This window comes from Schistocerca nitens, chromosome 4 (genome assembly GCF_023898315.1).
Source record: "Schistocerca nitens isolate TAMUIC-IGC-003100 chromosome 4, iqSchNite1.1, whole genome shotgun sequence".
In the NCBI taxonomy this organism is placed as follows: domain Eukaryota; kingdom Metazoa; phylum Arthropoda; class Insecta; order Orthoptera; family Acrididae; genus Schistocerca; species Schistocerca nitens.
In genome coordinates this window covers 349,662,608-349,734,696 of record NC_064617.1, presented here as the reverse complement: position 1 = coordinate 349,734,696, position 72,089 = coordinate 349,662,608, and positions in this window count along the sequence as shown.

The following is a 72,089-nucleotide window of genomic DNA, read 5'->3' as shown; positions in this document are numbered from 1 at the left end:
AAAACCGAGTAAAGTATGTGTAAGAGTTGCCAAACATTTATGTATACAAATTTTCTGGAAGTGAAGAATAGAAATATCTTGTTTTTGGAAAAGGAGCCGGCCGCGGTGGTCTAGCGGTTCTGGCGCTGCAGTCCGAAACCGCGGGACTGCTACGGTCGCAGGTTCGAATCCTGCCTCGGGCATAGATGTGTGTGATGTCCTTAGGTTAGTTAGGTTTAAGTAGTTCTAAGTTCTAGGGGACTTATGACCTAAGATGTTGAGTCCCACAGTGCTCAGAGCCATTTGAACCATTTTTTTTTTTTTTTTTTTTTTTTTGAAAAGGAGGTGAACTTCATTGTCGTCGCCGTCTATCAATCGACAGAATTGTAAGTGTTCAAAGTTCACTAAAATACAGGAAAAGAAATGTATTCTCTGTCGTTTTTATTCAATAAGTAACAACCTCTCTTACTTTCTTAATTACAGTAATTGGATTATGTTCTTGTACATTAGTATGGTGCTGAACTCCACTGACCAATTTTGATGTAGCACGGCGTGTAGTTTGAAGGAAGTTTTTGTGCCAAGCAATCACATTTTCTCACGAAAAGCAGATTGCTGTTTGATCTTATTTACTTACAACGGTGGTCCCTTAAGTACGAAAACTTGGGCTCAAAGCTATCCGAAATACGGCCAAGTAACTAACAGAGGCGTATTTTATACCTTAAAGAACAATAACTTCCTCCAAATTGTAATACGTCACCAGCTGGTGCAGAAGCTCTGCACCTTGGTTACGTTAATATCAAGTAACTATCAGGTCCACTGGTTGCCTTCGGTGCCAGCGTATGTGCCTTACGTCTACACGTTTAGAAGAATTGTACATATTGGATAGTACTTTTTTATTTCATTTATAGTTACATGTAATAGAGTTAATATGTTATACGATGATAGCATATGCCGAAATGCGTCATTTTGGGTCAATAAAGTCATTTTGTATTCAGATAGTGTTGTACTACCTTGCGACCTACTCAGCTTTCTATAGACTACACACACGGTTTACCATAGTCTCTTTCCTTCTGAGTGACTTTATGTCAAGGCTTTGGACTACCATCCATAGCATAACGAACTGGATTTCAGTGCTCGGCGGGCAACCCTAGTTACGCTTTGGAACAACAAGCAAACACCGAGGGCAGGAGAGAGAGGGCTTGCGGGCGCATCAGCTCAGTGTGCAGTAATGCTGCCTCTGGCGGGAAGCAGGTGAACCTGTCGCTACGATATGAAGTGCAGCGACATTTTAATGTATGGGAGATATCGATTCTAACGGAAGCATGGCCCAGGTCACAGAGCAAATTAATCACAACTTTGGATTGTCGCTGTCCGCTGTACCCCGAAGGACCGTTTCCGAGATCTCGTTACGCCGTTTTTTCAATTACTCTTTGGCGTTGCCGTAGCTCTCGCATCCCCTCATCACTGGACTTTTCGAGCTTTTTGTATTCTTTTCTTCTGTCTTGTGGTTTCCTATAATTCCGTGCATATTTACGAGTCTCTTGAGGCGACGTCTTCCATTACTCTGTAATTTTCAGTTCAGTACAGATTTTCACTCATATTCCGGCAAGTATTTTTACTGTCGCACTTTGGGTGCTAGTATTGTTCCGCAGGTTCTTCACAATGGCCTCCGAATCAAACTCCTAACTAAACGCATTTCCACACTACAAAATTTTATAACTTGACACAAAGCTAATTCCTAGCAGTCACGCGCATGCGCGTATACCCTTATGATGACGTCACAGGCAAAACAAGTACTGTGCGACGAAGAACACGTACAGACATGTTCACGCAGAATTAGTCTAGTAGTTATTAACCATTCTAATCTGACGGTATTTTTCGGACGAAAATTTAGACTGACGAGTGACTATGTATTGTGTCAAGATACACACAACCATTAAAGGTAATTCGTAATACACAGCGAATGGCCCAGCCGAACGTAAACACGTAGGTAGGAATTATACATAACACATTATGTGTCAAAAAGATTCGTCCAATTCTGGAAGACTGTATCCTGCAGGACGATATGAATGAAGATAGAAACTTGGAAATACAACAGAATTGAAAGCTTGTTTTGAATGATTTCGTGAAACCTTCAGCTTCCATTTTCTTTATCTAATGTACAATTGTGCAGTTTTAGTGTTTACCATTTTCAAGTACTTTATGGACTATTCTTTAATGCTATATTTTGCCGTTTGCATCATTGCTCCTATGACTGCATGACACTTCACAAAATAAATTACAAATAATTTTTCGCTATTTTAGGAGTACAATAATTTTGAGTAGTAGTTCCAGTGAGATGCGGGAAAACTTGCCGCATCATGCATAACGTTTAAATTTATTACTTCTGCGGAACTAACGCCGTTCGTAGTAAATTTCGCAAGCAGTGTCACTAAATGTACATACAAACTTATATTACAGTAAAAAACATAGTTCAGGAGATGTGACGTGAAAAACATTGAGATGCTAGAAAAACTGCCGCATTGTGCACGACGTTTACGTTTATTACTTCTTTGCTACTAACTCTATTTACAATACACTTTGCAGACAGTATCCACATGTGCCGCTGAATGTAGCTACAAAATTATATCATTGTATGGCACGTAGATGAGGAGATGCGACGTCGCAAACACTGAGATGCGTGAAAGAATGCCACATCATTCATGAAGCTTGAAACATTAACTCTTTACTAATAAGACGCTTCTACAGTTGAGTCAACTTAATGAAACCCCTTACATGTGGCAGCGCTTTTGACAGCTTTCAACTGTGACGAGCAAACGGCTGTGGGAGAGGACAATAGCCGTCTATAGAGCTATGAAGAGGCGTTGCCCTAGAGACGTTTACACACAGTCACCTCGTAGACACGAAAATCAGCTTCGCTCAACGTATAAAACTGTCCGCCCTCATCTCACACCGAGCCTGCTGCAGGAGTGCATTTAAGGTTTCGTTTCTAATAGAAAATTGGCAAAATGAACACCCACGAGAAACTGGGTTTGTTAGTTACTCTATATAAATAAAAATCAATTGCGGCATTTATCAAAGATCATCACTTGAGAACGGCTTGATCGATTTGGTTGGTTGATTCTTTTTTTTGTGTCCGTTATTGTCAGGACAAGGTTTCTATGAAAGATAATTTTTGTAAAATCCACCAAGAACGTGTGAAATTAAAATTAATTGTGACAGATCATCACTTCATAACGGTTCGACTCATTTGGTTGATTTTTTTTATTCCGTTAGTAACTGCCTATTGTAAAGGTATTTTTGATATGGAAAGGAAAATAAAAAAATGTCTTCCGTTTGATGTGTGTGTGTGTGTGTGTGTCTTAGTTTATAAGGGTGAAGCATAGTAACCACAAATCTCGAAATGTTCTTGGCCGATCTACTTCATATTTTTACACGATAGTCTAACATTCGGATAGACATAAGCAGATAGGATATGTATTTTTGTAATATATATACATACATAATATTTATGGAATATTCCGTCGCCTCTTGGGGGAACATAGACATATTAAAAAGCTTAATACAACGTACTGATGTCCCACAATAATATTTCTTAGTTCATATCTCTGTACAGCATTCTCTCTGAAGCTATGAATTATCGCTGAAGTTGTGTGGACTATCTGTTCAACGTTAAGTTAACTGACGATGGCCTAAGAAACCGAAAGCCTGTTCATAACAAAGTAATAAATATTGTTGTGGAACATTAATACTTTGTATTCAAGTTATTAATATACATATGTAAGTGATATGTGAAGGCGGAAGCTTTGTTACTACAAATCTCGAAAATTTCTTGACCGATCTGCTTTCAATTTTTACGCGATACTCCAATGAACATATGGATGGGCATAGGCTATATATTTCTGAAATATATTACATATATGATCATATATGTAATGCATAAATCTCGAAAAAATTGTGATGGATTCACTTCAAAATTTTACACGATACTCTACTGAAGATTCAGACGGAAATGAACAGATAGAGGTGGGGGGAGGATATGGATAGAGATATGGGGGAGTAGGTTATACAGAGAGAGATGGTGGGAACATGATTTGTACGGTGGGAGAGGGGCGATGATAAAATGGACACAGAGAGCGGGCAAGCAATTTAGGACAGTATATGCAATTCCCATGCATATTTAGTAATCGCCAAGTATTGCCGAGTTCGCTAATTTTTATGTAATAAAGTGTCTACCTCACTGCCCAAGGTGACATATTCAGTGACCGGACAGTGAGAACAAAATAATGCAAACAGCAGCTCTTGCCTACGAACAATACATGAAGAGCTCAGATTCGCACCACCCCTTTTAAGCGTAATTCTAACAAGCTCCTCGCTGCAGCCAGGATGTTCACAGCTTCGATAGGTGTAGCACAAGCACTCTACCTGATGCACTGAGCTGACGCTGTGGATAGCTAGTCCGTGTATCTGTCTACTTCGGCGACACATCTAACACAACTGTCTTCCACGTACCAGTACTGTATCCATGGTTACCGATTACTAACACGGCCATTGCGACTGGTCATGTTCACTTCCTCGTCACACTCGGCAACATTACGATTTTTTTCTTCTTTATTGGGTTTCGATTCCCCCGCAGAAGGGGTGCGGGCTGGCAGCAGCACAATACGCAGCTCTGCAGCCTACAGAAAAGTTAAAAAAAAAAAAACAGAATTAGGAGATATAACAATAAAAGCAGGCGATAAAACGCTGACTAAAATACTGAAACAAGGCGGAAAAGTTGCGAAGAAAATATAAGAACGAAAAGGTGGGTGATGCTGATTAAGACACATAGTAAGTAGATAGACACAATTAAAAAACACGGCGACAGTCTGGTTTCTGTTCGCAACAATTGAAAACACACCTAGCGACAGTATCGTGGCTGGTCAAACATTCCGGGAACGCTCATGTGCTTTATACTCCTTGGCGGTAGACGGAACTAAGGAAACCAGAGATAGCTCCTCGACAGAGCACTCTGGCGGATATGATCATTCGAACCGTCAGTAGTCACGGCTCAACAATTCGGTTTTCCACCTTGGGTGTCGATAAGTAATTTATATCAAGATCAACTGGATTCGACGCAGTACTATTTTAAGTGCTACTCCTATGGTCGTAACTTTACGCCATCACAATGTGTGAGTATACAGAACTGTCAATCTGTAGTTTTAGTATACAATCTCTGTCGTCAGTGGGTTCATTTATTTTCGTAGTAAGAAAATAAATCAACCCACTGGTGATGCCGGCCGGAGTGGCCGTGCGGTTCTAGGCGCTACAGTCTGGAACCGAGCGACCGCTACGGTCGCAGGTTCGAATCCTGCCTCGGGCATAGATGTGTGTGATGTCCTTAGGTTAGATAGGTTTTATTAGTTCTACGTTCTAGGCGACTGATGACCTTAGAAGTTAAGTCGTATAGTGCTCAGAGCCATTCCATTTGAACCCACTGGTGATGGTGAAACTTCGCCGTAACATATTTGGGTGTTGAACAAGAAGACTTTCTCTTTGCTCATGGCAGAGCCATCACTTCATACTTCCTTCCATACGTGCAAACATATCATTCGAGCCCCTCCCCCCGACATCTATACTTTCACCTTTGCCTGTATGAGATTTTCACTCTGCAGCGGAGTGTGCGCTGATATGAAACTTCCTGGCAGATTAAAACTGTGTACCCGACCGAGACTCGAACTCGGGTCATTTGCCTTTCGCGGGCAACTGCTCTACCATCTGAGCTACCGAAGCACGACTCACGCCCGGTACTCACAGCTTTACTTCTGCCAGTATCTCGTCTCCTACCTTCCAAACTTTACAGAAGCTCTCCTGCGAACCTTGCAGAACTAGCACTCCTGAAAGAAAGGATATTGCGGAGACATGGCTTAGCCACAGCCTGGGGGATGTTTTCAGAATGAGATTTTCACTCTGCAGCGGAGTGTGCGCTGATATGAAACTTCCTGGCAGCTTAAAACTGTGTGCCCGATCGAGACTCGAACTCGGGACCTTTGCCTTTCGCGGGCAAGTGCTCTACCATCTGAGCTACCGAAGCACGACTCACGCCCGGTACTCACAGCTTTACTTCTGCCAGTATCTCGTCTCCTACCTTCCAAACTTTACAGAAGCTCTCCTGCGAACCTTGCAGAACTAGCACTCCTGAAAGAAAGGATATTGCGGAGACATGGCTTAGCCACAGCCTGGGGGATGTTTCCAGGATGAGATTTTCACTCTGCAGCGGAGTGTGCGACGATATGAAACTTCCTGGCAGATTAAAACTGTGTGCCCGACCGAGACTCGAACTCGGGACCTTTGCCTTTCGCGGGCAAGTGCTCTACCATCTGAGCTACCGAAGCACGACTCACGCTAGTTCTGCAAGGTTCGCAGGAGAGCTTCTGTAAAGTTTGGAAGGTAGGAGACGAGATACTGGCAGAAGTAAAGCTGTGAGTACCGGGCGTGAGTCGTGCTTCGGTAGCTCAGATGGTAGAGCACTTTCCCGCGAAAGGCAAAGGTCCCGAGTTCGAGTCTCGGTCGGGCACACAGTTTTAATCTGCCAGGAAGTTTCACCTTTCCCTGTTTTTGTTACTAATTACCGGCGCCCCTCTTACCTTGGCTTACCGACCGACTGCTTGTATCTCTTGACCGCTTGTTCCTTAAACTGGCCCTGACTACTCCCAACTTACAGTGCACCGCTCAAGTCAACTAATAGTCACCAGATAAGGAATAACAGTTCCAACACCAAACAGAAATACATGAAATCAAAGGATGATGGAAATTATGATAGTCGAAGAAAACGTCACCAGACGAGATCGGTAAAAAGCGTTTTATCGGATAAAGAGCGGATCTTATGGATCTTATATTTTAAAACTGAAGCGACTTGCAACGTTGTTGGACAATATTGTAAAAATTTCAATGCATAAAATACGACGATGTCAGCACAGCTCTGTGTAAACCGGTCATCCAATAAAATTCTTTTTAGTGATCTTGGCTTGTGAAGCTTTCTTCTGTTATCGTACACTGCAGATCGACCCCAGACCGATAATGTTAGGAATATACGTCAATCGAAAAAACTGTTCAATAAATGTGTTCAGTACACAACGGTGTGCAAAAATTTAGGAACGACTGTATCTTTCGTATGGTGTGTTGCTGTCAAGTAACATAGCCCGATGAAAGTTGGACTATACATAGAAAGAACTGCTACAATAGAGTACAAAAGGTAACTGAAAGAAACACGAGTATCCAATAAAACCAGCAGAAATGACACTTTCATTCCGAGAAAATAAATATGCCGAAGTCACATCGATGCACGATGGTCCTTTGGACATTACAAATGACGGAACATGATTTTTAATATGAGGTGATCACCAAGGACAGCAGTTCATGCTATGAAAGATGCGCCCATGCTGCCCAAAAGGCAGGTAAGGAATTCTTATGCTAGAGCGTTCCATTCCTCCACCAGCGGTGTTAACAGCTGCTGGACAGTTGCTGGTACATGCTGATGTGATGTACTACATATCATGCATCCCACACGTGTTTGATGGGATTTAAATCGGCTCAACTCGCAGGCCAGTCAATTTGCCCAATATCCTCTTGTTCCAAGAGCTCCTCTCCACTTTGCCTGTTCGATGCGGTCGAGCACTGTCATAAATTAAAATGGAATCAGGGCCGAATGCACACAGGAAACATATGGGAAAGGAGTACTAGTCGCAATAACGTTGGCCGGTGAATATACTGTGTTCAAAGATTTGGAGGTCAGTGTTTTATTCTTTTTTATTTATTTCTTTAAGCTGATTTGATTAGGGATATCAGACCCTCACTTACAGCGGACTAGGATTTTACACAGACACTAAATTACTTCAAAGATACCGAAGAAAGCCGCGTGGGATTAGCCGAGCGGTCTAAGGCGTTGCAGTCATGGACTGTGCGGCTGGTCCCGGCGGAGGTTCGAGTCCTCCCTCGGGCATGGGTGTGTGTGTTTGTCCTTAGGATAATTTAGGTTAAGTAGTGTGTAAGCTTAGGGACTGATGACCTTAGAAGTTAAGTCCCATAAGATTTCACACACATGTGAACGTGTGATACCGAAGAAAATAACAATTTTAGTATGGCAACAAGTATACAAATGCTAGGAGTGCCTGCAGTGGCGGTGTGAGTAAAGTGTACTGACTATGAACCAACATAGTTCACACAGACATTACAAGCACTGCTGCAGCTGCAGCCACAAATAGTGGTAATAATCTTAGTAATAGGACTTCCGGCATAAGAAGTCACCCCTCATTCTGCGAACGGCCTTGTCAAAGAGGGCGGAGAAGCGGACAGAGGTTCAGGGCGCTCTCTTGTCCTAGTTGTGGCAAACTTCCCCTAAAAGGCGGAAGAATCAGCAATGATCAACGGTATGAGAATGCAGAAGGCAATGGAAACCACTGCATTAAAGACATGTAATGTGTATCCACAGGACGTGGTCTGTAATTGAAGAAGTGTCATGATGATATCTCCATTGGCAAAAGATTCCGGAATAGTCCCCCATTCGGATCTCCGGGAGGGGACTGTCAATGGGGAGCTTACCATGAGAAAAAGATCGAATAATCAACGGAAGGATAACGTTCTACGAGTCGGGGCGTGAAATTTAAGAAGCTTGAACGTGGTAGGCAAACTAGAATATCTGAAAAGGAAAATGCAAAGGTTCAACCTAGATATAGTAGGGATCAATGAAGTGAAGTGGAAAGAAGACAAGGATTTATAGTCAGACGGGTATAGGGTAATATCAAAAGCAGCAGGAAATTGTATAACGGAAGTAGGATTCGTTAGGAATTGGAAGGTAGGGCAGAGAGTGTGTTACTGTAAAGCGGTTGTTCTTATCAGAATCGACAGCAAACTAACACAGACAGCGATAGTGCAGGTATTCATGACGACGTCGCAAGCTGAAGATTAAGAGATAGAGAAAGTATATGACGATATTGAGAGGCGAATACAGTACGTAACGGAAGACGAAAATATAATAGGCATGGGAGACTGGAATGCAGTTGTAGGCGAAGGAGTACAAGAAACTGTTAAGGGAGAATATGGGCTTGGGACAAGGAATGGGAGAGGAGAATGACTAATTGAGTTCTGTAACAAGTTTCAGCTAGTAATAGCGAATACTCTGTTCAAGAATCACACGAGGAGGAGGTATACTTGGAAAAAGCCGGGTGATACGGGAAAATATCAGATTACATCATGGTCAGACAGAGATTCCGAAATCAGATACAGGATTATAAGGTGTACCCAGGAACACAAATATATTCAGATCACAATATAGTAGTGATGAAGAGTAGGCTGAAGTTTAAGACATTAGTGAGGAAGAATCAATACGCAAAGAAATGGAATACGGAAGTACTAAGGAATGACGAGATACGGTTGAAGTTCTCTAAGGCTATAGATACAGCAATAAGGAATAGCTCAGTAGGCAGCACAGTTGAAGAGGAATGGACATCTCTAAAAAGGGCCATGATAGAAGTTGGGAAGGATAACATAGGTACAAAGAAGGTAGCTGCGAAGAAACCATGGGTAACAGAAGAAATACTTCAATTGACCGATGAAAGGAGGAATAACAAAAATGTTCCGGGTAACTCAGGAACAGAGAAATACAAGTCGCTGAGGAATGAAACAAATAGGAAGTTCAAGGAAGCTAAGACAAAATGGCTGCAGGAAAATAAATGATTGTCGGAAGGACAGACTCAGCAAACAGTTAAGTCAAAACAACCTTTGGTGACATTAAAAGCAAGGGTGATAACATTAACAGTGCAAAGGTAATTCCAATGTCAATTGCAGAGGAGAGCGCGGGTAGGTGGAAAGAATACATGGAACGCCTCTATGAGGGAGAAGATTTGTCTGATGTGATAGAAGAAGAAATAGGAGTGGAGTTAGAAGAGATACGGTATCCAGTATTAGAGTCAGAATTTAAAAGAGTTTTGGAGATAGTTCAAATGGCTCTGTGCACTCTGAGACTTAACATTTGAGGTCATCAGTCCCCTAGAATTTAGAACTACTCAAACCTAACTAACCTAAGGACATCACACACATCCATGCCCGAGGCAGAATTCGAACCTGCTACCGTAGCGGTCACGCGGTTCCAGACTGAAGCGCCTAGAACCGCTCGGCCACACTGGCCGGCAGCTTTGGAGAACTTAAGATCAAATAAGGCGGAAGGGATAGATAACATTCCATCAGAATTTCTAAAATCATTGGGGGAAGTGGCAATAAAATGACTATCCACGTTGTTGTGTATTATGTATGAGTCTGGCGATATACCATCTGACTTTCGGAAAAACATCATCCACACAATGCCGAAGACGACAAGAGCTGGAAAGTGCGAGAATTACCGCAGAATCAGCTGAACAGCTCATGCATCGAAGTTGCTTACAAGAATAATACAGAGAAGAATGGCAAAGTAAATTGAGGATGCGCTAGATGACGATCAGTTTGGCTTTAGGAAAGGTACAGACACGAGAGAGGCAATTCTGACGTTGCGGTTAATAATGCAAATAAGACTAAAGAAAAATCAAGACACGTTCATAGAATTTGTCGATCTGGAAAAAGCGTTCGAAAATGTAAAATGGTTCAAGATGTTCGAAATTCCGAGAATAATAGGGATAAGCTATAGGAAGACGCGGGTCACATACAATATGTACAACAGCCAAGAGGGAATAATAAGAGTGGCCGACCAAGAATGAAGTGCTCATATTAAAAAAAAGAAATAAGGATATAGCCTTTCGACCCTACTGTTCAATCTGTACATCGATGAAGCAATGATGGAAATAAAAGAAAGATTCAGGAGTAGAATAAGAATTTAATGTGAAAGGATATCAATGATAAGATTCGCTGATGACATTGCTACCCTCAGTGAAAGTGAAGAAGAATTACATGAGCTGCTGAACGGAATGAACAGTCTAATGTGTGCAGAGTACGGACTGAGTGTAAATCGAAGAAAGACGAAGGTAAGGATAAGTAAAAAGGAGAACAGTGAGAAACTCAACATCAGGATTGATGGTCACGATGTAGACGAAGTTAAGGAATTCTACTACCTAGGCAGTAAAATAACCAATGACGGACAGGAGCAAGGAGGACATCAAAAGCAGACTATCAATGGCAAAAAGGGCATTCCTGAGCAAGAGAAGTCTACTAATGTCAAATAACGGCCTTAATTTGAGGAAGAAATTTCAGAGAATGTACGTCGGGAGTACAGCATTGTATGTTAGTCAAACATGGACTGTGGGAAAACCAGAACAGATGAAAATCGAAGCATTTAAATGTGGTGCTACAGACGAATTCTGAAAATTAGGTGGTCTGATAAGATAAGGAAAGTGGAAGTTCTGCGCAGAATTGGAGAGGAAATGGATATGTGGAAAACACTGATAAGGAGAATCGACAGGGTAATAGGACATCTGTTAAGACATGAGGGAATGACTTCCATGGTAGTAGAGGGAGCTGTAGAGGGCAAAAACTATAGAGGAAGACAGAGACTGGAATACATCCAGCAAATAATTGAGGACGTAGGTTGCAAGTGCTACTCTGAGATGAAGAGGAATTCGTGGCGGGCCGCATCAAAGCAGTCACAAGATTGATGACCATAAAAAAATAATAAAAATAAAACAGTACGCCCTTGCAATATTATGCCTCCCCACATTATAAAGCCTGGACAACAAAAATGACAACCCTACGGAGGTACGTCCAAATGCTGTTCACAAAAGTTCGGGAAAGAATAAGGACCTTCTTGATGATGACGTAGGAAACTGCTAATACTGATGCTAACGTGCTTCTTACACGCGTATGTTGGACCTGATACATGCATGTAATGAGCAACCTCTCAAGCTGAAGAAGAATAGGGACCACGGTTTCTCGTGGGTATACGTTAGACTGGAGGGGGGGGGGGGGTAGGCATCGATATTTAATGGACAAGGCTTGCAGTTTGTTGAGGAAAGCTCTCGATATTGATCGACAGTTCTTAAATTCATTAATTGTAGCTAGAGCCATAAAAAGATCGTTATGAATTACCTACAGAATTTCTTAGTTGTAGAAGATACCTGAAGCAGAATTCTGGACTGGTCACAAGGATAAGACGGCATCTCGTTTTAACACAGGCTGAAATACTTATACTTTCTCCGTTTTTTGTCCTTAAGGAATGTAATAAAGACTTTTTTGAAGAAGCATGAAAAGAAACTTTCGACAAAGGTGCACTTGCGTCTCTGTGGCGTTCTGTATGGAATCCACAATTGAGAGACCCGAACTCCAACACAGCTCACACGCATGGTAGGAGAACTATGCAGATTTAACGAGTACGGACAGCACCTGTGAAAGGGGGTCAGATAATTGCGACAGCCGTTAAAATGGTGCTCAATTAAAAGGTGGGAGTTTACGTTGAAACGAGACCCGGGAGTGACAAGGTGTCAATAGACGGCATTAGTCACCATTCGCGCTGCGTCGCTTTAGTGGTGGATTAATGCCAGGGAAAGAGATGGTGCTAGCGGCCTTTGAAGTCATTAGTATTTATGGCTGTGGTCATTCGTCAGCAGAGCCAATTTCAGGTGAATTATTAAGGGAATAAATTGGGAAGCTGATTCGGTTGCGTGCAATGAATAGATGATGCCCGAGGTGGAAATCAGATGAATCACCTGCTGCCTTTCTGTACTACATACAATACTGTCGCCCATCAGCTATGTTCCCTTAAGGTAGTCCCTACAGTTCGCAAATCTCCTGCCCAGTTTGCGGAAATTTTCCCCGTGTGCTAATAACCGCTGTCATTATTATTAGAGAACGTCTGTGTCCATGCTAATCGATATTAATTTAAGTTTAAGGAAGTGGAAAATTGCTGTTTGAATGCCGAATTTACCTTAGCTATGTCAGTTTAATATGAGAAGAACCTCAGCAGAATTTATATTTTGACATTATATCCTAAAATACTGTGTGCGAAACTAAATCCCCTAAATCAGCTACGCCAAGGGCTAAAGGCAAGAAGTAAAATGACTCCATGGCCAGACGGCATTTATACAACGTGTTGTTGTGGTCTTCAGTCCAGAGAATGGTTTGATGCAGCTCTCCATGTTACTCTATCCTGTGCAAGCTTCTTCATCTCCTAGTACCTACTGCAACCTACATCCTTCTGAATATGTTTAGTGTACTCATCCCCTGGTCTCCCTCTACGATTTTTAGCCTCCACGCTGTCCTGCAATACTAAATTGGTGATCCCTTGATGCCTCAGAATATGCCCTACCAACCGATCCCTTCTTCTAGTCAAGTTGTGCCACAAATTTCTCTTCTCTCCAATTCTATTCAGTACCTCCTCATTAGTTATGTGATCTGCCCATCTAATCTTCAGCATTCTTCTGTAGCACCAGATTTGGAAAGCTTCTATTCTCTTCTTGTCTAAACTATTTATCGTCCACGTTTCACTTCCATACATGGCTACACTACATACAAATACTTTCAGAAACGACTTCCTGACACTTAAATCTAAACTCGATGTTAACAAATTTCTCTTCTTCAGAAACGCTTTCCTTGCCATTGCCAGTCTACATTTTATATCCTCTCTACTTCGACCATCATCAGTTATTTTGCTCCCCAAATAGCAAAACTTCTTTACTACTGTAAGTGTCTCTTTTCCTAATCTAATTCCGGCATCATCAACAGACAGATGGTAAATTACTGGTTGGTATTCAATAATTGTGTGAGCACAAAAAATATGAAAGAACAATGGAGAGCATTAATCCGCACTCATACAGAAGTATAGTCCTCCAAAAAGCTATCTTTCAAAATTTTACCAGCAGACTTATTGCTGAAGTAGATGTCCATATACCAAAAAGAGAATTAGGTTTCTGAAAGGTAAAAAGCGCCCTACTTGCAATCGCAAGGCACATTATGACATCCATGAGAAAAATGCTTTGTAGTCTTTACCGACCATAGCAAGACTTCGACACTATGAACAGACGAACACTCATCCTGTAAATCAGCCTGTTAATTGGTGACAAACAACAAGTAATTGTAGTTTAACTATCGGAATGAAGCTAAGTGGAACCTGCCCTTCAGTGAGTTCCGTGAGGCTTGAAATACTCTGCTCAATCCTAGCTTCCAATAGAGTGACGCTGCGCGTAACAAGTTTAACGCCCGCCATAGTTGACTGGAGACAACGTCAACACCCTTCGGGCTCTGCTCTCGGGGGCCCAAAGACCCTATCGGCCGCCAGCATCGAAGAATGTCCGGTTCTACTCGCAGCTTCACACCCGAACTTTTTTCATACTTTCGATCTCAGTTCCACTCATCCTCTTCTAAGGAAAACCCGTAGCGTGCATCGTCCAATCAAAATCTTGCAACCACCGGTGCGCCAGTGAGGCAAAGGAAATGAGAAATTGCTTTAACCTTTCAAATAAAGTTTGGCGAGTCACCAAACAGATTACATTTACAGGTCAATAGCACAAGCGGTTCTGAGTTACCCATGCTGAAACACCCCCATTAGTACGTAGTGGAGCCTGCACGTGTGGCAAGGAAGCGTTGAATCTGGCATCCAGTCGATCTTATAGATGGCGAATACTGTCCTGGGGGACGTTATGTAAGAATTTTTGGTTGACAAGTCACACGCGTCACTTATCATACCTCAGTAAGGAAAAGTGTGAAGTTATTCATATGAGTACTAAAAGAAATCAGATAAAATTTCGTTTACGAGATAAGTCACACGAATGTGAAGGCTGTAAATTCAACAAAATCCTTAGGTATTACAATTACAAATTTGGAACGATCACATAAATAATATTGTGGGTAGAGCAAACCAAAGACTGCGATTCATTGGCAGAACACTTAGAAGGTGCAACAGGTCTACTAAAGAGACTGCTTACACCAAGCTTGTCCGCCCTATTCTGGAGTTTTGCTGTGCGGTGTGGGATCCGCATCAGGTGGGACTGACGGATGACATCCAAAAAGTACAAAGAAGGGGAGCTCGTTTTGTATTATCGTGAAATAGGGTAGATAGTGTCACAGACATGATACGTGAATTGCAATGGCAATCGTTAAAACAAAGACGTACTTCGTTGCGAAGGGATCTTCTCATGAAATTTCAATCACCAGTTTTCTCCTGCGATTGCGAAAACATTCTGTTGGCACCCACCTACATAGGGAGAAATGAGCATCACGATAAAATAAGAGAAATCAGGTCTCGTACAGAAAAATTTAAGTGCTCGTTTTTCCAGCATGACGTTCGAGAGTGGTACGGTACAGAGACAGCTTGAAGGTGGTTCATTGAACCCTCTGCCAGGCACTTTATTGTGAATAGCAGAGTAATCACCTAGATGTAGATGTAGATCATATCCCATATGTGTTCCATTGGAGACAAGTTTGGAGATCATGCTGTTCGGGGAAGTTGTTGCAAGTCTTGCAAAGCGCATTGAGTTTCATGGGCAGTGTGTGGGCGAGCATTATCCTGTTGGAACAACACATCACCTTCCTCTTGCAATAACGGCAAGAGAACGGGTCTAACGACGTTCTGCACGTACCGAGTGCTGGTTAGCGTCCCCACCAGAAACCTCAAAGGTGAACGACGGTTCTATCTTATCGCACCCGGGACCATAAGCCCTGGGGCAGGGCCAGTACGTCTTGGACCAATGCACAGGATCTGCTTTCATCGCTGAAGAGTACAGCGTGCCATTCCATCTCCCAAGTGATCTTCTGACGGCATCAGTCACATCGATGCCATGACGTGAATGTAAGACGGGCTAGAGGTGTGGGTGCCCGAAGTCTCACTCCTAATAACCCGTTCGGAACAGCTGGTGTTGACACGTACAATCCCTCTTATCTGCAGTGTCGTAGCTGTACGATCTGCCAATGATGCCCTTACAGTACGACAATGCTGGCGGGCGTCCGTGCTGTGTGGATGTCCGGACCATTTACGTGGCCACTGATACCAGCATCGTTGTACAACTGGCGCACCATGTATGTCCAATTCGTGTCGCAATTCTCCGGAAGGGCCATCCCGCTGCTCGCAAGTCCACAATTTGAGCCCTTTCAAACTCACTCAGTTGGCTCTAGAAAGCATGAATACATCTCCCTGAAATGCTTGCCTGCTTGCTTCACAGTTTGCACCACACTGTGCCTTCTGGCTGTGAGGTCCCCCCATTAAAGGGTAGACACAGATGGCGCTCTGGTCGCTATACCAATACGCAGTCTGTTGGTGACTGACTTTGAAACCGTTATTGGGGCATCTGTTCTCCCAGTGACGCGTGCCGTCGTCATATCAAAATCGCCGTTGACTTTCCAGATGTACTACCCTTTTCCGCCATTGTACAGTTTGAACAAAGGATTGCGGCCGCCAGCAACGTCTCGAGAAAGGTTCGTTAAGGAGAAGGCGTGACTACAGTCTGGTCGCCACCAGGGAATCCTTTGATCAACAAGACGCGAATACCCGTTCCTAGATTTGTAACTGACTTGATCTCGGCCAGACAAAATGGGAAGGCGTGTGTCGCCGTAGTGTCTCACGCTGTCGTGGCATTGACTTGAAACACACGTCGCTGTGTTGCTAATGGATCAACCCATCCAGGCTGCAGGTGTAACCATCTTTTTTTGAACGGGCAACAAAAGGCCCGACCCTTTGCAGCTAAGTTGAAAATAAAGCATTTCTGTGCACTCGGAATATACCCATATGAAAATCTAACAAGGGGTCGAGAAACTATCTACTTCATGAACGAATATAATTGCTCAGCCATTAATTCACAGAGAAGTAACAAAACTACACTGAAAAATAGCGAGTTGTATTCATTGATCTCGTGCAATTGTTTGTGTCATTTCTGATCACTACTCTCATACTTTTCTCCACCAGAGTAGCGTAAAAAGCATAATATCAAACCAGTCGGTCAGTTAACTGACAGACTAATTCGCTGACTTGTTTTATAGTTCAGGGCTATATTGGCAGTAGCAAAGCTACTAGCCGGGCAAATCAGACCAGACACGCCTCAGCAGAGAAGCCAGGCAGAGTATGTTGCACCTAGAATATGTGGGTCTCTTTAAACATCGTGAAGCCAATCCTACAAGCAGAGTAAACCCTGATGTCAAATCCTGGTTCTCCAGGTTGGGCACCTCATTATCCGTTAAAACTTTTCAAGACCCAAGAATGTAAAATGAAGCTCAGAACTTGGAAGGAAAATCGTTACGACAATTATATGCAAGCAAAAGGACACGCAGTTGATACATGGAACCTTCACAACATAAAAAATACCCTGAACTATAGCATGAGATGAATCGACTGAACTTGAACATAACTGCTTTGCCTGAAACTAAAAAAAAAGACATGGAAACTATAAATCTTTAAATTTTATCCATTTTTGTCTGGTGTTAGTAGTCATAAACAAACAAAATCTGACTTTCCATTTTAGTTAAAAATGTCATAGCACTTACATCCAGGACTACGGCTTTTTACATGATAGAACTGTCACCGTCGATTTATGTGGAACTAAAACGGTTACAAAAGCAGCGTCTGCACCGAATGATGGTATGCTACGGAAAACAAAAGATCATTTCTGCCAGAAATTAGACCACCTACTCACCCAAATGAAAAACCACCAAGGTGTAATAATACCAGAAGATTTCAATGCAAGAGTGATCTCATAAGTAAAGGACAAAGTATTAGGAAGATATGGAGAAAAAGTCGTTAACAGATATGGAGGAAAGCTTTTAGAATTCTGTAATCAGTATAAATTGAGAATTAGGAACGCACATTGTTCACATAAATATATTCACAGACGTACTTTGGGAAGACCGTCACTACAGTATAAATGATTAACAGATTACGGCATTACTAAACAAAAACCAGAAATCGTAGTTCAAGACTGTAGAGTAGCGCAGGGACCCAAGTGTGGATGTAATCACTGCTTAGTTTTATGAAAGGTGACATATCCTTTTAGAGGTAACATCAACAATTGTACAATCGGCTAGCCAAATGAATGAAGAGAAACTGGAGTACACACGGTACAAGTTCTTTCTCCTGAACCAATTCAGCATAAAAAATTTGAGTGATGCCAGAAGAGAACAATTTTCACAGAGACTATAAAAAGTAATAGACAAACAGGATCCTCCATGGATTCGGATGACAATAGGAAGCTGATTTGGAAAAAGTCAAAATTTATGAAAAAAATATGGTTGTCAAATAAATCACCTCAAGATAGACAAAATTATTACACAATAAATCGGGAGTTAAGGGGCAGAATGAAATCACCAAATAACAAGTTCTGGGGACAGAAATGTGTTCAGATTGAAAGTTAAATAGGTGGAGCATAAAATACAGAGGTGTGGCGGGCAATTACTGGTGTGAATAAAAAATAGCTAACGAAAGTGTAGGCAGTTTAATTCCGCTAAGTGAATGTACAAATATCTTTTAATTGAATTTAGACCTCAATACACAGTAAAAGAAGAATTTAAGACTAAGTAAACTGTCTATTACGATTTTATTTATTTATCGTGTCAAAAGTACAGAAATATATATAAGTGTTGACATAATTTTACTCAAAAGAAGACCAAAAATTGGACACTTCAAGTGCATGGTGCAGATGGTTAGTGATGAGGAACACTGAAGGAAATGGCTGCTAGTATCCTCCTCAGATCCTCTACCCTCTAAATTTAATTTTGTTAAAAAAATTGCGTTTTATTTGATGTTATGGTTGATATTAGCAAGGAAACATTGTTCTTTAAAAAATTTTTTTGATTGGTTTTTTGAGAATCTGATGTGTCCTATCCGACACACGTGTACAAAGCCTTTTGTAGTACAGTGAAAAATATTATTTCGTGGTTTTAAAATGCTCACATACCGAGCATTAGTATTTGCGTCAAACATTATGCACGTTAAGGTAACACAAAATGTAAATAACTTTACATAGATGGTTACTTACAAAATCTCGACATCATTTTGTCCGCCTTTTCACGCATGCACTCAGGAAACAAAGCTCACACTCGTCACTTCACGCGCCAGACCGCTAAAACTCACAGGAATCCATGCTGACATCTCGCAGACGTCTGGGAAACTACTTAAACATGTGTCTCTGACGTTACATCGGAGCTGTGGCTAAACAAAGTTCACCAATTTGGTGTGTCGTATACGACACGCGGGATCTGAGGAGGGTATGCTCAACGCCACACTGGCAAAGAACTGAGTCCACGGAAAAACCCCAAGTCCGCAGACAGGTCTTGCATCTGGTTGTGTTTGATAGTAATCTATTGAGAGACCTCCATATTGACCACTTCTCCGAGTGTCGAGAGGGAAGTTCTTCCTTTGGAGCCATCCGTTCTCCCAAACACCGACATTTCTCCCGCCATCGCGAGATCCGTGCCGTATATGGATTCTCGATGAGAGCCTCAGTAGTTGTCAAGAAGCTCCTTCTTGATTTCAGCCTAGGATGAGCGGGCTGACGACCATATTGTGGACGGGCTTCCTTCATTGTGGCCTTACTTTTCTCACATCTCGCAGCTACGTCACGTCTGATTTCAGGAGGCGCTATGCGAGCGAGGCAATGGAGTTTGGCCACAGGAGTAGGTCTTAAGCAACCCTTGATATTCCGGCAAGACTCATTTAGAGCCACATCTACGTTCCTGTCATGACTGGACTTGTATCATACCGAACATGAATATTCAGCGGTGGAATAACATAGAGCAAGCGCGCTTGAGCGCACAGTGCATGGATTAACACCCCATGACGTACCTGTCAATTTTCGCATTATGTTATTTCTGGCTGCCACTTTCTGTTTGGTGTTTAAGCAATGCTTTTTATATGTTAGCGTCTATCACGATAAAGGATGTAAATACCTCACTACCTGAAATAAAGATGGCTGATCACCTGATCCTGGAAATATTTCTAAGGAATTACCAAAAGCTGGAGGGCACCATTTGAAGAATACAATATTGCTTTTTACTATTAACTGTTGCCAACGGTGTGAGTGAGAGTGGAAAAAGCTGAGGAGGAATGGAAATCATTGTTAATGACGCAGAGCTGTTTTGCTGATGATCAAACTGTTCTGGTACAAGATGAAAACTATCTTGAATTCAGGATACTACGTTTATATCGGGACTATGACAAATGTGATCTGAAGGTTATTCTAACAAAATACGAATATTTGATGTGAATAGTAACGCTAAATTTGCAGCACGTATCAATGACACAACAATTATAACATAGATAGAAAAATTTAAAAATTTATGTGCGTATATTGACAGAAGTGGATTGGGTAATACAGAAGTAAAATGTAGAAAAGAGCAAAGCAGAAAAGTAATAGGCAGTGTGAATGCCTTTTTGGTGGGACAAGAACATTTGTGAAGCTTGTTTCCAGGGGTTACCAAATCTAACCGGTCAGATTTCTGAGGAGAGCAGAAAAAATAACTTGTAACCACAATAGTTCTCGAATGCAAACCATAGTTGATGTACAGTTTGTCTGGGACTCACTGAAATGCCTTTTACAAAAAATTTAGGGTATTCTTCTTTATTATTGTACAGTTATTAGGAATTTAAATTTGGGTTTGGTACTTTCTGTCATAAAAAATATTTTGAAAGTCTGCAAATTATGCTTGATGAACAGAAACACTCTTCTCGCAAAATAAAATCCGTATCTACGTATAGTTAATTCTAGAGGCAAATATTATATTAATGGTGTCTTTTTTCTCCCCTAGTACTGTTCTCTGCATTTAAAATTTCTTACGTGAGCTATAATTTCAGCCTGTAGATTCTTCATATCACCACGAAGCCTTGCACCACCTCCTGTTCCACAAACTGTTGCCTAACTATTCATTTTCTCATGAGCCACATGCTTAACCTTCCTTCTCCCAGCATTAAAGATTCTTAGGAATGTAAATCTCCAAACAGGTACCTTCCTCTGAAGAGCAGTTTGTATCCTGTAGCTTATAGTTTTCTTTATGCTTAAACTTTCTTGCTTATTTTGATCAAGCCTTCTTCTTTCAGAATAGTTGACATCAATATACCCAATTAAAAAGTTTCTCTGACTCACAGAAACTGTTGTGTTCCAATATCTGTTATTTTCAGTTATCACGTCATCTTCTGATATTTATAATGCTTTGCAAAATTTATCATTATGTTTACGCGTGATCTGAGGTTTTGCAGTTGCAGGAGCATTGAGTTTTTCGTGTTTCAAAGCAATCCACTTCCACATATTTACAGATCTACGTCTACCTCTACATGGATACTCTGCTAATCACTTTTAAGTGCTTGGCAGAGGGTCCATTGAACCACCTTCACAATAATTCTTTATTAATCCAATACCGCACAGCGCGTGGAAAGAAACGAACACCTATATCTTTCCGTGGAAGCTCTGATTTCCCTTGTTTTATTATTATGATCATTTCTCCTTATGTAGGTCGAGGTCAACAAAATATTTTTGCATTCGGAGGAGATACATGGTGATTGAAATTTCGTGAGAAGATTCTGCTGCAAGTTTAGCAACAGTTCGTTGTTCTTGTGGCTACATGTCTCGTAGGATCGTGCGTGGAGTTTACCTTCTATGCTCTAAGTGCCTGTGAATCCTAAAGTAACAATGAACACTGTAGGTCTATAGTCGCCTTCTTTTAGCGAGAAACGTGCTCTTTGCTGGTACCTGTACGCTTCTTATATTCTTCTTGCTCTCGCTTCGTCTTTCATGCACTGTTTAGCTTCCAGGGTAGCCGAATCTTTACACTTACTCTCCTATAAGGTCTCAAACGTTGATAATTTTATCGCTAATCCCATTTCTGATATTTCTCATTACTTTTATCTTTCTCCGATTTACTATTACTCCATATTTTGTGTTCGTTACATTCCTCATTTCATCAAAAACGTACCACAATGCTTCCTCTCATTCACTGAGGATAGCAGATCTTCAACAAAATAAAATCACAAATGATTGATGTACAGCTTAACATTAAACAGAATGCATGATTATTAGATGCTTGCTAAACCAGGAAAAACACCATCGTGATTTAGTTAAATCTTACATTATCACGTGAAACCACATTAAACGAGAATTTTTATTTACTAAGCTATCCTCAAGACATCACAACTCATATTGGACTTTGATATATCACTTTATGAAAACAGTATAAGAATCTAGTAAAAAGAAGCATCCAAATTATGTTAACGCGAGAAGGTAATTGGTTTGAATCAACGACTCAGCCAAAACCCACGATTTCCCGTACCTATCACCGAACATACACGTATGATTCCTTAGCATATTTTTGTACAGGTAACATGGAAGCATATTCTGTACGCAAAAACAGAAATCCGCTTGGCATTCTATAGATGAAGGAGTACACAAACAAGTTCTGATGGTATCGAACATTTGAAAGTCACTCATGCAGAAAAATTTTCAATAAAGGCGTAAAAATACAATGGCAGTAATCAAATTAAGTGCTGTGCAATGGAAATAACAGGACGCTTATTATGTATTTGCACAAGAGTTCCGTCGTACTGTTTTTCCAAGAATACCTCTGTCATACAAACACAAAATGCAAGCTTTAAACCTGATGAAAGTCATGCGTAGGTAGTCGAAATGTAATAGAAATACTCATATTACGCTGCTGAACATCACTTTTCTAAAAAGCAATTTACGTAGAAGCATTACGAGGATAATATGCAAATATTATTCCATTATGTGCTGCCTAGTTGTCTGCTTTGATGTCCAACATTACACAGTGCTATACAACACAACTTAATGTGAAAACCATCAACGAAATTAACAATCGTGTTTAACTTCCGAAGTGTTTCAGCAGCTATCAAGCTTCATATAAAGTCATTCAGTAGCTCTTTGTTTAAACGACATTCTGGACAAGCACGTTAACATAATATTAACGAGCTCTTCGATGTTACACAGAACTAAATAGGCAAATGCGTAACAGGTATCTAAACGCTACTTTTCACTGTCTTCTTCATGATTCTATATTATAGGGAAAACGTTTGCGTTCCAACGGAGAATTTTCTGGTGATGGCACTGTGGTAGACTTTTGCTGTCTTTCAGTAGAGGAAGGAGCGCAATACAGAAATTATCTACAAAACTATTGCATGTGGCCCCACTGATAAATCGAAAAAGCTGCAGAATTAGTTTCCTATGCTTAAATTTATGACAGACATCCATACATTCTGACAGAAGTACTGTGCCAGCTGTTGGCAATCGTTCATTCCTATGTTTCACATTCAAAACTTCGTCAGTTCTTGAAATCGTTAAAAAAAGACATTGCCACACTTTGTGTGAGAAGCTAAGAGTGCTCTAAGTGATACCTGCTTTGTGGAACTTAAAAAAAAAAGGCTTAGAATTTCAGTCTCGATCTGCCGATAAAATTTGAACCAAGGCTATCAGTTGCTTAAGAGTTTTGCCCGTTTACGTTAGACACACAGAAGAAAACTTAAAGACGCCGTGGGAAATACTTGTCAATCTCGTGACTAATCATACTAATCTCGAAGACAGTATCATTTCATGTGAAACTGATCTATTCTAAGGATCGCTGAACGTCAGCATTTCAGAGGTACCTGGTCTGAAGTAGAGTGTTGGGAACATTAGTGTCGATTGGTCAAGCAAGACGAGTATTGCCTGATCGATTCTCATATGGTTGTATAGTTGTCTAGTTCCTTCACAAGAGTAAATATGTTGGCAGCTCTAACAATATGATGTTAGAGTTTAACAAGACGTCAGTTTCAAGGTGACTGGTTATGGAGCACAGATCCCTATGAGCAATGACGTACGGGTAATCGGTCGTACCCTTTGAAAACAATCGTCTTGGTATACGCGTTATAGGACGCTGGTAGCCATTGGAGCGTCGAATGGTTTAGGGGTCGTCATTCAACCATATCAAGCTTTGTTCATATTTTTTTATACAACTTTCAAAATAAAAAAGATAGACACAAAAATATCTAGCACCCAAATTACAATATTTAATGAGAGGGAGCCTCTTAAATGAAGATGACAAATTTTCGCGGTAACATTTCAAGAATTTTTGCTGGATGGAAAATGCTGAACTGGAGTGAGTAATCGAGGTAAAGCCATAAAATTTGGCAAGATGTTTTGACAGTTTGTGTACTGAACGTTCTGTAAGTTTTAAAGCATTATTCTTTTCGCTATTTATGCTCTATGCGCCATACGAAATCGTCAATAAATTTTGTCAGATCAAAATTTCTTTCGGCTTTAAGTGATCTCTTCACATATTTGGTTCAGGAAGCTCTCATTTTGTTCCTTCGTTGTATGTAAGCTTGTTTATCACACCTGGAAGGAACATCACTATTCTGTTTATGGATTGAGAGATCGTAAGGCACGAAGCATAATTGGGCGTCTCATATAAAGAGACAGCTGAACTATCAAATGAATAAAATTAAAACTCATAAAAAACTGTATTAAGAAGTTTCCACTGTCTGTAAGCGTGACGTAATGCTTTTGACAGGAGATCAGTTGTTATAAACGGTTCAACTTTCCATGTACTCTGTTACTTCGTGCGAAGTATTTTACCATACTATATCTTTAAGGTAATTACAATAAGTTCACGACCCATCTCGCAGTTGATGTCGTAAACAGTTGCTCAATATCGAAGCAATTTATTTGCATGCTGGTGCTGGGGAAAACGTTTTGCCCTTGTATTTAGCAATCAAGCAGAAACGTGTTTGTCTGCAGTTCCTGATAGATAGTCTGTGTGCCAGTGACTGGGTTATACACCCTCAATATCCTCGTAGTGTCCTATGGAATAAGGACATTTGACAGTTTTTATTGTGATTGGTCTGTCAGTATATAAAAATACGTTCGGTGTCCATTTATGTATATAATCTCCATTGTACATATTCTCTCATTGTCACTGACCATTGATAACACTACATGAAACGTATCTGCAGCCCACTGATTGTTGAGGGCTTTAAATTGTATCGTGTAAGACGGCAGGGTTTAACGTAACTGTCGGTGATTGAGAATTAGCGTGCTGTAATCAGGTTTCAAATTCGAAAAGTTTGTCCACACAAGGAGCCTCACCCCTTTCACCATGAGAATGCCAGACCACACACGAGCGCTGTGACATCTGTCACAATACGACACCTTTGGTTCACTGTCATCGATCAATCTCCATACAGTCCCAACTTGGCCCCCATCTCTTTTTCATCCAATCACAAAATTTAAGGAACACCTTCGAGGACTTTAATTCGATAGTGATGAAGCGGCGCAAAAAGAGGTGAGGTTGCTGCTCCGTTAACAAAGTCAAACATTCTACAGTGCCAGTATCAACAAACTAATGTCTCGTTGGCAGTAAAGTGTTCTCCCCGACGGGGCCAAATATTTCACGAAATAAGCGTCAAACGAAAAAACTACAAAGAACGAAACTTGTCTAGCTTGAAGGGGGAAACCAGACGGCGCTATGGTTGGCCCGCTAAATGGCACTGCCATAGGTCAAACGGATATCAACTGCGTTTTTTAGAATAGGAACCCCCATTTTTTATTACATATTCGTGTAGAACGTAGAGAAATATGAATGTTTTAGTTGGGCCACTTTTTTCGCTTTCTGACAGATGGCGCTGTAATAGTCACAAACACATGGCTCACAATTTTAGACGAACAATTGGTAACAGGTAGGTTTTCTAAATTAAAATACAGAACGTAGGTGCGTTTGATCATTTTATTTCGGTTGTTCCAATGTGATACACGTACCTTTGTGAACTTATCATTTCAGAGAACGCATGCTATTTCAGCGTGATTACCTGTAAATACCACATTAATGCAATAAATGCTCAAAATGATGTCCGTCAACCTCGATGCATTTGGCAATACGTGTAGCGACATTCCTCTCAACAGCGAGTAGTTCGCCTTCCGTAATGTTCGCACATGCGTTGGAAATGCGCTGACGCATGTTGTCAGGCGTTGTCGGTGGATCACGATAGCAAATATCCTTCAACTTTCCCCACAGAAAGAAATCCGCGGACGTCAGATCCGGTGAACGTGCCGGCCATGGTATGGTGTTTCGACGACCAATCCACCTGTCATGAAATATGCTGTTCAGTACCGCTTCAACTGCACGCAAGCTATGTGCCGGACATCCATCATGTTGGAAGTACATCGCCATTCTGTCATGCAGTGAAACATCTTGTAGTAACATCGGTAGAACATTACTGAGGAAATCAGCATACATTGCACCATTTAGATTGCCATCGATAAAATGGGGGCCAATTATCCTTCCTCCCACAATTTCGCACCATACATTAACCCGCCAAGGTCGCTAATGTTCCACTTGTCGCAGCCATCGTGGATTTTCCGTTGCCCAATAGTGCATATTATGCCGGTTTAGGTTACCGCTGTTGGTGAATGACGCTTCGTCGCTAAATGGAACGCGTGCAAAAAATCTGTCATCGTCCCGTAATTTCTCTTGTGCCCAGTGGCAGAACTGTACACGACCTTCGAAGCCGTCGCCATGCAATTCTTGGTGCATAGAAATATGGTACGGGTGCAATCGATGTTGATGTAGCATTCTCAACACCGAAGTTTTTGAGATTTCCGATTCTCGCGCAATTTGTCTGCTACAGATGTGCGGATTAGCCGCGACAGCAGCTAAAACACCTACTTGGGCATCATCATTTGTTGCAGGTCGTGGTTGACGTTTCACATGTGACTCAACACTTCTGTTTCCTTAAATAAAGTAACTACCCGGCGAACGGTCCGGACACTTGGATGATGTCGTGCAGGATACCGAGTAGCCTACATAGCACACGCCCGTTGGGCATTTTGATCACAATAGCCATACATCAACACGATATCGACCTTTACCGCAATTGGTAAACGGTCCATTTTAACACGAGTAATGTATCACGGAGCAAATACCGTCCGCACTGGCGGAATGTTACGTGATACCACGTACTTATACGTTTGTGACTATTACAGCGCCATCTATCACAAGGAGAAAATAGTGGTCCAACGAAAACATTCATATTTCTTTACGTATTATACGAATATGTAATAAAAGATGGGTTTTCCTATTTAAGAAAACGCAGTTGATATCCGTTTGTCCTATGGCAGCGCCATCTAGAGTGTCAACCATAGCGCCATTTGGTTTCCCCCTTCAAGCTGGACGAGTTTCGTTCTTTGTAGTTTTTTCGATTGATGGTTATTTCGTGAGATATTTGGCCCGGTCACTATCAATGGACCACCCTGTATAGTGAAATAGAAATGTCCACATGAAGAATAAAGTTGTAGAATGATAATATCGGTTGTTATAGTTAAAAAGCTTTAATAGTCTTTACGCGAAAAATTCTGAGGCATTTACGATTCAGCACGACCTCGTACATTCAAAACAACATGGAAGGAGGTCTAGTTCGAAGACTTACATCAAGCCATGAGCCAACGAATAATTAAACAGTTTTTAATTGTTCGAAGACTTACATCAATCCATGAGCCAACGATGAATTAAACAGTTTTTAATTGTTTTTGTGACTTTCTTTGTTACAGTATATGTGATACAATATACACTGTAAATGAACACATTTGTAAAGTACACCTTCCTAGACAAAAATTCGTCTGAAGTCAAAAAAGTCGTTAAATAGAATAAATCTAGTACATTTAAGAAAATCATTTAAAAATCATTCTTTCATTAGTGTCAGCATAAGACAAAGACAACTGAAGATATGCGTGTTTTCTTGGCGCCTGTGAGAAGCATAAGAAAAAATTTAATGTGTTGCTCAGAATCGACAACGTGCTGCGTCGTCGGTAAGTTTGAGTCACATGCAGATGTTGTGTTCCATTATACTTTGAAATAGCCGCCATTGTTTCAACTTTGACATCAATGAAGGGGAAAAAGAGGAAAAGTCTTTGATGTCGTTGGAAACTCTACAGCGTTGGCTATTTTCATTAAAACCGCGATGGCATATAAAGAAACTGGAAGACAAAATAAAAACAAAGAAAACAACAATTTTGCGGTATTTTCTTGACATATTCAGACAAAAGGGCATTTATTAAAATATGTTTAATTTGATCTGCAAGTAAAAAAATATACCGAACGCAAACAGAAGGTGGGCTTTGTAACAAGAAAAACAGGTAAAAATCTACCAGTTACGGGAACCCGATACCAAGCTTCAAATTATACTAGCTTCTGTCTCCGGAAAATGCATGTCATTCAAAACTGACGAGAAGTCTGAAAGAACCACGCTTATGTTCGCTACCCTAATCGGAAGAGTCACTTTGAAACTCAGTATTATCTGATACTTTCAGTGGTAATCTCTCAGATGTAACGTGTAGTGATAGAAGCTTTACAGATCCATCACGTATAGGAGATATTATCATTTGCTAGAAACAGAAGTGTCCAGAAGTCTCTGGAGGTTTCCGTGAATGCGATCTGAATGGTTCTAAGCTATGAATAGGAAGGAATACAATTGCAGTGGTGATGCAATGTTGCAACGCGTCAGCACGATGCGTTTCCCGAAATAAACGAGTCAACGTAGGGGAATGAATGTAAGTAATTTTGAATTTGACGTGATCTTATGGGTGCTTCTTGATAGAGATTACAGAGGAGTCACATGTGCCCTGTTCCACTGTTACATAAGTTGTTGTGGACTTGTTACAGAGGAGCTAAACTAAATAACTGGTATTGAAGGAAGGAGTAACGGTCAGAGGTGATCCAAAGAATCATATTAACAATACAAGGTTGTCCGATCTCATGACCTAACCGTCGGAGGAAATTCGAAAGAGTCATCAGTCACCTGTGGACCAGTTCACAGCGGATTAGATACTAACACCATCCCAAGTACACAGCAAGAAAAAGGTGTCTACTACAATATTGTTCCCTAGACATGACATAAATTCTTAAATCTAAGTAAATGAGTCTTGTCATTGAATCTTGACGGAAGTAGCCACTGAGTTTTAAGTCCATTCGTTTGATTAGGTGATATAGCACAATCCACCATCAGGTACTATATATTTCTCTAGTACTCTCGTTTAAAACCAAAGTGAGTAACTGAATGGAAGAAATGATTACTCGAAGAGCGCTCGACTGAAAAATTATGAATAATTGAGATGCGGCCGCTTTACAAACAGCGCCCATGTTTTCGAAAGCTTGCTCGGAGTGTCAACAGTGATCTGCAGTTGATTTTCATTCAGGGCCAAGGACTTTTTTGCGAGAGGATCGAGCCTGGCTTAACGTAACAACTGCAGGCGTCTCGTGAATATGTATGGCTGGATCAGGCCATTAAAATTTGACGCGCTTGGCGAATTCTGAGAGCACTTTCACATTTGTTAGGTTAAAAGAGACAGACAATGCATAATTAACTAGTAATCATTTATTTATCTTCTGTTCCATTTGGGAAGTACCTAGAGCAGCTTCTCACAGGTGATGTGATTTTGTCGAGAGTCATAAATCTGCAGTTACACACTCATTTGGAGTCTCCAAGTTACTCCTAAAACTAACAAATTTATTGGCATGGTCTTAATTAAGTAATGCTGCTGGTGTCTTTTATTTTCTCCACCCTCCTTTCGCCCCCCTTCCCCCCTCCCCAACACCTCCCAATTCTTCGCCCTTCTCTAAGCTTAACATATGGAATGGGTGAATTCTTTTACTAACGTAAAAGTTATATGAGGCATCTCGTTAATTATATACAATTTCTTCGCATTTCCATTCTGATAGAGAAATAGAGAGGGAGAGAGAAAGAGAGGAGAGGGGGCTGGGGTTGGACTGATATGATCATAGAGTGTGTCCCCGGAGGAATGGTTAATATAAAGGTTTGTGACAGGAACGATCATTCGAACCAAAACTGTCTAGTAAACATGGCCTCTCAAATGCTTACTAGATATTTTTTCTTCGCACGATCGTTCCTGTCGTCTTACTGAATACTGACCATTCCTGTTGGGACCCCTGTGCTGGTCTAAGGAAGAAGTAAATGTAATCATTTTGAAAAGATTTAACCTTAAGTCCCTAGCGTGCTTGTCAGCAGGGGACTGTTCAAGCTGGTGGAGGCTCTGTAATGGCGTGGGGCGCGTGCAGTTGGAGTGATATGGGACCGCTGGTACGTCTAGATACGACTCTGACTGGTGACACGTACGTAAGCATCCTTTCTGATCACCTGCATTCATTCATGTCCATTGTGCACTCCGACAGACTTGGGCAATTCCAGCAGGACAATGCAACACCCCATACGTCCAGAATCGCTATAGAGCGGCTGCAGGAACACTCTTCTGAGTTTAAACACTTCCGCTGGCCACCAGACTCCCCAGACATGAACATTATTAAGCATTTGTGGGATGCCTCGCAACGTTCTGTTCAGAAGAGACCTCCACCCCATCGTACTCTTACGTATTTATGGACAGCCATGCAGGATTCATGGCGTATGGTGTCAGTTCCCTCCAGCACTACTTCAGACACTAGTCGAGTCCTTGCGAGGTCGTGTTGTGGCACTTCCTCGTGCTCGAGGGGGCCCTACATGATATTAGGCAGGTGTACCAGTTTTTTTGGCACTTCAGTGTGTATATTGCAAGGATTTACATTCCACTATCAGTCACGATTGGATTCTATGTCAGAAGTGTACACAGTGGGCGCATAACTCCTGGAATAGATAGCGGGGACGATGAAGGACCAGCTTACTTGTAAGATGTGAGTCATCGAGAAAAAGAAAAAAAAAGAAGCATCCATTCCTCCCCCTTTTATGGGGCGGAACAGAGCTAAAAACACTTTCTTAGTTCATTGATACAGCTGCTCGGCAGCTGAAACATCCGATCGTGAAAGCCTTCATTGTATGTTTATTGATATAACAAATAAAATATATTATTTTATGCATTTTTCTATTTTGTGCCCCGGTCTCCCCTAACTGTCTTCTACGGCGAAGAAAAGAATATTGCATTTTCCTGTCCTATGGTCACACTGAAAGAGTAAAAAAAAGCTTGAAAACAGGGCAATATACATCATAACAATATCCTTTTTTAGTGAAAAAAGACGAATGTATACATCCATCTGGTTCTGACTTCTGGCGTAGATGACATACCAATACTTACATTCCACAAGAAGGCGATGTTATTCAGTATTCAAGAATAGACATTGCATGTCGCACGGTTTTACTTAATATTACGCCATCAGATTGCAGCGGAATAAATCCATTGTGCAACTAAAGGATTAAATGACAATAAAATGCCTATAAAATAGTAAGAAAGTTTACGTTACACGCTTAACATCCAGCAGCGGTGCAGTTAATTTGCACTTGGCTTTCGGCGCCAGAATAAAACCAACTTCTTAATTCAGTAAAAGGAGTCGTTTTACAATACCAACGTGCTGCGCAGTATGCTATACTTGTATTAAATGCGCCGCAGGAATATAATCTTTGGCCTGGTAAGTCGGATAACGTGAGTGTAGTTTTTCGGAAATTCTTCACAGTTGTCTAGGTAAATGCCGGGACGGTTACGTCTTCTGCGCAGTCACACAACAAAAAAACAGTCAAAAATACGGACACTTGTGAAACAAAAATTCCAATTTTCATTGTTGAATGGCGCACTTACTCTTTACCTTCGGTAGGTCTGACATCTGGTCACAGTATAGAGGTAATTGCCAAATCTTTGATGGATCGTCATTAGCGGTCCGTAACACACGTAAGAGAAACTCTCAACAATAACAGTATCAAGATTACTTCTCAGTGTTAGAATACCCCTGTTATCAACAAATGGGTGACCACTGAACCAGCAGCGTTGCAGAACTGATGTAGCATGTCCAACGTGAGGCATTCGGAGGGCCATAGTTTGCCCCTTTCGAACTCGTTCAGTTGGTTATAGGAAGCACGAGTGCGTCTCCGTTGCACGGTTGCCTGATTGCCTCATATGTTTGCATCACATAGAGCCTTCCGGCTGTGAGCATTCCCTATTAAGGGGTAGACACAGATGGCATTCTGGTAACTATACCACTACGCTATCTGTTCGCTGACGACGTTAATATCAGTACACCTGTTACCCCTAAGGTGGCATATGCGGTCATCGGATCAAAATCGACGTCGTCTTTCCAGGTATTGTATTTCGATAAAGGTTCCCTTCTACTGCTCTACCTGTTTCAATATCTCTCTGGGGGGAAATTACCCTATTCTTTCAGAAAAAGACTGTGCAGGGAGGAGACCCCCCAAGAGGGATCACTGCCGATAAAATTTTATTGAATAATTTTTTTCCATTCATAATGTACGGCCGTAGCCGGCTTGGGCATACTGTGGTGGAAGGTGCTGGCCGGAAGACCATGGTCGGCACATTCCTGTCACGTGCTCCTCGGTCAGGCTCTAGTCCCACGGGTTGGTTGCGCTGACGAAGGTACGGTACCAGCAAAGCGCGTTGGCGGAATCAGCCCTACAATCAAAGACTAGTCGTGTGATCACGTGGGGACGCGGCCGGGAGCGGCGAGGGCGGCTTGGAAACAGCTCCGCGCTCTCTTAGCTTCGGACCTCGGCCCCGAGTAGTCGCTCCTCTAGCCTCTGCCCCTCTCCTCAAGCCTCCTGATGAATAGACGGCAACCCCTCTTGGGGCTGCTCAGCCCTACGTAGGCAAGCTCCTGCCGGCCTATGGGGCCGATCGGTTCTAGGCGCGTCAGTCTGGAGCCGCGCGATCGCTACGGTCGCAGGTTCTAATGCTGCCTCGGGCATGGATGTGCGTGATGTCCTTAGGTTAGTTAGGTTTAAGTAGTTCTAGGGGAATGATGACCCCAGATGTTAAGTCCCATAGTGCTCAGAGCCATTTGAACCATTTAAATAGGGTCCATTCCAGCTTAATTAATTTTAATTATTGCAAAGACCACAATTTTCCGCTCCTGACATCTACCCTGACGAACAAGACCAAGAAAAACCCCTTTTATTCGTAAACGGGATAGTAGTGTTTGACGGTGTTAAAATAAAGGGGAACGGCGGAAGATCCTCAAAAAGATCCCAGCACAGGGGTCGCAACGTCGACTGAGTAAGAGTAAATTGAAGAAGAATATGACGAGGTTTTCGATTTTCTTTATGTGACCGGCTATAGCCTAATGGGAGTGACCGATACCACATTACTGGATGAAGTGCAATCGAATGCTGTCGGAACAGACTTTTGTCGTGTCGCATTGGCAACTCCGGGCTGTCCGCCTCTGGCACTGGGAGCTGTGATTGGAGGAACTATGTTCCATAGGCTCGAAACGTGAACTGGTACGCAACTTTAATCAGACTATTGACGAAGTAAGGGTCTGTAATGGTGTAACTTTCAGCGTACACCTGCGGCATCTGTAACCAGACGGATCAATGTACAGAGGAGAGCATCGTCCGCTCTCGTGCGGCCGGCAGGCAGGCAGCTGCCCAGCAGACACGCAGAGGTCAGCGCGCCGCCCCCGCTCGCAGCTCGCCGTGTTTGCCGGCCTCCGCGCCGGGCCATCCATATTGATGGGCCTCGCCACCGAATTACCGCGGCCTCTGCTGGCGTGCTGCAGCGTCGATAGCGACACCTGGCGAACGCTGGACCACGTACAGCAGCCAAAGTGGAGCCGCGCAGGTCGTGACCAGCAAGTCTGGGCAGACCCTGGCACGGTGGTTCCCAGTCTCGGGGTAATTATGCCGTCGAGAATGAAATGGGACTTTCGGAGAATAAAAGCTGAATACAAAAAGGTTTTTCACAAACTGCCACTAGTAACAAAATATGTTCATTTACTAAAATAAATAAATATTATTTATTTATTATGCAATAATAGTGTTCCCAATGTTGCCCAGGTATGTATTTGTTCCAATGTTGTGTTAGTCCATCTCCTTCTCCCCCCTCTCTCTGTCCATCTGCTCCACTTCCGTCTCTCTGTTCACTTCCATCATCCCTCAGTCTCTACCATCTCCTCCTGCCTCTCACTCTGTCCATCTGCTCCTCTCTCCTCTCCCTGCACATTTGCTCCTCCAACTCTGTCCACTGCTCATTCCCATTCTGTTCAACTCTTCCTCCCCCTATTTATACCCATTTCCTGCTCCCCATCTTCTTTTCAATTTCCTCCTAACTCCTCTCTGTTCACTACTACTACTCCTCCTGTTCCTTCTCCTCCTCCTCCTCTTCCTCCTCCTCTTCCTCCTCACACCTCTCATTGTTCATTGCAGCCCCTCTCCTCTACCTGTCCATCTCCCCCTGTCCTCATTCTCTGTGCACCTACTCCTCTTTCCTTTCTGTGTCCTCCTCCTACTCTCCCCTCTCTCTTTCCATCTCTTCTTCTTCTCTTTCTCTGTCCATTTAACCTAGCCCATCTCTCTAGCTACTTCTCACCCTCCTCCTTCCATCTATACCCATCTCCTACTTCTCCCACCTCTGCTCGCTTTCTTCTCCCTCGTCTCTCTCCAGGTTATCACACCCACCACAATAAGAAGCACTGGTTCTTACCCTCTCAGTATTTATTTTCAGATAGTACGTTATGTACGTACCAAATTTATTTCAAATCGATCCAGGTGTTTAAGAAGTGGATGTGCGCGCATAAACACATCTCACATACATTACACGTATATTTAACGTATTTCATACACATTTGTACACACATCTCACCTGGGTCTCTACCGGATTTCGCCCTGAAGTATCATTTTCACGAAGCTCAATGTTTATGAGACGTAGCACCTGAACTATTTGTCGCACAATAATGTAATTTTGCACATACATTCAACTGCATTTGTGTATGCCAAAGGTATTGCGAATAAAGTAAGTAGCTGAGAAGTAATACGTTTAAATGTCTTGCACGATGTGGCAATTTTTCATGCATCTCTCTTTATGATGTTATACCTCCTGAACTATGCGTCGTACACTGACATAATTCTTCAGGTACATTCAGTGGTATATTTGAAAACTGACTGCAAAATGTGTCGTGAATACACTTAGTAGTAAAGAAGTGATACACTGATGAGCCAAAACATTAAGACCCCTGCCCAACGCGACGCTGGATGCCCTCTGGTGGCATTGCGGGCACGTGACGCGGTAACAAAAGTATGTAAGCCGAGCAGACATGGACGGGGTATCACTCTAATAAAGATATGGGCTGCAAATGGGGAAATCCATTGAGATAAGCGACTCTGAGAAAGGGCAGATAATTATTACGCAGAACCTGTAAAACGAGTACCTCGAAAGCGGTGAAGCCCGTCAAATGTTCACACGCTACTGTCGTGAGCATCTACAGAAAGGGGCAGAAGGACACTGGAACTACCACTAGGCGCTAAATGGTTGGACGTCCACGACTCTCCACAGAACGTAGGTTCGCAGGCTTGTCTACCCTGTAAAGTAGCATTGATGGTGATCTGTGGCATCTCTGGCGAAAGAGCACAACGCTGGTCCACGCATAAGTTATTCGGCGCACACCATATTGTTGAATATGGAGCTCCGCAGCAGACCACTCGTACGTGTTCACATATTGACCCAACGACACAGTGAGTTACGACTGCAGTGGACACGGGACCATCGGGATTCGACTGTCGATCAATGGAAACGTCTCGGCTCATTGGTTGAATCACACTACATTACGTTAATGGCCGTCTCCAGAAACGCCGTCATCGAGGTGAACGGCGGCTCGAAACTTGCAACGCGCTACGGACACAGGCTGTTGGGAGCAGTATTATGCTGTGGGAGAAACCCTCCTGCGCTTCCACGGACCTGTGGTACTAATACGCTAACAGCTACGAACCACCTCCATCCCTTCAGCTTGATGTCTTCCCAGACGGTGATGCCACGTTAGGCAGTATATTTGTCCTTGTCTCTCAGTTAGAACCGTGCTACAGTGGTTAGCCGAGCATTATAGTTAACTCACTTCGATGTCACGGCGTCCAAATTCACCTGCTGTAAATCCCATGGAACCCATCCGCGTCGGTATCGGGTGCCATCACCACGTACACAAATCAGTGTCCCTTTATTTACGAGAATTACATGACCTGAACGTAGGCATCTAACACCACATACCTCCAAAAACCGAGCAAAGAACTCTCGGATTACAGATACGCAGAATCAGTGACGTATTTCGTTCCAAAGACGGAGGAACAAGTTATTAAGCAGGTCGTAATAATGTTTTCCTCATCAGTGTATGTGTTAGGTTTATTACAAGTCACTACGTGCTCTCATTCTCAAATACACAAATCAAAAAAAAAGTTTTGCATCATCTCGATTCCGAGAGTTCCGGAACCTGTACCGAAAATTAGAATAGAGATCAACATAAACATCATTTCCGCCCTTTTTATTGTTCATGAAAACCACACATTGCATGTTGTACACCATACAGCGAGACCTTCAGAGGTGATGGTCCAGATAGCTGTACACACCGGTATCTCTAATACCCGCCGGCCGAAGTGGCCGTGCGGTTAAAGGCGCTGCAGTCTGGAACCGCAAGACCACTACGGTCGCAGGTTCGAATCCTGCCTCGGGCATGGATGTTTGTGATGTCCTTAGGTTAGTTAGGTTTAACTAGTTCTAAGTTCTAGGGGACTAATGACCTCAGCAGTTGAGTCCCATAGTGCTCAGAGCCATTTGAACCATCTCTAATACCCAATAGCACATCCTCTTGCATTGATGCATGCCTGTATTCGTCGTGGCATACCATCCACAAGTACATCAAGGCACTGTTGCTCCAGATTGTCCCACTCCTCAAAGGCGATACGGTGTAGATTCCTCAGAGTGGTTGGTGGGTCATGTCGTCCATAAACAGCCCTTTTCAATCTATCCCAGGCATGTTCGATAGGGTTCATGTCTGGAGTACATGCTGGATAAACAGTCAAGCGATGTCTTCATCGCCGGCCGCGGTGGTCTAGCGGTTCTAGGCGCTCAGTCCGGAACCGCGCGACTGCTACGGTCGCAGTTTCGAATCCTGCCTCGGTCATGGATGTGTGTGATGTTCTTAGGTTAGTTAGGTTTAAGTAGTTCTAAGTTCTAGGGGACTCATGACCACAGATGTTAAGTCCCATAGTGCTCAGAACCATTTGAACCATTTTTTTTTTGATGTCTTCATCCTGAAGAAAGGCATTCACAAGATGTGCACGATGGGGGCGCGAACTGTCGTCCATGAAGACGAATGTCTCGCCAATATGCTGCCGATATGGTTGCACTATCGATCGGAGGATGGCATCACGTATCGCACACCATTACAGCGCCTTCCATGACCACCAGCGGCGCACGTCGGCCCCTCATAATGCCACCCCAAAACAGCAGGGAACCTCCACCTTGCTGCACTCACTGGACAGTGTGTCTAAGTCATTCAGCCTGACCGGGTTTCTTCCAAACACGTTTGCGACGATTGTCTGGTTGAAGGCATACGGAACTTGACGCCAATCATGGGCGGTCCATTCGGCATGTGCTGGGTCCATATGTACCGTGCTGCAAGCTGTCGTGGTTGCAAAGACGGACCCCGCCATAGACGTCGGGGATGAAGTTGCGCATCATGCAGCCTATTGCGCACAGTTTGAGTCGTAAGACGACGTCCTGCGGCTACACGAAAAGCATTATTCAACATGGTGGCGATGCTGTCAGGGTTCCTCCGAGCCACAATGCGTAGGTAGCGGTCATCCACTGCAGTAGTAGCCCTTGTGCGACCTGAGCGAGGCACGTCATCGACATTTCGTGTGTCTCTCTGTATCTCCTCCATGTCCGAACAACGTCGCTTTGGTTCACTCCGAGTCGCCTGGACACTTCCCCTGTTGAGAGCCCTTCCTGGCACAAAGTAACAATGCGGACACGATCTAACCGCGTTATTGACCGCCTAGGCATGGTTGAACTACCGACAAGACGAGCTGTGTACCTCCTTCCTGGTGGAATGAGTGGAACTGATCAGCTGTCAGACCCCCTCCGTGTAGTAGGCGATGCTCATGCATGATTTGGGCGGGCTTAGTGACGTCACTGAACAGTCAGAGGTACTGTGTCTGTAATACAACATCAACAGTCAACGTGTATCTTGAGGAGTTCTGGGAACCGGGGTGATGCAAAACCTTTTTTGATGTGTGTATTATAATTTGTAAAATTTACTTTTATGTTAATTATATTCTGTATACTTATTATTAGTAAACCAAACAGGCTATAGAAATTGCCTAAATCACAGAAGACAAATAACTTTGACTAGAAAATATATCATGGTATTGTAGACCACATTAACAAATATAATACAAAACTTCTAGGATGTGCTGGAAACCAGCAAAAAATTGAAATAAAATCTCCTAAAATATCTCCAGAAATAATATAAATAAAAAATTTTAGCCGCGCGGTCTAAGGCACCGCAGTCATGGACCGTGCGGCTTGTCCCGGCGGAGGTTCGAGTCCTCCCTCGGGCATAGGTGTGTCTTTGTCCTTAGGATAATTTAGGTTAAGTAGTGTGTAAGCTTAGGGACTGATGACCTTAGCAGTTAAGTCCCATAAGATTTCACACACATTTGAACATTTTCTTTTAAATATTATATTACACGTAAATCAAAATTGTGAACACTTCCCCAGTGTCATAACATGCAGGATTATGTATTGCGCTATTGTGTACCTTGTGTGGGACCGCTGGTGATGAAGTCTTACATCCATATCATTTCATCCACATTATAGTTCATCTTATACACCATTCTCTTCCCTGCTCCCTCTCTTTGAGTTTCCTGTTCTTCCTATTAATTCCCACTACTCATCTCTCAACTGGTCGCTGAGAAATCCTCAATTTTTTAATGGTTTTTTCGTCGAAAGTCCACATCTCACTGCTGTAAATCAAAACTGGTAATGCACAGTCTGTGGAGCTTCGTTTGCTGACATATTGAGAGTTTACCAAGAAAACTCCAGACCATTTACACTCTTTTTGCTTTAATCGTTTGGTTTCCATCCAGTGGCAGTTGCCGTTTCTAGTTACCGGTAGTAAATTCTCATAGCAAATATTTCAGTAACTGGGAGCACCAATAAGCAAATCCCTGGATTCTAAGGCCATTTTCAGTGAATCAACAAACGGTTACAGGCAGTGAATTCTAAGCCGATGTGCAGGCAGTGAAATTTGACCGGAAGTAAATTTTTTGTTCACGCTAAAAATAGATTCTGGTAAATTATATAAGTGACGTTACTTTAGAGAACGGTCGGCGTCTGACATCCATTATTATCGGTAAATCTTTTAAGAGTGCCAATTCCATTCGCCACTACTCACACCTTTGAAACTAGACGTTCGATTACGGTAGTGACGGAAACTAGAGACAGGAACCGAATGAACCCTACACGTGATTACGATGTAGATTTGCCGTCACCAAACCAAACTTAACGAAAAGGACTGTGAAACAAACAGAACACACCGTTTAATGGATTTACTAGATCTTTATTCAGTTTTAAAAATAAATATAAAATGCACGTGACTTTTAGTTGTTTGAGTAATAACTGTAATTTATCTTTCGGCTCTTTAGGCATAAGAATGTTAATGTCTTTTAGTTACTTTCTTTATTTAGGAAAAAATCAAAGTTTTTTGTATAGACTGGCTAACGTCTGATCGAGTTAAGGGAAAATGGTCCCAGAAAGTTTGGGAAACAGTGGTCCAGTGAAAAAGAGACATGTGGAGCACAGACCGGAATAACGTCCGATCTTCTTACTTCTGTAGTGCTGTTAACGTTGCACCTCCTACTATTGTGTCGATGTCAAAGACACATTTACTTGTCGACATGAGTACATATACCCTTTACACTGACTAAAATATCGTTTTCTGACCTCAGCCTCGGTACGAATTTAGTGAAGTACGAACGGTGTTGTAAATCTTCATATTTTTGTTCCTATTGTAGCGTATGGATATTGAAATCAGTAAGAGATCTCATGTGTCTTGGGACGTTCATACTAATTACAAACATAGATAATATGCGAATTAGCTTATATAAAAATGATCTCTGTCAGATTACCCTAGGCAAAATCCATCTAAACCTTTCCTCCTTTGGTACCTGCCAGAAGTGTATGTGATATTATAAAAGGGACGATCAAAAAAGTTTCCGTTTGAGGACGTTGTTGCAGCGCACCGTATATGCAACGTGGCGCGACATCAATGCGGGTATATAGGCACCGACGTTTAGACAAGGGTTTTATGTGGAATTCGTGTCTTTCCGACGTGCGTGCGGTAAATGCGGAAAAGTGAACTCATCATCATCAGCAGCAGCAGCAGCAGCCAATTCAGTCATTAAATGATGTGGCCTCTTCGAGTCGTGGATTCAGGTAGGCTTTCAGCAGTCTTCTCCAAGTGGGACGGTCTTGGGCAGTTTCTCTGCCAGGTGTTACCAGCGATCTTCTTGATGTCTTTGTCCCATCTGTCTGGTGGTCTTCCTCTAGGCCTCCGGTGCTCCCTCGGACTCCACTCCAGTACTAGCTTCGTCCATCTGTTGTCTTTTCTTCTTGCGACGTGGCCAGCCCACTGCCATTTCAAGGAATCTACTGTCTCTAAGATGTCATTAACCTTCGTCACAGACCGGATGTCATCTGCCCTTTTCCTGTCCTTTCTTGTATAGCCCAGCATTGATCTCTCCATGGCTCTCTGTGCTGTCCTAAGTTTCCCTTTTGTAAATGAGTTCAGTGTCCATGTCTCGCAGCCATACGTCATCACAGGAAGAATGCATTGATCAAATACTGCTTTCTTCAAATTTACTGGCATTTTTGATCTCAACACTTTTGATTCTTCCCAAATGCTTGCCAGCCAAGCTTGATGCGTCGATAGATTTCTGGCCTTATGTCTCCCTTCATATTTATAATCTGGCCAAGGTAGACATATTCACTGACCTCTTCTAGCAGACTGTCCTTGACCTTCACATCTCCAGCTGGGACCCATTTTTTGGACATTACTTTTGTTTTGAACTATGGTGACGTTATTCGCAAATGCGTCCAAACGGGACCAACGTGCTGCAATTCTTTTATTGGCTGCCAAGGGACAAACACCGGTACACATTCATCCGAGAATGAGCAATGTGTATGGGTCAGCATACAACCATCGATGTTGAATGCTTTGAAAAGTTCGGTGCTCATCGCGATTCGACGCAAGACACCGTCCCCATATCGCAAACGTTGTAACGCAGAAGCCACGCCAACTCAAGTATGAAACACACGAGCACCCACGCCATGGTCCTGATTTCTTCCCATGCGATTACTACGCCTTCGACCTCTTAAAAAAGGCCTTGAAGGGTCGACGATTCCTTTCGGACAAGGATGTGCAGCACGCAGTAACGGACTTCTTCAAGTAGCAGGACACTGTGTTCCACCAAACGGGTATCTTCGACCTGATGTGTCGGTGGGATGACTGCCCCAATGGTCACGGCATTTCTTCCCGATTGTCCTACCGATTACGGTCTGCAAGGCCTTCGAACGGAACAATTTTAATCGCCCCTAATATCTTCCTGGTAGGTCCATATCACTATTTGGCTGTTGTCGCTTTCATCCTGTCAATTATGACTCAGACAGCATTTTCCAATAACAGACGTAGTTTCACCAGCAGAAACAACCACGCGAAAAACTATGTTGTTGGTTTGTTACCACTTTGCAAACTTTACCCTGTGAGCATTCCTGAGGTGGTGAAAACATCTCACCTACAGTTTCATTCCGAATGCGAAACGTAACTATTGTTTGACAGAAAGTGAGAACCAGTACTCCATGCACAGCCATTGGGTGAATGATCATGGGAGTCAGAAAACAATCTCAATAAGTTGCTTACGAGCTGATATACATGTGACGTCGCATCCATTACTTCGCGTGAAACGTCGCATTAGATCTTTACGCTGCGGTCCGTGTACAGGCATATGAGAATGTCAGTAACAACGACAACAACAATAACAACAAAATAGAGTTGAAGAAATAATGCAACGACGCTTGCTTTAATTTCATCATATAATAATAATTCGGTGTAGTTCAACGGTCTGGTGCAAGTCTTTCAGTTGGACGCCACTTAGTGACTTGTATGTCCGTGTAACCTACCTTCACCCTTTTACAGCTTAATTTTGGCGCGATCGAACATCGGTATGGGATGGTTAACATCGAGAACAGGCTTCGTTGCTAAGAAGATTTTACTGTGTTATCCAATTCAAAAACGCGTCTCTTTACCATAATAATACCAAAGTTAATCAAATTTAACTGCAAAAATGTTGCTTTGAAAAGATAACAGTAGAGGTCACATGATTTCATTTATCGACTGTTTGGCACGTAACACACTTCCTAACGATGCCTATATCCAGCCATGCTTGTGTTAACAGTTAAATGTACTCCAAGTTTACACTGAAGTTTGCCATTACTGTATAGCTTTTCCGAATTAGTCTTTCGGGCTATAACTGTCCACGGTAGCTTGTTTTATAGCTGTTCAAATGGTTGTATATTCAACCAATTGAAGCCACTGAAAAAGGCGACGATATTGTTCCGTCCACTAATTTCGTTTATTATTACGCGTACTTTCTGCAAGTAAACCGTATCGTTGCTCGCTATTACTCTACCTATTGGCGTAATACTTTCAAGCTCTTAACTCAGCGTTTTAGCAAACTACTCAGATAATGCCAGAATGAAATTTTCGCTCTTCAGTGGAGTGTGCGCCGATTAGAAATTTTCTGGTAGATTAAAACTGTGTGCTGGACAGAGCATAGAAGACGGGACGCTTTCACCTGAGCACACATTATGTTGCAGGAAGAAAATTTCATTCTGGAAACATCCCCCAGGCTCTGACTAAACCATGTCTCCATGATATCCTTTCGTACAGGAGTGCTAGTCTTGAAAATTTCACAAGGCAGCTTCTGTGAAGTTTGGAAGGTAGGTGATAAGGTATGGCGGAACTACAGCTGTGAGGTGAGGAAGGGTCGTGAGTCGTCGTTGGGTAGCTCGGTCGGTACAGGAGTTGCCCGCGATAGGCAAGAGCCCGAGTTCGAGTCTCGATACGGCACACAGTTTTAATCTGCATGGAGGTTCCATATTCAAATAATTGTGATGCGATCGCATAACTGCGAGCGACCAGTAGCGCTTGGCGTTGTTGAACAAAATAGCAAGATAATACGTCTTCTTGAAAAAGGCGTCCTCACTTCAGAAAACCAGCGACGCGTAATGGGTACTATTTTCTACGGAATACTAGCAACAGTGATATCCTTACACTCTAAGCCAGACCAGTAATCCTGTCGGGGAATGGAGACTTGTAGTTTAACATGGAATCAGAACCACGTGTCGTTCTTGGCGTTCGTGGTCCGAGCGGAATACGATCCCACCTTTTGATTTCCAGGCACCCGCGTCACCAATACGCCAGTAGACTCAAAAACGCATGTTTTCGATGACGACAAAGGTGATTACGAGGGAACAGTTTTATTTGTTCCTTATGCGTGAAAGAGCACTGAAACAACAAAACGGACTATACAGTCCGACAGAAGTCAAATAGTAAATCGTTCATTTTGTAGAGCTTGTGCCCACTGAATGGGTGTGTGTGTGGGGGGTGGGGGGGTGGGGGGGGGGTAGGTGGGTCAGAGAGTCAGAGAGAGAGAGAGAGAGAGAGAGAGAGAGAGAGAGAGAGAGAGAGAAAGACAGAGACAGAGGGAACACACAACCGATGTGTACCGGTCAATCGACAACGATACTTACGCCATTGTGTGTTGGAATATTTTACCTTCCTGTATAAGCAAATACTAAAAACTTCACAAGAATTACATTATCTGTAACAATATACCGAGAACTTCACAGGAGCTACATTACATGTAATAGTGCAGCGAAGAGACGGTTAGTTTTGTTAAACGGATACAGAGTCAAATGACATAACAAGACTCGTGGCCTTTAAGAGATATACTATATCTTCAGAATACGTTTCTCAACATTAATGTCTCTAATCCTGTCCACCATCTCTGTAGCAGTGTCGGTTCTTTTCCACGCAGTGAATTACGAGCGGCAGCGTTCACGGTCCGGATTCATGCGATACTTCCTTTCAAAGTTTCCTCGAAAAGACTGGCGTCGGTGAAATTTCAGGCGAGAAAACTGCGAGCGTAGCTACGACGGACGAAAATATAAAAAAGTATGATTACGTTTAGCAAAGGCGCAGCGTTTTTGAAATACTCTCCGCGCCGTAAACGAGAAAGTTTTCCACTTGCGTATAAAAAGTGTGACAGGAGCGAGAGTGTTGCCAGAAAACGTACTTTGGTGCCTTCTTTCTACAGCGCGTAACATTGCATTAGCAGACCGCTCGCTCTGCACGAAAACGCTGCAACTCCAAGTAACCAAAGCAGAGAGTGGGAAACGCAAGTAAAGCAGACACTTTTATGTTTATGGAAAGGGTACTAAACAGACTGTAACTCGGGATCCTAATGGCTTATAAATATTTCCTAATTAAAGTGGAACTATCAATTCGGAAGACGCCACTCCTCTAAGAATTGAGAGGGGAAAATACGAAAAACCTGAAAACTGTGCTGTGAGTGTTCTTTTCGAAACAGCAATCGAACAATGTAGCTAGCAAGAAGTGTCTGTTATTTGAAAATATACCATAGCGATAAAATGAAAAAGGAGACGCCTCTCCCAGATGGAGTAACATCGAATGTTGAATTTTATAAGTATTTTGCAGTCAAGTTCTCAGAAATAACATCATCACATCGGTTTATAACAGCAGCTGCCGTCCAAGCGGTCAATGTTTCCGTTATCCTCTACCGCCACGTAGATACAGGTTCTCATGACTTACTGAATGTCTGAGCCGCTTTTTCTATTTCATTATTCTCTTGGTCCATCCGTCCAAAGGAAATCTGCCACAGTACCCGAACGACCTAGGCCGTTCTATTTCAGTTTTGCTTGAATATCGATTCCCATTCTCTGTCCTGTATCTTATGCGGTCCCATGAAACCATGCTTATTTAGATGTGCGCAATGTATTAAGTTATGTAAAGACGACATAAGAAAAATCTGTGACCACTATACGTATTCACATTTAAATTTCTCCTCATCTGTGTTACTAGAGACCTCAGAAATGGTTTCGCACTTCGTCCAAAATAACAAAATAGTGTTTTTACTTTTGTCACAGTTGGTTCAAATGGTTCAAATGGCTCTGAGCACTATGGGACTTAACTTCAGAGGTCACCAGTCCCCTAAAACTTAGAACTACTTAAACCTAACTAACCTAAGGACATCACACACACCCATGCCCGAGGCAAGATTCGAACCTGCGACCGTAGCGGTCGCGCGCTTCCAGACTGTAGCGCCTAGAACAGCTCGGCCACCTGGCCGGCTTGTCACAGTTGTCAACATCGTTCTTGTATACGTTTTTTTGCACATATTAGACTCTAGACAACATCTTTGTTCCGTCTAAAGTGCTTGTGACGGTGTATGTGATGTAATACGACAGAAAAAGAAGCCTGTGCCTGCTTTCACGTTTGTACAGTGGCCAAAATACAGGGTGACAATTATTGAACTATATGAAAGGAAAGAACATGTAATTAGTTACAAACTACGGCGTGCACACACTTTATTCAACATGTAAACGTCACTACAGATATTCTGATTTAGGTTATGACATGTTCGATATGCTTGTCTTGATTGGCGATGATGTGGCGCAGATGAATATCAAAATTCTGCATGACCCGCTGAAGTTTCGGAACCTCGACGTTGTCGATGACCTCCTGAATGGCTGTTTTCAGATTAGCAATGGTTTCAGGGTTATTGCTGTACACCTTTCCTTTAATATAGCCCACCAAAAAGGAGACGCAAGTGTTCAGATCCAGAGAATATGGAGGTCAATAGAGGCTCATGCCAGTGGCCTCTCGGCACTCAAGAGCCAGAATGCGGTCCCCAAAGTGCTCTTCCAGCACATCGAACACTCTCCTGCTTCGATGGGGTCCAGCTTCGTGTTGCATGAACCACATCTTGTCAAAATCAAGGTCAGTTTGGATAATGGGGATGAAATCATCTTTCAAAACCTTCACGTACCTTTCGATAGTCACTGTGCTATCAAGGAATATTGCACCGATTATTTCGTGATTGGACATTGCACACCACGCAGTCACCCCTTGAGGGTGAAGAGGCTTCTCGTTCGCGAAATAAGAATTCTCAGTCCACCAAATGAAGGTGGACTTAGTCACTAAACCAAATCATCTACGGGCATACTAATCCCCATCATGCCCAGCAGCCAATCGTGCAGTTTGAACATTCTCACGCAAACCATTCAGAAGTTATGACGATTTTATTTCATATATTTATCAACCTTTACATGTTGCTCATTGGTGAAACTTTAGTATTGTACATTGTGGTCCAAAAATAAGTTATGTCAATACATTGATTTGTTCGTAATGTAATTCTAAGGGAAACAGTGCATGTTTCCACCGTGAGGGGGCAATATGTGCTGTCTACGGCAACCGAAGAACATTGCAGTACTTCTGCTACGTGATTACCAGAGGTATGTTGCTTCAGGATGGTTCGATCAACAATATCGTACTATCAGAGGCTCTGCACATTCTCTCTGATGGAGCAGGCAGGGAATGAGACAGTTGGGTTTCGCAGCGAATGTCGCTGTGATTCAAAGTAGTGTCTCTAGAATCTGAAACAAGTTTCTAGGGCAAATATCAACTGAGGATAGACACAGAAGTGGCCACAGAATAAAATCAACAGGTGTGCAGCACCGATAATGAGTACAACAGAAAGCAGTAACCCTGAGCACAATGCTACACGTCTACGGCGACAGTTTCAAACAAAAACAGGAGGACAGGTGCCAACAAAAACAGTACGAAATAGGCTCCATGAGCGAGAATTACACGACAAAATATCTCTCAAGGCTCCTCCACTAAATCGGTTTCGGAGAGGAGCTCCTGTCACGTGGAAGTGAAACCACTCTTTGCGGACTAGGCACCAGTGGATCACAACGCACTTTTCTGATGAGGCCGTGTCAGTTTCCCGCCAATATTGATATTCGTGTGAGGAGACAACGACAACGAGGTTTACACCCTAACCGTATCGTAGACCACCAACCTTAGCGAGTCGGTTTAGTCAATTTTCGGAGTGGAACCACGTATGTACGCAGGACACGCCTTGTGCTAATATATGGAAGGTTGACTGGGGTGAAGTGTAGGTACGACATCCTTGCAGGCATTGTGGCTCCATTTGGTGAACATATTGGACCGAGAATCACGCTGATATACGACAATGCACGACCCTATCTTCACAATCTTTTGAACACCTTCCTAGTGGAGCATATTATCAATCAGATGGAATGGCATCCATGTTCTCTAGATCTCAGCTGCATTGAGAGTACCTAGGCCATGCTGAAACGAGCGGTTTGCAATCGTCCTGTCTCACCAAAGACCTTGCATGGCCTCATAGAGACCACTGTGGAGAAATGAGACAATATACCACAGGTTTGTTTGGCTAATTTGGTAAGGAGTTTGCCTAACCGGATTCAAAAGTGTCTCCAATTTGCGGAGAGGGTCGGTGATTTGATTTATAAACAATGTGTTATACAGAATGACAGTAAGAAGAAACTGTAGTGTTTGCAGTGGAATATCCTAAGCTTTTTTTCTTTTTGTGGTTACCTGGTTTTATCATTTTCATTTTGGTTTTATTATGACTGTACCTAACAGAAAAAATCAATTTTGTTTCCTATTACGTCCAGTATTGACAATAAAGCAGTTTTCAACAATTATTTTGAGTACTGTATTTATGTTCAGGGGTTCAAAGACCTCCCGAAAATTATGATTTACGTTCTAAAATAGAGTTTTTGTTCTTGTCTTCTTCTACTAGAGCTCTAGCCAGTGTCAGACATTACCCCAAAGTCATACCACATCATTTGCAAGTCGTATTTCTTCATATAAATCCAACTGATGATGGAAGTTTATAACTCTGAAACGGATGGTGAAAATAAAATATGTTGTGACTGGTAACAGTAAATTGCACTTTCAGTTGATACCACTGACAGCTATTTGCATTCCCTTCAAATTATTATTATTTTTTTCTTTTTTGTGGTTTGCTATTTTTCTGCACCGTACATACACTTACAAGTATGTTTGTATGATAAATAAATTATTAGATTTTTTGTTTATTCCTCATTGACATGCAGCTTCAAACCGCAAGCAACTCTGTACCTAAAAACATTTTTATTAATGTCAGACTGCTGGACCGAAGGATCGAGATCATGCAGGAAAGAATTAGACACATATGGCCAATGAAAATTTAAATACAGGTCTTACTTTCCGGAAACTGCACTTAAATTACTACAAAAAATGCATTTTATTAGACATAACTATGATAAGCCATCAAGGGTGAGAGTTATCTGTTGTATTTCCCCGGTGTGTGAATCTGTTGTTACTTGGCTGCGGGCTATTTCCATCCTGTGTCTTACGAGTATTTTATCAAGGCATTTTTAACTAGTCTTCTCTTTAAGGCGCAGCAGAAATGGGAGTACATTGTATGTTGCCTGGTAAGCTATTTTCAAGGTCTAGTGCACAAGGCTGTTTCTCAGAGGTACGTATTTAGGTTACCAAGATATTACGAAACTACTGTGAAAGAAACGAAAAATAAAATAACCGTTTCCTAGTGGAGATTGAAGACACCAAAGTGTGGGAAATATTCTTTCTTCAGCACAATATTTACGATGCATTCCGACAACGCCATGCCTAACCACATAGATATTTCTCTCGCAGAGACAAATGTAACGACTCAAATAATTATAGATTCTGATGACTTAATTAATTAATGTTTATTTGAAATAAATGCCAATTTTTTATTGGAGTTACAACAAAAAAGACGTATGAGCCAGATTCGAGTCCTCTGATTCTGTTTAAGGCCGATGAGAAGTTAAACTCTAACCGTCGTTCGTTTGTTCGTTCGTTCGCTCCTTCCTTCCTTCCGTAAGTGTAGAGACGTGTGGAAGTCCTCATAGAGCTCATTATAGACTCAAACAATTGCTTAAATTCTTGAAGTTAATTGTTGTATAGATCTGAAACTTCATTTATTTGTGCTTTTATTAGGTATTCGTAGCATCTGTTTCACTCTCTATTTCCAAGTGCTGCAGATATTCTGGTCCAGCAACGTATCAGTACTTTAATCAAAATATAAAAACAGTTTTGCATGTTTCCAATTTCCATTTAATATCTACGTGGAACAGTATTTCAGGTTTCGGTCTTGTTTCAAGGAAATATCGAAGTCAAAAAAAGATTAAGAAGAAAAACAAATGAAAGAAGGGTGTGTCTAGTTTTATTCATAGACCATTGCCTGAAAGTTTAATCCAACATACGACTTTATGGAATTGGAAACCCGAACTTTTTATGTAAGTAGCAAACTAACAGTAAATGTACCATATCATTATGGAATTCCCTGTATCTTTCATATTCAGGACATAAAATGTAATCAAATTGCAGAATTCTGTTTACATACGAATTACATGCCTAAATGTCCACTGTGAACATTTCCGGTGTTAAAATTGATAAATGAATGATAAAATATAGAATTTGTACAAAAATTTAACATATTTCTTAGTTCAAGAAATATTAGAGTCCGTCTGAAAGAGTCCTAACGGAGAAAAATTTCGTGTTTGCTGCCATTAAACTGCACTGACAAATTTATGTGAATATTATATCTTTGTTACTGAACACAAACACATAAGTCAAGAAGGGAAGTTAATGTATGCACTGTAAGCGTTACATCCACATGTTTCTAAGACTGTAATTCTGACTGTAATTCGTTTTGGTTCACTTCTGGTATTAGCCATTACCTGCGGTCTACGATCATGCCGATAACTTCAGCAAAAATTTCGCTAAAAAATAATTCAGTTGTGAAATTACCATTCATTTGCACAAGGCGAAAATAATTTCTTAATATAGGAACAATCACTACCAATATTTTTGCAGGATCGAAGAAATTGTTTGCAGATTTTATTCAGTCTTCTTTTCCTACGGATAACTTTAATCTCCAGGGAAAATATTCTTATCTAAGAAAAGCACAACAGCACAACTTTCTAGAATGCCTTATCAACTGTTGTTATTACGAATTAAAGTGAATTTCTGTTGGTACTCAGTAGTTGTACTTCACAATAGGATATTTGGTTGTCTTGTGTTGTTTCGCAGAAAAAGCCTCTTGCCATGCACTGATAACGGTGACCCCAGTCGTATCACATGATAACCGCACGATGTTGCGTTAGCAGTTGTTGGGAGACCTCGAAGTGCAGTGTTTGTAATAATATTAGCACTCCAGACAAAAGTGTGGCTTTCACCGTCCAAAGCGATGAATGTGGTGTGGGAACATCGCTCATAGATCTGATGATGGCGATTAGGAAGTGGAAATAGTTCCTACAAATCTCAATTACTTGTTTTCATCTAGTGTTAAAAATACTGTTCTTGCAACTTTAAGAACATTTTGAAGAGAGACAAATGGCTCTCATGGGTAACAATTAGAACATTCCAACGGCTGAAAATTCGACATGAATTTCGTCAATAAGTATGGCACTGGTATCCTTGACCATTGTATCCTGGACGTGTTTCCGGCAGAAATGTTACAGTTACCATCACTACAATCATTAAAAGTACCGATTAAATTTATGGAAAAGAAAAGGTCCTCTCTCTTGTATGTCCATCCTTTTTGCAGGAGGTCTCTAGGACGCCGACCATTTATTATTGTGACAAAATAAAACACCTACAGCCGCCCTTATGATTTTATTTTATTTTGTTGCAACCAGTTTCAACGCTTCAATGCGTCATTTCAGGCTGTTGTTTATGCGGTACGGATAGATATGATTCCATATATATCACATCACTTGGCAGCATTACTGGATACGCAGATAATCTGAAACTTACGTGTCAGCACTCCAGTTGATGGTTGGAGTGCTGACACGTACTTCTTACATTATCTGCGTATCCAGTAATGCTGGCAACTGATGTGATATATATGGGATCATATCAATCCGTACCGCATCCACAACAGCCTGAAGGTGACGCATTGAAGCGTTGAAACTGGTTGCAAGAAAATAAAATCAAATCATAAGGACGGTTGTAGGTATTTTATTTTGTCACAATAGATCCTTTCTTGACTGCCGATGAGCGGTCAGCTGATAGGATACATTCTGAGGGCCGGGCGCAGTGGCCTAGCGGTTCTAGGCGCTTCAGTCTGGAACCGCGCGACCACTATTGACGCAGGTTCGAATCCCGCCTCGGGCATGGAGGTGTGTTATGTCCTTAGGTTAGTTAGGTTTAAGTAGTTCTAAGTTCTAGGGGACTGATGACCTCAGATGTTAAGTCCCATAGTGCTCAGAGCCATTTGAACACATTCTGAGGCATAAATTTCCAGTTTTCCTATTTGATAATGAAAAATAGTGTTGGCGGCTAAAATTGCAGACGGGGATCAAGGCTTGACGACACTAAGCAGACTGAAATGGACGTAGGTTGCGGTAATTACGCAAGGATGAAAATGCTTTCAGAGGACAGGTTAACATTGTGAGCTGCACGAAACCCATTTTCAGACTGAAAGCCACTACAATAATAACATCTGCGCAGTGTTTTATATTTATCGCTGGTTTTAAATGTGATTTGCTCGTGGTTTGTTCTTTAATTAGCACAAATCTCTTTGAGACAAGCCTTCGCTTCTTTGACAGATAATAGCTTCTAATGTTATTTGTGACAGAGTCAAACAGTACGACGGAACTGGACCGGAACGCCTACATTGTCCAGTTCTCTTACCAACACTTTTTAGGGCCTCCAACCTTCCGCCCACCATTTTCGCCTTCTTTGGTACCAGCTGAGCTGTCTGCACAAATGTCTCCATCCCACTCAAAATTACAAATGTGAGTTTGACTCCCGGTCCGGCACAAATTTTCATTGTCGTCACTCCATTCTATAGCTGATGGTTGTCCTTATTCGCAATTGCGAATTCATTTAATACCGTATGGAAACGTGATAGTGGGTTCATTTGGCACTGCTATCGTTTGTAAAAACTGATAGCGACCGGCCACGACTAAGGCCCATTTAGGTTTCCGGAGAAACGTAGGAGCATGCGAAGCATTACTGATCATAGAATTATCTTGGAAGACAGGTTGAAGCAAGGCAGACCTATATTTATACTACATTTGTGCGAGTAGAGAAAGCTTTTGATAGTGTCGACCGGACAACACACTTCGAAAGTTTGAAGAAAGCAGAGATGAAGCTCAGGGAGCGAGAGTCATTTCCACTTTGAACAAAAACCAAACTGCAGTTACAAAAATCGAAGGAAATGAAAGGGAAGCAGACAGGGTTGCAGCCTGTCCCCGCTGCTGTTCAATCTGAACATGGAGCAATCACAAATGGAAGCCAAGGTGAAATTTTGGAAAGGAATTAAAGATCAGAGACAAGATACAAAACTTAGAGGAAATCCATTAAGAGACGGCAAATGAAGTAAAATAGCAGTTAAACGGAATGAACAGTGCCTTGAAAAGATATTATAGGACATGAGTAGTCAATCCTCTTATAACTACCGCCCACTTTTGTATCTCTCTTAGTAATAAAATTTTCAACCAGACCTCTGGTTCCACAGTAATGGCGGTTAATAAAGTATGGAAATAACTTTACTCTGTGAAATTTATAAAGCATAGTTACGACAAGTTAATGTACTCGTACATAATAACAATGGCTTACCAAATAGTTTACGTCAAGCTATCGCTAAGTTTGGCAGAATAAATCTTTATACAACATTTTACTATAGTTAAATCCATCGATCTTCTTTATACTTTGTATACATAGAAATATGAAGTCTAATGAAATAACATTTAGGTAATTGAATTATTAATGAGATCCCTGAGGCTAATACAGCGAAGCTAAATAACGAATAGCGGCATCAATTTTTGTAAAGAACAAAGATTTGTCTTTCAGAGATATTAAGGCTATTTCTTTCGTTGACTGTAATATAACTAACAGCACTAAAACCTGACTCCACGAGATACAATGTTAAGATAGGTAGTAATAAACGTAATATCATTTTCCATATATTTCGCTAAAGACAGAAATGTATTTATTTTGCCTTAGGTTTTCGTATCCACCACTATTGAATTTATGTTTAATTTCTTCATCATATCTAATTTGTCACAGGTCTTTTTGGCAAGATGTATCACCCTCTTCAGTACTGTAGTAAAGGAATTTTTCATTCTGTCCTTCCATGTATAGTTTGAATTTGCTGAGGTGACTACTGAATCTGTCAATATTTACTGGAGTTGCATCATTTATTACAGATGGCGATTCAGGATACTGATAAAATTCTCTCTTCCATAGATTTTCAGGAAGTAGTTCAAATTTGTCAACAAATAATGACAGTACCTTGGCAACATATAAGCTTCATTTGCTCCTTCAACTTGAAAATCGACACATTTTATCTCTTGAAAGTATCTGCCAAATAAAAGCGTAATTGTCGACTGTTTCTAACTGTTGCCGCAGCTTGGTCACATTAACACTTTCATAAAATTGTGTAATACTATCATACAAGGCTACAAAACGAGCCAAAAATGTACCCTTTGACAGCCATAGAACTTCTGTGTGCATAATTAATCTAATAAAATCTTCATTAATGTCCTGGAAAAGTTTACAGGTACTTCTATAACTTTTGCAGCTCGAATTATTATATTTAATGATGAATGGAAACTTCTTCTTAGATGTTATGTGCAAAATGTTGTCTCTGCACCACGCAATGAATACATAAAACGTTTTCCATGATTTCCTTGAAATAACAAACAAACCCGCAATAGCGACGTATTATCAATGAAGCTCCATCACCACCGTATGAAACAGCATTAGTCAAACAAATATTAATTTTTGTATAGTACGATTTCACAGTATTAGATATAGATAATCCAGTTATGTCTGTAATTATATTCAGCATGAACATTTCTTCTCTTAACGTGTTCTTTTCATTCAACTTACTATGTGTCACCAGTAAAGTATAATCATCTGCAATGGCAGACTCGTACAGATGGAAAGGAAACTAAAAGGTTTGAAGAATACTTAGAAGTGTTTTACAACATTAACTGCCATTTCTTCAATTTGTTACTTAACTATGCTACTGTTCAGCGGCAACGTTTCTTAAATTTCAAGTATATCGTGATGCATTCCCGTTGAGATAAAATTCTTTTATGGCGGTTGTTATTAGTTTGTCTAATATCGACCCACCTTTACCATTAATTGTGTAATATGAGCAGTGACAATAATCCATCTTTGTTCCCTGTATGTTGTTTCTTAAATAGTGTAACAATTGTCGAACTATTTTGATTTCTTATTTATTTCCGAAAAATATTCAGTGGGCATGTCATAATGGGATGCTTTTAGAAAAATCTTTCGCGATGACCTTGGCTTCATTGCCTTGCTGGATCATGTTTTATGACACAATAAACACTATGGATGTTATTTACTTACAACAGATTCTGCGAAATCCATATTCATAGCCATGAACGTATTTCTTTCTTTGAGACATGAGCTCGCAATATTTCGCAATTTTTGTTTGAAGCTGCAGTCGTGGGATCATTCTCATAAATCTATCTGCGTACAGACCAGTGCGACCGCAAAAAAAAAAGAATAAATAAATAAAAAGCCCCTGCCATATATATGCTGCATGCTTCGACACGTCGTGAATTATTGTGTTTGGGGTGGGGGCTGTACCGGCTTGTTTTTCACAACTGGTTGATGTGGTGGAGACGTGCGAGCTATTCTGGGACGCCATTTTTTTCTGTCGTACTATAGCACCATTTAGGCTCACTTACGTCACATGAACTAAACTTATGCATGGACGATACAGATGCAGATTTTCTGAAATTTAAATTGTCACTGGGAATTTTATAAAACGCTAATGAAAATATTTTTAAAACCCCTACCGTCTACCGTCCACCATGAAAGATGGAATGCCTGCTTGCAGGCGGCAGAGACGAGATTCACTACCATACGTAATATCGACAGGCGCAGGAATTGCTGTCAAGTTTGTCAAAGGAAGAGTATGAATGTTACTGCTCCTCGTTTCATTCGGAACAATTTAAGCTGTTGACTTAGGTGCCTGTCTAACTACACACTCGGAAAACGCCTCATCCGCGTAACGTGTCCTACTCGTGCGTCGAGTTACTTGTGACGCTTGGATCCGGGTGAGGGGTGCGAGATGGGGGCAGCCACATCGCCAGCTATGTTTACCCGAACAGGGAGACGCGTTATTTCACATACAATAGCTTATTTAGTCTCCATCACTCGTCATAACAAAACTACTGGTATGAGGAGTAGCCACGGCTAACACCTAGTTTAATATACACTGGGGTGACAAAAGTCATAGGATAGCGATATGCAGATACACAAATGGAGGTAGTATTGTTTACACAAGGTATAAAAATTGCATTAGTGGAGCTGTCATTTGTACTCATGTCATTCATGTGAAAAAGTTTCAGACGTGTTTATGGAGGCACGAAGGGAATTAAGAGACTTTGAACGCGAAATGGTTGTTAGAGCTAGACGCAAGGGACATCCCATTTCGGAAATCTTTACGGAATTCAATACTCCGAGGTCCACAGTATCAAGAGTGTGCTGAGGATATCAAATTTCAGGCATTACATCGACACGCAAGTCGCCCAATGTGGCGGCACCCAGACTTGCACCCAGTGGCCGAACTTCCCCGAACGGAGCCTCCCGGCCTGCAATGCCACAAGATCATTTCATTTTTTTAACCTCTCACCACGGACGTCGCAGAGGCCGCCAGCCTTCACTTAACGACCGAGAGCAGTGACGTTCGCATGGACTTCTCAGTGGTAACAGACAAACAACACTGTGTGAAATAACCGCATAAACCTACACTACTGGCCATTAAAATTGCTACACCAAGAAGAAATGCAGATGATAAACGGGTATCCATTGGACAAATATATTATACTAGAACCGATATGAGATTACATTTTCACGCAATTTGGGTGCATATATCCAGAGAAATCACTACCCAGAACAACCACCTCTGTCCGTAATAACGGCCTCGATACGCCAGGGCATTAAGTCAAACAGAGCGTGGATTGCGTGTACAGGTACAGCTGCCCATGCAGCTTCAACACGATACTGCAGCTCATCAAGAGTAGTGACTGGCGTATTGTGACGAGCCAGTTGCTCGGCCACCATTGACCAGACGTTTTCAGTTGGTGAGAGATCTGGAGAATGTGCTGCCCAGGGCAGCCGTCCAAAATTTTCTCTATCCATAAAGACCCGTACAGGACCTGCAACAAGCGGTCGTGCATTATCGTGCTGAAATGTAGAGTTTCGGAGGGATCGAATGAAGAGTAGAGCCACGGGTCGTAACACACCTGAAATGTAACGCCCAATGTTCAAAGTGCCGTCATTGCGAACAAGAGGTGACCGAGACGTGTAACCAATGGCACCCCATACCATCACACCAGATGATACGCCAGTATGCCGATGACGAATACACGCGTTAACCGCGATGTCGCCAAAAACGGATGCGACCATTATGATGCTGTAAACAGAACCCGGATTCATCCGAAAAAATGACGTCTTGCCATTTGTGCACCCAGGTTCGTCGTTGAGTACACCATCGCAGGCGCTCCTGTCTGTGATGCAGCGTCAACGGTAACCGCAGCCATGGTCTGCGAGCTAATAGTCCATGCTGCTGCAAACGTCGTCGAACTGTTCGTGCAGATGGTTGTTGTCTTGCAAACGTCCCCATCTGTTGACTCAGGGATCGAGACGTGGCTGCACGATCTGTTACAGCCATGCAGATAAGATGCCTGTGATCTCGACTGCTAGTGATACGAAGCCGTTGGGATCCAGAACGGCGTTCCGTATTCCCCTCCTGAACACACTGATTTCATATTCTGCTAACAGTCATTGGATCTCGACCAACGCGAGCAGCAATGTCGCGATACGATAAACTGCAATCCCGATAGGCTACAATCCGATCTTTATCAAAGTCGGAAACGTGATGGTACGCATTTCTCCTCCTTCCACGAGGCATCACAACAACGTTTCACCAGGTAACGCCGGTCAACTGCTGTTTGTGTATGAGAAAACGGCTGGAAACTTTCCTCATGTCAGCACGTTGTAGGTGTCGCCACCGGCGCCAACCTTGAGTGAATGCTCTGAAAGCTAATCATTTGCATATCACAGCATCGTCTTCCTGTCGGTTAAATTTCGCGTCAGTAGCACGTCATCTTTGTGGTGTAGTAATTTTAATGGCCAGTAGTGTATATGGGACGTACAGCAGACATATCCATTAGGGCAGTGTGGCGAAATCTGGCGTTAATGTGCTATGGTAGCAAACGTCTGACGCGAGTACCTTGTCCAACAGTACGACATCGGCTGCGGCGCGTCTCCTGGGCTCGTAACCATATCGTTCGGACTGTAGGCGACTGGAAAACTGGGGCGTGTCCACATAAGAACCGATTTCGGTTGGTAAGAGCTGATAATAGGGTTAGTGTGTTGCATAGACACCACGGAGCCGCAAACCTGTCAACAAGGCACTGTTCAAGCTGGTGGTAGCTCCATAACAATGTGGACTGTGTTTGCGTGGAATGTACTGTGTCCTCTGGTTTAACTGAACCGATTGTTGACTGGACATGGTTATGTTTGGCTACTTGGAAACCATTTGCAGCTATTCATGGACTTCGTGTTCCCAAACAATGGTGAAATTCTTATGGATGACAATGTGCCGTTTCACCAGGCCATATTTGTTTGCGATTTCTTCGAAGAAAGTTCTGGGCAACTCGAGCGAATGATTTGGCCATCCATCGAGCATTTGGACATAGTTGAGAGGCCAGTTCGTGCACAGAATCCTGCCCCGACAACACTTTCACAATTATGAAAGAGTATAGAGGCAGTATGGCATAGTATTTCCGCGTGGGACTTCAAACGACTTTTTGAGTCCACTACGTCGGGGAAAAGGAAGTCCGACACGATATTAGGAGGTATCCTATAACTTTTGTCACCTTAGTGTAAACTTAAATGTTTTTGTAGGTATCTTTCTGGAGTGTAGCCTTGTATTGGAAGTGTCAAGTGGACGACAACAATGTTTAAACAAGAAGAGAATAAAAAATTTCTGAAAATTGAATGCGTACATCAAATAACGAGTAAGGCGATTCTGAATTGAACTGCAGAGAAAGGAAATTAATGGTACAACTTGACTCAGATAAAGGGTTGGCTGTCAGGACACAAGCGCTGGCATCAAGGATTGTCCATTTCGTAATGGAGGGGTGTTTGAGTGGAAGAAGGATGAGAAGAGGAAATGGGGAGATTTGCACAGGATATAAGAGCGTAAAGACCTGCTTTAAACCAGACATCAGATTAAAAATAATGACAAGAACGTTTTGTAGCAGTAACAAAAAAAAATGGTTCAAATGGCTCTGAGCACTATGGAACTTAACATCTGAGGTCATCAGTCCCCTAGAACTTAGAACTAATCAAACCCAACCAACCGAAAGACATCACACACATCCATGCCCGAGGCAGGACTCGAACCCGCGACCGTAGCGGTCGCGCGGTTCCAGAATGAAGCGCCCAGAACCGCTCGGCCACACCGGCCGGAGTAGCAGTAACACATTACGCTGATAAAGGCAGTGCGTTATAGGAGCATTTTATCTGATGTGGTTTGTGTGTGTGTGGGGGGGGGGGGGGGTTGGCAAGGCGAAGGGTTGCAGGAATCTGCCCAAGGGGATGTTCTGCTCTATGAAAACGCCTCATAACATTCTGCACGTGAGATATTCATAGGTACTTGGTCTTCGAAAAAATGGTTCAGATGGCTCTGAGCACTATGGGACGTAACAGCTGAGGTCATCAGTCTCCTAGATCTTAGAACTACTTAAACCTAACTAACCTAAGGACATGACACACATCCATGCCCGAGGCGGGATTCGAACCTGCGACCGTAGCAGCAGCGCGGTTCCAGACTGAAGCGCTTAAAACCGTTCGGCCACACCGGCCAGCACTTGATCTTCAGCCTACCAAATTACATCCAGTCCGGTGTATTCTCCTGCAGAGGCACTCAGAGACTTCTTCCGCATTCCGCGGCTGAAGAAATCCTTCCGTAACTGGTATTTTTAAAATGACACGCGTTGTTTTCCAAGGTGAAACGTGTCCTGACCAGTAAAAGTGTGCATTTGCACAACCAGAGGCTTCACCAAGTCGTCCATCGTAAGGAAAAATGTGTCGCAATGAATTGTGACCGTGTAGAGACCACTACTGAGTTTCGTAGTGGCAGCTCGATTATTTTAGGGATATGTGAACACAAAACAAGCAGTCTCGCATATGCGGATGACTTAGTTGTGATGGCAGATTCGATTGAAAATTTGCAAAGTAATATTTCAGAGCTAAATCACAAATGTAAGGACTATGGTATGAAGATTACCATCTCCAAAACGAAAGTAATGTCAGTGGGATATAAACGGATTGAGTGGCAAATAGGAGGTACAAAGTTAGAACAGGTGGGCGTTTTCAATTACTTAGGATGCATATTCTCACAGGATGGCAACATAGTGAAAGAACTGGAAGCGAGGTGTAGCAAAGCTAGTGCAGTGAGCGCTCAGCTACGATCTACTCTCTTCTGCAAGAAGGACGTCAGTACCAAGACTAAGTTATCTGTGCACCGTTCAATATTTCGACCAACTTTATTGTATGGGAGCGAAAGCTGGGTGGATTCAGGTTACCTTACCAATAAGGTTGAGATTACGGATATGAAAGTAGCTAGGATGATTGCAGGTACTAGTAGATGGGAACAACGACAGGGGGGGGGGGGGGGGTGCCCACAATGAGGAAATCAAAGAAAAACTGGGAATCTGGGAATGAACTCTACAGGGTGTTACAAAAAGGTTCGGCCAAACTTTCAGGAAACATTCCTCACACACAAAGAAAGAAAATATGTTATGTGGACATATGTCCGGAAACGCTTACTTTCCATGTTAGAGCTCATTTTATTAATTCTCTTCAAATCACAATAATCATGGAATGGAAACACACAGCAACAGAACGTACCAGAGTGACTTTAAACACTTTGTTACAGGAAATGTTCAAAATGTCCTCCGTTAGCGAGGATACATGCATCCGCTCTCCGTCGCATGGAATCCCTGATGCGCTGATGCAGCCCTGGAGAATGGCGTATTGTATCACAGCCGTCCACAATACGAGCACGAAGAGTCTATATTTGGTACCGGGGTTGCGTAGACAAGAGCTTTCAAATGCCCCCATAAATGGAAGTCAAGAGGGTTGAGGTCAGGAGAGCGTGGAGGCCATGGAATTGGTCCGCCTCTAGCGATCCATCGGTCACCGAATCTGTTGTTGAGAAGCGTACGAACACTTCGACTGAAATGTGCAGGAGCTCCATCGCGCCGGCCGAAGTGGCCGTGCGGTTAAAGGCGCTGCAGTCTGGAACCGCAAGACCGCTACGGTCGCAGGTTCGAATCCTGCCTCGGGCATGGATGTTTGTGATGTCCTTAGGTTAGTTAGGTTTAACTAGTTCTAAGTTCTAGGGGACTAATGACCTCAGCAGTTGAGTCCCATAGCGCTCAGAGCCATTTGAACCATTTTTGAGCTCCATCGCACATGAACCACATGTTGTGTCGTACTTGTAAAGGCACATGTTCTAGCAGCACAGGTAGAGTATCCCGTATGAAAACATGATAACGTGCTCCATTGAGCGTAGGTGGAAGAACATGGGGTCCAATCAAGACATCACCAACAATGCCTGCCCAAACGTCCACAGAAAATCTGTGTTGATGACGTGATTGCACAATTGCGTGCGGATTCTCGTCATCCCGCACGTATTGATTGTGAAAATTTACAATTTGATCACGTTGGAACGAAGCCTCATCCGTAAAGAGAACATTTGCACTGAAATGAGGATTGACACATTGTTGAATGAACCATTCGCAGAAGTGTACCCGTGGAGGCCAATCAGCTGCTGATAGTGCCTGCACACGCTGTACATGGTACGGAAACAACTGGTTCTCCCGTAGCACTCTCCATACAGTGACGTGGTCAAAGTTACCTTGTACAGCAGCAACTTCTCTGACGCTGACATTAGGGTTATCGTCAACTGCACGAAGAATTTCTTCGTCCATTGCAGGTGTCCTCGTCGTTCTAGGTCTTCCCCAGTCGCGATTCATAGGCTGGAAAATTCCGTGCTCCCAAAGACGCCGATCAATTGCTTCGAACGTCTTCCTGTCGGGACACCTTTGTTGTGGAAATCTGTCTCGATACAAACGTACCGCGCCACGGCTATTGCCCCGTGCTAATCCATACATCAAATGGGCATCTGCCAACTGCGCATTTGTAAACATTACACTGACTGCAAAACCACATTCGTGATGAACACTAACCTGTTGATGCTACGTACTGATGTGCTTGATGCTAGTACTGTAGAGCACCGAAGTCAACATTACCTTCCTTCAATTGGGCCAACTGGCGGTGAATCGAGGAAGTACAGTACATACTGACGAAACTAAAATGAGCTCTAACATGGAAATTAAGCGTTTCCGGACACATGTCCACATAACGTCTTTTCTTTATTTATGTGTGAGTAAAGTTGACTGAAAGTTTGTCCGTACCTTTTTGTAACACCCTGTATAGATGTAGCAGTCAGGGCGAACAGGCTTAGATGGTGGGGTTATGTTACACGCATGGGAGAAGCAAGGTTACCCAAGCGACTCATGGGTTCAGCAGTAGAGGGTTGGAGGAGTCGGGATAGACCAAGAGAAGGTACCTGGATTCCGTTAAGAACGATTTTGAAGTAATAGGCTTAACATCAGAAGAGGCACCAATGTTAGCACTGAATAGGGGATCATGGAGGAATTTTATAAGGGGGACTATGTGCTCTAGACTGAACGCTGAAAGGCATAATCAGTCATAAATGATGATGATGATGATGATGACGATGATGGTGGTGGTGGTGGTGGTGGTGATGATGATAATTTTTAAAAAAAATATGTCTACCAGCTATAATCTTAATGAGGCCGTACACGGATGGGCGTGAGTGCCGAACCTCCGAGGAATATCTTGAGCTCTGAAGGTAGGCTGGGTGTGACGTCACGCGGTTGATAGACGCTCGGGTTCGGCAGCGAGGCGAGGCGTGGTGACCGCGTCAGAGGGCCGACCGCCGGCTGCCGGCTGTTTACTGTGGGAGCGCGCCGAGGCCACAGCCACAGGAAGGGCTCGTTACGTGGCGGCCCGCCGCCTCTGCCCTGCTCTGGCCGGAGCTGCCCTGCTGGGACACAGTCGCTCGCCGCGCGCGCCCCGCTCCGGACGCCGCCGACGCTGCCCGAACCCCCAAGTCGCCGACGTCGACGGCGCCAGTCGCTGCTAACACGCGCATTCCTGCAAGTCTCCCTCACACCGGAAGGCATCCCCGTCGGCGCCTCGTACCTCACTGGATCCTCCTGCAACGATGTGCGCGTTGTTGCACCTGACTCGGTGATAGTGTGTGTTGTTGCAAGTTCGTGAAAAAGTTGAGTGTCGGTGATTTGTGTAGTGTTCTCTCACACCTTCTGAGCTCGTGACTCGTCCAGTATACTACGCCACGTGTCAGGAGAGTCGAATGGGACAACAGCGAGTGACTCCGGCTGGTCCTTTTAAACACGCGTTGACGTCACCGCACTCTCAGCCAATCGTCCGCATCCTACAACCAATGGCGGCGACTGTCGTTTGTGCGTCACAGGAGGCCCCGTTTTGGGAGCCACTGGTTCAGGTTTGGTCGTCCGCTCGCAGGTGCTTCTCGACGGCGCTCTCAAAACGGCGAGTACATCACAGCATGCTTGCTGTTTATTCTTATTTCGCATACAGTGAAGGATTTCTTCCAGTCCAGAAATAGCGATAAAAGTAATATAGTTCCTGAATGAGGCTGCGATCACTGTGGATGTTATGTGTACAAAGCCGTCTAGATTGCTTAAGGGGGGTAGGACGTCAAACGGGCCGACTTCGAGAAGAGAGGCACCACAGGACATTTTAATTTGCACTGTCTATACTTTTACACATAAATTCATAAAACTTCGTCAGCATGACCAGGAAGGATTAAGGATTCACACTCACAGCAGTGGAAGTTCAGAAACAAGAAAAAATAATATTTTTTAAATTTCATGATTTTTTTTTCACTTTCTGTTGACTTTATTTGTTGCTATAGGTACACTTTTCTTCCTAAGTAAAAAGAGATTCTTCGATGAATTTTGCACAGCTTACAAACCATACTTGCAGGTGTATGAAACTCTAGAATTTATTTAATCTATAGAAAAAGGAATGGGCTGTTACGTTTTAAACTTCGTGTTTAGGGAAAACTTGAAATTTATAGTTAATTATCTCAATTTTTACCACAGTTTTTAACAGATTTGGGAAATTCTAGAGTTTCATACACCTGTAAGTATGGTTTGTATGCTGTGCAAAATTAATCGAAGAATCTCTCTTACTTATGAAGAAAAGTGTACCTACAGCAACAAATGCAGCCAATACCAAGTGTAAAAAATGATGAAATTTCACATGTAAAAAAATTTGTTTTGTTATGTTTTTGAACTTCCTCTGCTATGAGTGTGAATCCTGAATCCTTCCTGGTCAGGCTAACCAAGTTTTATGAATTTATTTGTAAATGTATAGACAGCGTAAATTAAAATGTCCTGTGGTGCCTCTCCTGCTCCAAGTCGGCTCGTCTCACGTCCTACCCCCCTTAATGTGTTTCTTTCATCAAGTCAACGACTTGCGCAGGCATTGGTTTTATGGATTTCGACACTGAACGTCATTTCACATGTTCTAAGTTTGGTCCGATGATGGGAGTAATAGAAGCGGCTTTATAAACAAAAAAATATATTAAGCGATCTTCATTCCTTTATTCAGGCGAAAAACTCAGAAATACTGTATATGATGCAAATAACTGAATAATTTTATTCCACTTCAAGGAGCGGATGTTGGCCAAGTGCGAAACCAATGGAAATTATCAGGACTGATGTTTCCCTCTGTTTATGAACCTTCCTACATCCATTCTCGTGATTTGTTAAAATGTAATGATTGTTACAGCATGTTCTAAGATAGCAACCCTCTGACGTGCTCATACCAATTTTCTATAGTGTCTCTTATCTTCTGTCGTGTGTAGCTGTGTATCTCTTCATTTCACAATATGCCTCTTTACCTAAATCCAAGAAGAGACCTCAGAAACCTCTCGTAACGACTTCAATTCTTTCTTCCTCTCCTTTCCTCAGAATTTAGTTTTCACCACTGTAAGAGCAGGCTTAGCCACAACATGGTGCTGTCTCAGTGTTACCTCTTTCCTCCTTGTTCTGGCGAACGCTTTTCCAGCGTTATATATCTGTATATTTTAAACCACATTTGAATTACTTTTATACATTGATATATCTGTCACGAAATATTTGAACACATTTCTATTACCTTCTTATTTATCACCATTTTTGCCCTTCTTACATGCTTCTCTTCTACCGCCATTACAGCTAATTTATTTACAGATACAAACACTCGATAAGTTTATGAAACATTATTTATTTTAACCATATTTCGTTACAAAGCGCTTTTATCGTTTGCTAGGAGAACCCAGTCGTCCGCAAAACATGGTGTTCCGCAAATTAAATAGTGTTAATAAATTTGTCACTTCCCAGATCCATCCTTTAGGGGTTTTTAAGATACATATCTTATTAAAAATCCCTGGCCAAAATATTTTAATTTCGCGTCTTAAATGTTTTCTATTTCATAAGGAGTGTTCTGGAAAGAAAGTCATCAATGGGATGACACTAATCCGTGACGAGCGAGCGATAAATTTTAATATTGGGAATTATAGGTTTTATAGTTTTTAGTCAGTTTAAAAGTTACTGATGACTTAATAAAATCAAAATTAAGTAATTTATTGCTTTTTGGGATGCTTTTAGTATTACGTAGAATATTTTATTTTCAGTGTTTCTTTCTTGCAATCTGGGTACTGTCTACGATGTTCTTGAACACAATGCAGTACAAATTCCTTTTGCTCCTCATTCCAATCAATATTGCGTGAAACTCTTGCATTAATTTAGCATACCTTTCAGGAGAGTTATTAACAGAGTCTTACACCTTAATTATCCTTTTAGCGTCTAAATATGAAGTGGTGCTCGTCCACGTCGAAGAGCATTATCAAATAAAACCCTAGTGTCCCTAATCTTCAGGCAAGAGAATAGGTATCTGTACTTGTTTGACAAGCAGTCGGCCAATTTTTTCTCTGTAATGAAGATGAGGTTGAAATAGAAGAGGCATATTAACTATTTAAAACCAGCAATAAGTGGTAATCAACAAATAATAACCTTACCATATAATCGTCCATCCAATTCTCCACAAAAGTGAATGTATCCCTTTTTCAGTTTGTAAATTGTCTCTGTCCAAACTTGCTACATTTTTGCTTTGGTTTGTTCGTCTATTTCCTCATCAAAGAGCGATAACAGATATAACTGTTCCGTTAAATATAACAAATGGATACTTAATTTTCTTATAGCTGCTTTTGTAATCGTGGAATCTATCCTTTCATATGAGTTCAAATCGTTTAAGAAGCAGAGATCCAGAATAGGAGCTTTTGCAGCTCCACTGTACTGAAGTCATTGCTTGACATAAACAGTTACCATGAAATGAAAGATACTTCTGAATGAATTCTTATTTTAAACTAATAATTCCAGTTGTGATCTTAGCAGAAATACGTTTATGCAATAAATTTATCTTGCCATTATCCTTGCTTGATTCATTGCTACAAGAGGCTATATTTTAAGGTTTTCTCCAAAGTCTCTTTCCAAAGATATTGCACATTTCTCTGTTATCACCTTCGCTATGAATTTATTTAATTCATTTTCACAAAAGTCTAACATCTGCTTAATTTCTGAATCATTAAAAAACAAATCCACAATCTTTTTGCCAGTGTGAAAATTAGTGACGCTGATACTTTTCCAGCTTTCTCTCAAATGCTTAAAATCTGGTCAGCCAGGACTGCTTGTTACACCATGAACTTTACATTTAAATACACTTTTTAAGATAAGTACATATGTGAGATGATGATGTGGGAAATACAACTCCCTTCCCGATTTGTGTGCAAGTGAGACGCATTCTCCTTTAAGATGGCCAGCGTTTGAGGCACTGAGTCGCTGCAGAGAATTTGTACATTTTCTTCAGTAACCCAATACGTTAATGCATTCGAAACAGCGTTGGTCTGCTCTTTACCAGAACCATTCTGTACGTTTGGAATGTCAAAGAGCTGTTCACTGTCCCCAAAAATAACAGCGCTTGGAAGCTTTTCTTCTTGTGGCTCCCTGACATTCAATGCTATCAACAGTTTTACCATCCCAATGAACAGTAAGAACTGCAGTGATGTCATTCTTAAAACCTGATTTTATTATTTCAGGTCGTTCTCTTCTCTTTTTTCTCTCTGATTCTATAAAGATAAGAATTATTAATACAGATCTCTTCAGTACTGTGAGCAAGTGCTCTGCTGCTAACTGAAGAATGTATTCAGACTCTCAAATATATGACTATTTGAAATTGTAAGTTTCACATCACAGCCTGATTTTGACGTGTTTATCTTTTCGTTATTAGTCATATTTATTGCGATATTTCAAAGTTTAGTAACTCACTGCTCATTGTTTGAAGAATTTTCAGAGAATTAAGAGTACGAATTGCGAATTCTAATCTGAGGTAATCATAATTGGGCAGCCTGAAATTGTCTTCATATTTCGAAATGTGTCACAGAGAGCACAGAGAGAATGTTACGTTGAAGGATGGAGTGAAAAATATTGATTCGCCCGGCATTCAATCCCACTACCTTCCGGTTTCCAGCCACACGATCTACCGGTATATCACAACACACGCGAGTTTGCTCCAACTTGCTGCGTTCTCGAGGCGTTGCTGCTCTCTCTAGTCATTGCAGAAACGTTCCATGTGAATCAGTGTATCAACCGGGTTAGTAGAAACTGGATCAAAATCCCTACAGCAGTTCCTGAGATAAGTCTGCGTATATAGACCGGTGCGAGCATGCGACTTCAATTTACGAGGGAGGATCGCAAAGTAACGCACAACATTTTCTTCTCCCTTGGTACTGCAGCTGGAATTTTGAAATTTCACGACGATGTAGTTTGAAGTTTGCGCTACAGAGGGCATTTGTTTTCATGTGCAGCTCTAGTGAGAGAAGACTGAACTGTGACACAAGCATGGTGCGCATGTTACTGTCATCAGCTTTTGAATAGCAGTGAAATGCAACTCGATATTTATGGTCCAAAGGGCATAAAACGAGTGAAATTCACAGGGACATGCGTAGCGGGCAGGGGGACGACTGTATGGACTGCAGCAATTTCTGCAGGTGATGTGCATTCTTCCAACAGGACAATGTGGACCTTGATATTTCGTCACGCTGCGGGCGGCTGATAACCGTTGCCACCCCGCAGAATGTTGGAGCCATTGACGCAGCAATTTTGAACTGCTGGCGTGTGCAGCTGCAATCCTTATTGCAGCAGTACAATATTTTCTGCGGTGCGGTGTACGATATTGCTCATGCTATGTTGAAATTTCGTAAAGTTGGTGTTCGCTGGGTGCCAAAGAAATTGACAAACAACCACAAGGGACAGCATATGATTACAAGCTTGGATCACTGAATGCGTTACGCCGCAGATGGGCATGACTTCCTGAAAGGAATCGTCACAGGTGATGATTCTTCAGCATACCACTACACGCCGAAAACCAAGAAGGCCTCTATGGAATGGAAACAAGCTGTTTCCCCAGTACGAAAAAAATTCGGAGTGACTCTGTATCTTAGGAAAGTGCTTGTTACAGTATTCTGGGATATGCATGGTGTGCTTCTGGTGGATTTTTCGGAACACTGTGCCACTGTCAATGTTGCAGCCTACTTCAGTCCCAAACCGCGATGCTGCTACGGTCGCAGGTTCGAATCCTGCCTCGGGCATGGATGTGTGTGAAGTCCTTAGGTTAGTTAGGTTTACGTAGCTCTAGGTCTAGGTTACTGATGCTCTCAGATGTTGAGTCCCATAGTGCTTACAGCCATTTGAACCACTTTTTGTTGCAGCCCTTCATTAAAATTCTGATTAGGTTGCTTCGTGCCCTTCATGACAAACGTAACATTAATGCTAACAGTCTCAAAGTTCTTCATGACAAATTCCCGCCCCCTCCACAACCCCGCCCCTACCCCCTCATTTTGCTGCTCCTGTTCGTGAGAAAGTCGCCAAATTTGGGCGAGAGATTCTCCAGCATCCACCACACAGTCCGGACCTTGCACAGCCGGACTTTCGTCTGTTTGGTCCCACGAAGAAATTCTTGGTAGGCCTACGCTTTCCTACAGATGTATAAGTGAAATCAGCAGTCCGCAGACGGCTATGGCTATACTCCAACCAAACGGACTTCTACTAACAGGGCATACTGAAACTGGTACCACGTTGGGAGAAACGTGTAGATAACGTTGGTGACTGTGTACAAAACTAGACGAAAGATGTAAGTTCATTTGTGATTTTTCTTATTTGTTACCTATTAAACATTTTTTTCTAATAAAGCTCTTGTGCATTACCTTACGATCTTCCCTCGTATCACTGGAGCAGGTAACACACTACCCACTTGCATTATCTCTGCTGTGGCGTAGGACTAAATTTCGACAGTGAAATTTATAACAGGATCCTAAAATATAACACTGTCTGTAGAACAAGTATAAATTCGCAAAACGCCGCAAAAGGGACACATATGAAGTTTTACAAAGTTATGGCAGTACCTGCTACGCTTTATACATCTGAAAGCCGGTTCCCGAGCAAAAGGATATAAGCAGGACCGAGTTTGAGGAAACGAGATTTTTCCGTAGTGTTATTGCACCAGAGAATATCGCTTCAGAAATTATTTTAGAAATGAATTACAAGTTCACTGAATCCACGAGCAAATAGATCTAAACAGGAACCTGTAGATAGACTGCTTGAAAATATACTTTCAGTGCACATGCTTGACTGTAAACCTAGAGGGACAACACATAGGGGAAAAGCTCGGAAGCAATGTCTGGATTTTTATGAACGGAACAGCTGTTATCACCTAATCCATGAAGGGCGAAAAAAAAGGAATATGAATAAAATTACTTCGTAAGGCTATTTTCCCTGCTGGAAATGATAACGCTAACTTTTGGTGATTCATCGTTCATACGAGTAGAATATAAGTCTTTAACTGAGGGTGCCTTTACTTTACTTCTGTAAGGGACCTTAAGTCGACTTAAATCACGAAACGAAAGGAATAATGATACTGCATTCGATTTACCCACTGCTGAGTTTCCCTGCCTATTATAGGTAGTTAACAGACAAATTAAGTCCCTTTCTGACTAGTTAAATGAAAGAGAACTCTTGATTTGGAGTCGATGGAAGATAGTTATGTATCTTTCGCAAGTAACATTTATCCAGTGACACATTCTTCGTCTTAGATGCGGGATTTTTTGGCATGTTAGTTCATCGATTAGTCCGACATAAAGAAGTTAGATGTCTCGTACTGTAGATAAATAACTACTTTTATATTTGTGGCGCAGCAATCGCCGACATAGTGTAACTGAGGCGGAATAAGGGGAACCAGCCTGCATTCGCCGAGGCAGATGGAAAATCGTCTTAAAAACCACCCACAGGCTGGCCGGCACTCTGGACCTCGACGCTAATCCGCCAGGCGGATACTTGCCGGGGACTGGCACACCTTCCCGCTCGGGAAGCAGCGCGTTAGACCGAGCGGCTAGCCGGGCGGTACGATCGTGATAGACGGAGTAAACAAGGAAGTGCAGAAACCATGCACTACTGTACAGGGTGTTCCACAGATCTTGTTAGTCCTAGTAACTGTAAAGGGAAGATCTGGCTTCCCCACAGTTGCAAGTCATGCCGAAGATGTCATGTCTGAACGAGACAGAACACCATTGCTTGTAATAGTATTTCTTAACAAGAACTGCAACGATCGATCGACTATAAGGAACGTTCGGGTCCCACACTGCACCATTGGCCTCTAGGATAGTCTCAGATCACGGTATATAACTTTTCTTTTTGGGGGTCTTTGAGCCTTCCTTTCCAACAACTTTAGGGGAACTGTGACGTCGCAGAGCAACAGAAGCGAATGCAGTAACTCGTGGTATGCTTGCAAATGTATGGCAAGTGTTACGAAAACTTTGATTCCAAACTTATTTTAAAAGGTACCCAAGGGTTGTATGTACCACAGTATGTAAGCCCTCGTGAAACTAAATGTTTCTTTTGAAAGTGAACTGCCTTTAGTCCTATGCGTACGTTGAAATTGATCACAAATTCAGATCTTCGTTCTTGTGGAAGTAATACTGAAATCTGATGTATCGTTTTAAAAATTCAAAATTTGCCACTGATCTCAAAGGTATCGGCGGCTGCACGCTGCGCTGAATATGTTGCAGGGAACGCACGGCGAAGTAATTGCCAACATACGTAACCCCGTGTCGGTGACACTTCAGTGTTGATTCCTGTTCTGCTCCACTGTCGTCCTCGGAAGGAGCCGTGATAATGCTGAGTCTGAGCGTGTTGTATGCGCACTGGACGAGGAGAATGAGTAGTCTGAGACGCCTCATTGATGGAGCCGTGAGGGCCCCAGCATTGGCGCTGATGACCTCCCAGGGTCACTGGCTGAAGGAGCCGAGGCATCGCGTGCACGCTATCACTTTGGCGCGTCGTGCGTGCTGATTCTCTTACGAAGACTCGTAGGTGCTGCCGATGGTGACGTCCTTCTTAACCGTTTTTACTCATGTAATGTATTACCCCAGACATACTTGATGTATTGTCACAGACTTGTGCTGTGATAGAACATACCCTGACACGCACATAAATCAGCCACAAACATACGCACACGCACACACACAATTACCCACGCAGGGGACTGCAGTTCATCACGTGTTTTACGGACCAAGAGGTGCGTGACCTCCGGCAGCTCGTTGCATAGTGATAACGTAATCCATTCTAGACTGGAGCGCCAAAGAAACTGGTATAGGCATGCGTATTCAAATACAGAGATATGTAAACAGGAAGAATACGGCGCTGCGGTCGGCAACGCCTTTATAAGACAATAAGTGTCCGGCGCAGTTGTCAGATCGATTACTGCTGCAACAAGGCAGGTTATCAAGATTTAAGTGCATATGAACTTGGTGTTATAGTCGCCGCACGAGCGACGAGACACAGCATCTCCGAGGTAGCGGTTAAGTGGGGATTTCCAGGACGACCATTTCACGAATGTACCGTGAATATCAGGAATCCGGTAAAACATCAAATCTCCGACACCGCTGCGGCCGGAAAAAGATCCTGCAAGAAGGGGAGCAACGATGGCTGAAAAGAATCTTTCAACGTGACAGAAGCGCAACCCCTCAGCAAATCGCTGCAGATTTCAAAGTAGGGCCATCAACAAGTGTCAGCGTGCGAACCATTCAGCGAAACATCATCTATATGGGCTTTCGGAGCCGAAGGCCCACTCGTGTACCCTTAATTACTGCACAACACAAAGTTTTATGCCTTGCCTGGGTCCGTCAACATCGATATTGTACTGTTAATTACTGGAAACATGTTGCATGGTCGTACGAGTCTCGCTTCAAATTGTATCGGGCGATTGGCCGTCTGCGGGTATGGAGACAACCTCATGAATCCATGGACACTGTATGTCAATTGGGGACTGTTCAAGCTGATGAAGGCTCTGTAAAGGTGTAGGGCGAGTGCAGTTGGAGTGAAATGGGACCCCTGAAACGTCTAGATAGCACTCCTACAGGTACGCCAGAATCCTGTCTGATCATCTGCATCCATGTCCATTGGGCATTCCGACGGACTTGCAACGGGACAATGCGACACCCCACACATCCAGAATTGCTACAGAGTGGGGGAACACTCTACTGACTTTAAACACTTCCGCTGGCCACCAAGCTCCCCAGACATGGAAATTATTGAGCACATCTGAGATGCCTAGCCACGTGAAAAGATTGGCGGACTTAAATTTAAGGTTTAAGTTTGCGGTGGATATGTGTTGACCGCTGGTTGGTCCTAAAGTCGCCACACATACGTTATGGCCACAACAAATACGTAGACTATATACACAAAATTTGGTTGACATCCGCAGCTGAGCATCGTGGAACCAGATAATACATAGCTTCCTTGTAAAAGATTTATTATGTCTCTTACTCTTACGGATTTATTGACAACCCTGCAAGATTCATGGTGTCAATTCCCTCCAGCGCTACTTCAGACATTAGTCGAGCCCATCCATGTCGTGTTGTGGCACTTCCACGTGCTTGCGGGGGCCCTGGACGATATTAGACAGGTGTA